The sequence below is a fragment of the Cornus florida genome, unplaced genomic scaffold, assembly GCF_030987335.1.
Source record: "Cornus florida cultivar Cherokee Brave unplaced genomic scaffold, ASM3098733v1 CherokeeBrave_3.0.0_Hap2_Chr09, whole genome shotgun sequence".
Lineage (NCBI taxonomy): Eukaryota > Viridiplantae > Streptophyta > Magnoliopsida > Cornales > Cornaceae > Cornus > Cornus florida.
This window is the reverse complement of record NW_026775579.1, coordinates 71,556,434-71,628,522: the sequence shown is the minus strand read 5'-3', so window position 1 is coordinate 71,628,522 and position 72,089 is coordinate 71,556,434. Positions and strand designations below refer to the sequence as shown.

The following is a 72,089-nucleotide window of genomic DNA, read 5'->3' as shown; positions in this document are numbered from 1 at the left end:
ATTTAGTTCAAAATTTGAAGGCACCAATTCTATGTTACTGAACATAACATACAATATTTTTACAAGTCTAAGTACTCTTAGCGTCACAAAGATTGATCTTGTTCTTGTTTTTGTGCTTATCGGAAGAGGAAGCAACATAATTCTTCACTTTCTCGGCAATCATGGCCTTCACTGTCTTCTTCTTTGGAGGCTTCAAGCTCCCACTCTTAGAATATTTGGACATCGATCCTTCACCCCCTCCCTCACCTCTGTCCATCTCTCTCTCTCTCTCTCTCTCTCTCAATGCCTCTAATATATTGTGTTTCACAAAAGAAATGATAAGAAATATTGGTCTTGTGTTTCACAAAAAAAATGATCAGACATATTAAGGGTATTTATAATAGAGGGTTGAGCTCATGCTCTCTCTCTTATGTTGGGGCATGTTGGTGTGGGTGTGGGTGTAAGAACTCAAACTAAAGGAGAATTTGTATCCAGAGTGCGGGATATAACTCTATGTGTGTGTGGGTGGGTGGGTGTGGGTTTCAGAACTCAAACTAAAGGATAATTTGTATCACAGTGTGGGATATGTGTGTGTGTGTGTGTGTGGGGTGGGGGGGTGTGTGAGTTTAAGAACTCAAACTAAAAGGGTTTGTGTCTGGGATACAGCTCTCTCTATGTGTATGTGCGTGAGAACTCAATTTAATATAATAATTTTATAAAAAAAACACTACATCTCTATTCTCGTGTTTGGTAATTTGGTCAAATTAATTCCGGACCCTTTTAATTTTGTGTGGCCTAATATGGATATTAATATGAAACCTTTTGGGCCTCAATCTCCTTGTTCCTCAGCTAATGGGCTGCTCTTATTGGGCCTTTTGGGCTCATTTTGCCGAGGTCGCCCTGTATTGGATCTGGTAACCCTTTTCCACTTTGGGCTAGCCTGTCTACCCTTTTTTTCAATGTTTGAGTTCCGAATAAGTGAGTGTATGAATGTATTTTTTGCCATATATATATATATATATATATTCTTTCCAAATTAAGGAAATATCTTTACATTTTTTTTTTTTTCAAAAATTTTGCTCAAACGCAAGTGTTCTATGTCCTTAAATGCTGGAAATTTTGTTTCTATAATTAAAGCACCATTGATTATGATTTGATTTCTAGTTTTAATTTCGAAAGGACCAAACTGAACAGTTAGTAACAAATAAATAAATAAATATTATATATATATATCAGAAAGTTTTAAATTGTATAATTGTGGTTGCCCCATTCCATAATGGGTGACTATGAAGTGGAGATTGTTTTTAGAATTTTAGTCTGGTGACACCGACATGTGAGAAAGGTGGATGTTTAATTTTATACTTTTTAATTCTTTGTCAATCTATACTTGATATACTTTTTAATTTTAATAACTCTTCTACCCATGCAAATCAATTATATATAAAAGAATTAGTGAGTACAAATGGGTGGCTTGTTAAATTTGTAGTTCCAACCGCATAGAAATAGTTTGTTTTCTTTGTTTATGCTGTATATAAATATAATCTATTTAAATTTAAAAATAGTGTTTATGCTGTATATAAATATAATCTATTTAAATTTTAAAAATAATAATAATTACCTTCAAAAAAAAAAAAAAAAATAGAGCTTATTTGTCTCTTAATAAAAAAATTAAAAAGTAGGACCTGGTAGTAATTTTTTGTTGCAAGATATTTAGTACTCCATAATCCATTTGGGAATAATTATTCTGGAACAGCTAATTATGAAAAAATACACTTCATTGGGAATCCAGAATACTTTATTCATCAGTCAAGGAAAACGTATACATATATAGAGAATGGTACAACACTCATGTACTAATGACAATATCAACAAAAGAAAACATATACATAGATAGAAAATAGGACAAGACTCAAGTACAAGACAAAACCTATAAATAGAAAATAGGATAACAGTCATGCACTGACATAAATATATACAAGACAATTTTGTATCCATGTTCAGTAGAATAAAATCTGTGCATCAGAATTGATATAGTAAAAAAATTCGTTCAAACGGTTAAACTAATTTTTGTCCAATATCAATTTAATATATTAATTCTATGTTACGTACCGAATATAGCATATAGTATAAGATACTTATATGAGATTAAATACTCTCCGTATCATCAAGGCTGATGTTGGGCTTGTTTATATACTCAGTTGCAAGAGGAAGCAACAGTTTTCTTCACTTTCTCAACGATCATCTCCTTCACTGTCTTTCTCCCTACAGGAATTAGGCTCTCCTTATTAGCATACATGGACATTGACCCTTGAATCCCTTCCTCACCTTTTTCACCCTCTTATCTGACATCTCTCCCTCACACACACACACACACACACACACACACACACACAATGCCTCACAAATGAAAAGAATTATTGCTCTGGTGTTTCACAAATGAAAGATTTGGAACATTATTTATAATAGAGTTTGTGTACGCGTGGACGTGGAGTGTGGGCTACAAATATTTGTGAATGAAACTACCTTTGTGTTGTTATTTGTAAGAATGTGTTACTGCGTGGGGTTGCGTGGGTGAACTCAACTAAAAAACTTAAGAGAAGCATGAAGGATGAAAATATTAATAATAATAATAACACGACATGATCGTGCCCCACATAAGTTTATGGAAAAATATATACCTAGTAATTAACGTAGACATGTAGAATGATTTTTGGTTTATTTTCCAACAAGTTAACTCAACTTGGAAAGGAATATTGTTTTGCATAAAGGGTGAAAAAAATAAAATAAAATAAAATAAAAATAAAAAAAAGTCTATAAAACTTTCATAGAATAAAGTGATGGGAAATTATTTTAGAAAAAATTAAATTCAGTAGTGGGAATGATTTATGAAAAAAAAAAAAAAAGATTAATTAGATAAAAACAAAAATGATGAAGAAGAGAAGAAGTTGTGAAGTTAAATTTCTTGTATATACCCCATGTATAAACTTTATTTTATGTTTTCATATTCATAAATTGGCAAATTTGTTTAAGATGAAACACATTTTTAAGAATGTGAGTTGCTCAAAAGGTATAAAAGCATTGATTTTTTTAGATAACATGTGTGGTTTTGTTGTTATGTTATAAAAAAATTTTCCTCTCTATAAATGAATGTCTTGCATGTAATTTTAGTACAAATTTTATCATATTTAATTTGCTCCATGGGTTATTAATGTTGGACTATCATTTATAAATGATTGATTGCAGGACTAAATAATGACTTCATTAACAAAGTTGTAGTTGACCCACAATAGAAATAAATAATGGCTCAAGGCCTGCCTTTTTGACATTAATAATAAGTCTTTAAATGGAAAATAAAGTACGTTAATGATTGATATGAAGCTGCAATTTTAGGCAGTTACATAAGCATCACCGTAACATTACCCATTAATTACTCTCCATTTATTTGATCAAGTCGTATAAGATCATCCCATGTTCAAACCTTCCACAGTATCCAAGCGGTTCTCAATAAAATTTAATTTGTTGATTGTCCTTCTTCTATGATGTTTTTATCATTCAGGTTATGAAAATTGAATTGGCCGGTCTTTCTGTATAAAAAGAAAATTTCACACACACACACACACACACATATATATATATATATATATGTTTACTTTTGAGAAATTTTTGTATGATTTCAAATTACATAAACTCGGTCAATCGTAATTGGACAAGCAAATATATATAATAATTTTATTCAAATTATTATTAATATGTTAATTTGTGATTGACCAGAACCATATAATTTCGGATCAAGTAATAATTTCTAATAAACCTTAAGTCATTTAAAATAAAAATATGTTTCGAGATTTTTTCAATTCTTAGTAATATATATTATCCAGGAGGTAAAACAATACCTTAAACACAGATTGACCTAGCATATAAGATAATATAACTAAATTAAAGGTAAAGTTCCTCAATTTAGTAAAAAGAACAAAAGTTTCCCACCTTTTCAATGCTAAATTTAGAAAAGGTATGACAAAATCATCTCCAGTTTTTGCAAATAGTTTCTTCTCTCTATCCAAGTTGTTTCCATTTTCATTTTTACCTACTAGTTTTCCTACTGTGTCATGGAAATCTCAATGTGCATGTCCCAACAGTTATATATATATATATATATATATATATATAAATTGCACTTCACGCGACTGTCTGTACCTATTTCGTTTAGATTGCTTTTCTTACACTTGATTAGGTTACTAGCTTGCTTGCTAAAATGGTTATGTTTGTTTGCCCAGAGTGCCCTGTTTGTGAAAGTACGTTTGTCTTGAGTTCCTGAAAGCTAGGAAGAATTTCAAACAAAATTAACCGAAATGTTCATGAACTAGTTGACTTTTCTTGTATGCTTCCTTCGTAATACAAACATATACACTTCCCTTTCTTTCCTTATCATTAAACTGGTTTAATTTATTTTTATTTTTATTTTTATTTTTATTTTTTCAGGTAAAATACTCACACCCCACACCTCGAACCCTAATAAATTATTATATGATCACCTGATCTTGGCCAATCACAAATTGGCATGCAAGCAAATTAAAAAAGAAATTTAACTGACACATTCTGCTCAATCTACCCTTTTGAGCAGGGTCAGCCCTAAGATTCTCAAAATTTTGAAAGTCTTTAGGCGAACATTCAATTGCGATGCCCTTCCAAATTAGAGACCTTAGGCAACCGGCTTGGCCGCCTATGCCAAGGGTCGACCCTGCTTTTGAGGGGAGAGATCATACCATTGGACTGAAAATCCTGCCGATTTCTGGAGGGTTTAATTCATTTAGACCCCCTGTAGTTTGTCAATACTTCAAGAAGACCCCACATTTGTAAATCTTCAATCAGACCACTGACAATGTTAAATGAGGGAATGAAATGACTATTTTACCCTTATTTATAAATTAATATTTTATTAAAAAAATACCCTCTTATATATATATTAATGGAATTATTACATATAAATGGTGTTAAGGTACCATATTTACTTAGAGGCTGAGTCAAAGTCCCATAATTTCTCTAAAATGTGTTTGACCCAAAAGCTGAGGTGGCACATGGAAAAATACTGTTTCATATTTCTGTTGCCTAAAATACACATCTTCCTATTTTATGTGTTGCCTAAAATGCCCTTTTCTACACTTATCTATTTTCAAGCCCTAACGCCTCTTTTTACATTCCATTCGTGCCAGCCTCGTGAAGCTCAAGTGTGCTCTCTCTCTGCCCTAACCCTCACTTCATGAAGCTCAAGTGCTCTCTCTCTCTCTCCCCCTCTCTGTAACAGGTCAAGGTAGGCCACACATCTCGGCACACAACATCAGCGAACATGGAGGTCTTCTCCACTTTGTTTCTCTCTGATGACCGATTCTATTTGGTGTAAAATGAAACCAAACCTAGGTTATATCTCTCTCTCCTTCACAATTTAATTCAAGGACGAATGTAGGGTTTGAGGTAATTTCTCTCTCTCTCTCTCTCTCTCACACACACACACACACACACACACCCGTTTTGGGTGGATCTCCCCTGATAATTTGTGCAATTGAATCTGGTCACTATTAATGTTTTATGTATGCTATTTAAGTTCGTATTTAACATTATTAAGTTATGTTTTGGTTCTTTTGTGGTTGTGTTTTTTATTTATTTTTATTGTTAATCTCAATTAAAATTTGAAATATTGATATAAGATTAAATTTATACAGTAATCTCAATTTTTTTTTTTTTTTTTCATGATATTTGGTTAGAAAAATAACTATTCTATGTTTTGTGCTATTTTGTAAGTTAATTATTTTATTTTTTTGGGATCAATTTTGTTACTAGTTTAACATATTTATTTTTGTAGACCAGATATATATAGTTGACATGAACACAAGGTGCTAAACACACAACACCATACACATAGAAGGTGAATCTTGTTATATCTGAATATCCTATCCTTGTTGTAAAGACTTAAGTAGTGAAGAAAGTATAAAATAATAATAATAATAAGTGTCACTCACTTCTTATTTTGCATTATATAGTATGGGTGAAATCCAGTATAGATTCAGCAAGTGTTTGACACAGTAATTCTTAGTTGGAGAGAGAGAGAGGAGGGAGAGAACCAGCTAAAAGTGGGAGGAGAAAAAAATTGATTTTAAATTGTGGGCTACTTTTGGTACTCTGTCTTGCATTTTGAAAATTTCCACTCAAAGGGTATTAACTGAATTTGGTGGCTCTCTGTTACAACCCTCCTGGCTTTTAGCTCATCAGCCAAACTGACATGTACTGTGTGCAATGTTTCATGCTCCCAGAGAAACCCTATTTAAAACAGACCTTTAGAGAGAGCGAAACAACAGCAGATTAGGAGCACGGTAGAGAGACTCATAGTCAAGTGGGAATAGCTCCGATCTCCCACGAAGTGAAAGCATTCTCCCTTGGGAGTGTAAATAGTCATCCTCCCATGGAAGCAATGGATCGTAGCACAGAAGAAGGACAACCAGTCCATCCCGAGAATGATGTCAAAGCCCGTCATGTCAAGAACGAACAAAATCAAATTCTAAAGTCCGCGTAGCTATCTCGATAGCACAACCCTAACAAATGCAGTCTAAAGACACTGGACCCCCAACTGGTGTGTCAATACAAAGGAAACTAGCCAGCCGTGTAACTCCCAGTAAAAGCTGAAAGTGTCTCACCACGAGACTGCTTACGCAAAGTCTGGATCCTGAGCTGATCCATGTCCTCTGCCTCAACCAACAGAGCCTTCTGTACTACCTCCCTGTAAGTCCTCAAGTCAAATACCGAAATCCGTGGCCTAATGTTAAGATTAAGCCTGTCTTGAAACTTACGAGCCCTAAGCTCATCAGTAGCCACTAACTCTGGTGTATAGAGGGATAGAGAGGTGAAATGGGTCTCGTACTCTAAGACGCTCATACTAGTGCCCTGGTATAAACCTGTGAACTGTACTTGCATATCTTGCCTCCTAGCTTGAAGAAAGAAGTGGTCAAAGAATAACTCCCTGAACTCCAGCCATGTCATCTACTTTATATCATGGATACCGGTCATGGAAGTCCACTAGATATCTGCATCCCCCATGAACATAGATGCAGTTAAAGATATCCTCAATTTGTCGGTAGGAACAACTAGAATGTCAAGCTTACGTACCATGAGATCCAGCCACGCCTCAGAAACTAGAGGGTCTGAGCTACCAATAAACTGGCCAATCTTCACACGCTCCAAGCACATGAAGTACTCCAATACCTCATTCATGATCGGAACCGGTGGAGGCGGTGGCGGTGCAGGAATCTGAACCTCCTGTCGAACTAAAGCCTGAAGCGTACGGGCAAGACGCTCCTCAAAAGAAAGTGGTTCCGGTGGAGGGTTAGTACCCGCTCTACGACCATAGTCCCTACCTCCTTTGGGAGGGCCTCTGACAATCCTTGTCTCATCAACCTGCTCATCATCAATATCTGCCCCCTGACGGGACAACTCGTCTAGAATCAGAACCATGACGTTAAAAACATGAAGGAAGGGAAGTCAGTAATAACACAAGTTATTATGACCAAGTGTAACTTACACTATGAATGCACAAAATAAGTAGCATGTCAATGTATGCATTATACAGTCATACTAAAACAGGTAAGTATATACAATATGCTAAAGTAACTAAGCATATATAACATGCTAATGTAGACAAGCATTTACTATATGCTAAGATAAGCAAGCATATATCATATGCTAAAGCAGTTAAAGTAAGCTTCTAAACAAGTTGCCACATAAGCAAATAGACATTTTATCAAATCAAAACATGTTATCAAGAAGCATTCGTCATAGCAAAGCAAGTAACAAAAGTATGATATGCACCCAAAACCCGTCATCCAAGGTATTCAAACTTAGGGCTCTGATACCACTTGTGACAGCCCTGGTTTTTCAAGCCAGTACGTCCTATGATGACCAATAAGATGTAATACCCCGATAATTTTAAAAGATTTATTAATTAGGATTAATTATTTTATTTTATTTTTCAATGATTTATTTTATTTTATTGAGTGCTAGATTAATTATCTTATTTTAATTAAGTTATATTTCGTGATTATGTATGATGATTGATTGTTTGTGTGGTTGATTATTGATTGAATTATTGGTGTGTTGATTTTATTGGTATTATATGACTTAGTTATAAATTCTTGTTTGTTTATGTGCTTCATGTAATTAGTTATTTTAATTTCTGTATTTAATTAATTATCTTATTTATTTAAATTAATTGGATTGGTCTTAAGGAAAGTTGGACCAAAAGAAGTGGTCTTGGGCTTGTATGAAACCTTATTGGGTTAATTAATGAAGGTCCGTGGTTATTTAATTATTTAAATGATCACTTTTGTATCAATTATATTTATATATATATATATATAATTATATATAAATATAATTAATTAATAATTGTTATGGAAAGATATATATATAGATATATATTTATTGATATTTATAAGTATATATGATTTAATTAACTAATGAGTTAATTATGGAAGGAATATATATTTATATATATATATATGTTTATAGATATAAATTATTTAAAGATTATTATTTTAATTCATAATACTAGTTGGAATAGGATTTGGAATTTAAGGTGTATAAAAATACATATAAGGCTTTAGGGTTAAAGGTTTTACACGTTAGAAAAATAAAACAGACAGAGAGAGAGGAAGAAGAAGGGCTGACAAGGAGGAGGTCGGATCTGAAAAGGAGGACGTCAGAATTGGAAGAGATAATTAAAGCTTAAAGCGTCGGTTTCGTTTCGAAACCTTCAGGCGAGTTTTCTCTAACTTTCCTCTTAGAACTCATAAGGATTTCACCTTGAGTATCAAGGCTTTAATTAAATTTATTTGTTTAAAAAAATTATGGTTAGATCGGAATAATTAAAAAGTATAAACTATTATATTTGATTTTTAGATTATTGGATTTTAATTGATATATATAGGTGTTATGTATATTTTAAAATCAATCTATAGGTGGATTTGTGACCCAAGCGAGTTAATTATGGTTTCTTTATTTTCTAGAATTGTTCTGTAATTTTCTGGAATTTTTCTGATATTTTTAGGAATTTATTAGGATTTATTTTCCTATTATTTGTTAGGAAAATAATTATATATATATATATATATATATATATATATATATATATACTAGGTAACTGGCGCATGTGGAGCGGCGGCACAATAAAGAATTGATCCAGTGCGGCGCGGTGTAGGATAATAGGGTGTATACGCCAATTAGGGCCATTAGATTAATTAAACTTATGTGAATTGATATGGTGCATCGCGGCGCATAAAACTTTGGTGCGCATGTGTATCTGGACCATAGAAGTGGTCTGGTCAACTATGGGATATTTGGTGTATTGCAGACCATGAGAAGATGGTGCACTCGCTGATCTGGACCTTAGATCTATTATAGTTAATAGAAAATAATCTAGTGTGAGCGTGTTCATTTGCGCACTCATTTGTGACCATTGGATGCGGCATAAAGAAAGTGATGGATTCAGTGTGGTGAGCTCACGGTAGCTGAAAGAGCTTAGCCAATACCAGCACACAAGGAGGCTTGAATCCAGCGCGTGCAAGTGCATAGTAAGCACGTGGGCGCGCGTGGGAAACTATGTTGGCCTAATTCGACACTAGAAATTAAAACGGTCATAACTTAGTCATTTTAAATCGAAACTGGGTCATTCTTGAGCTCAAATTCAAGGATTTTTCGTCCTCTTTCCAATGGTACCAATTTCATTATCAGATTCTTATCCTAATAAGAGATATTTACGTTTTAGTGAGACGGTGTCGGAAAACTATTTAAACCGGTATGGAGTATTTAAAGGAAACTATTTCTGACATATTTAGTTGTACTAATTTGTGTAAATATAATAAATTAATAATTTGTTATGGAAGGAAGTGTATATATATATATATATATATATATATATATATATATATATATATAATTATTTATATATGGGTATATATAATTTGTCTATGAGTTGTATGGAAGGATGAATATATATATATATATATATATATGTATGTATGTATGTATATTGATTTTAAATAATCAAGGATTATTAAAGAAGGTGTTAAACACATATATACATTAAATAACATATGTGTAGGTATATATATATATAAATCATTTAAGATGATTAATATTATCATTCTTATTTGGCATATCTTAATAGGCTGGTTGTTAAATTAATGATATGCGTATAATATGCATGTGATGGCTATGTATGATTTAGCGTATTGTTAATTTTAAATTTAATTCATGGTTAAAGTGTGGGCATGGATGAATTGTCAAATGATTAAATATATTACCTAAATATTTGTATGAATAGAATACATATATGGAAAGTATGGATGAATTGCTAATTAAATGTATGAATAAATATACCTGTGGAGGCATGGTTGAATTGCCAATGTATAAATATACATACACGGAGGCATGGTTGAATTGCCAATGTATAAATAAATATACTTATGGAGGCATGGTTGATTTGCCAAAGCATAATTACGTTGTTATGTGTTAGATGATTAAAATATCATCTATGGTTGTTGTATGTATGGATTGGATTAGGGTTAGATATTCTTAAATGAGAATAGTTTAGTACTTACTGGTTAGTGTATTATTTTACATTAATAAAATAATATTGGGGAAGACGTGGATGATTTGTCAAAACTTGGATTTTGGATATGTGATTTAAACAATTAAAATCATTATCGGGTTGGGATTAAATAGAGTATTTCTTTTATTATAATTTGTTGTTTAAATGATTAGACAACTGACTAGGATGGGATTAAGGTCAAAGGAGTTTTTATAAAATGAAATGGTAGATTGGTCTAGGTATGAATATTATTTTAATAATTATTTAATAGGTATGGAAATTTAATAAACCTATTAATGGATGTGATTAGTATAGTATATATAATTATATATAGACATGTATATCGTGCTTTATTAAAGTTAAAACTTTATTAGGTTTGGTTTTGATCAGAGATGATCTGCTTATTGGTTTTCAGAGGCCTGGTAGAGTGAATGTAATACCCCGTAATTTTAAAGAATGTATTTAAATTAATTTTGTGTTAGGTTAATTAATTTTATTTATTTGTGCATACTACATTATTTTATTAAATTCATTTAATTGTGCATGTAAATTAATTGTGTATGTTAAAATATTAAATTTATTCATTTAATTGTGCATGTATTATTTTAATTACTTTTATTTGTTGATTATGTTTAATTAAGCAATATTAGTTAATTAGAGTATTATATTTGTGTTATAAAGTATTATGATGATATAATATATTATTTTGTAATAACAATAATAATAATTATATTAGTTTAATAATAATAATAATAAGAATATAATAATAATAATAATAAAAGTTTATTAATAATAATATTAGTAATAATAATAATAATAGTATTAAACCAAAGTCATGATGAAATTAGAGATTAGGATAGGATTGCATCAATGGTTATGGTTGGAATTGAAGCCATATGGTTGGGAGGATGGTTAGTTGATGAAAAAATAAGATATTTGTAATATTTATATTATATATTTTGTATATAAATTAACTAGCTTGCCTTAGAAGAAAATAAAAGGGAGTTAGAAACAAAGTATAAATTCTAGAGAGCTATTTTATAAGAGTGAAAGGAAAAGAGAAAGAGAAAGAAGCTTGGACCGGTGTAGGCAATTTTACCCGACTACGCGCAGACCGGCGGATTTATTTTAAATCCAAAAAGGCAAGTTATTATCTACTTTTCCCCTTTGAATTAATAAATTAATTGTTTAGCTTATTTTTATGCATAGAGCCAAGGTTTAGAGGTTAATAAATTATTAATTTTATTTTATTAAATTAATGGAATTTTAATTATATAGGATGGTATATATTTATTTAATGTCCTATGAAATTTATAATGGCTAAAAATAATTAAATAAGACTTTAGGGATTTTTCTAGAATTTTCTAGATTTTTCCGGGCATATTCTGCAATTTCCGGCGACCTTCCGGCGAGTTTTCCGGTCGCCGGCAGTGGGGGAGACGACCGGAGTGATCTGGTGCGACGCGGCGCACCATAGGAGGGTGTACGCGCGCATCCTGGCCATTAGTGGAGTCTGATTTATCCGGTGCATCGCGGTCCATGATACCGCGGTACACCCGGATCTGTGGGCGTTGGATGGAGGGAAGATAGGGTGAGATGACCCGGTGTGACGCGCATGTAGGAAAGGTGATGCAGCCAACCAACCGGAGGACGCCACGTCAGCGGGAAGCCATCAACGCGCGCGTGGCAGCGCGTGCGCGCGCGTGGGACTCTCCAGACGCGCGTGGGAGCGCGTGGCTGATGCCAGACGCGCGTGGAGGCGCGTGGGAGAGTGGGGAAGGTTGGGCTGCGCGTGGGGAGGCTCTGGGAGGCGCGTGAGGGCGCGTGTGGGGTCCCTACAGCTGCTGGAAATTACCAGAATACCCCTAGGGCCTGTTTTGTAAATTCCAGAACCTTAAACTTGGATTTTTAGGTACTGTGTTGGTAATTACGGGTTTAACGGGCCACGAAATTATTATTTTAACACCCGTTACTTATTCTTATGACCGATTAATCTTTTCTAAGCATTTATTGGCTCGTTCTCAGTACGGATACTAATGTGGTTTATTTAAACGACATTGTTAAATATAAATAGTGTTATTATCGTATTAAATGGTATCAAAAAAATTACTGTTAAATTAAATAAGGCCATGGTTTTAGTCAGATAAATTATCCATGATATCTTATGGGATGTTTATACTGTTAATCGTATATAAACCATGATTATTTTGCTGTGTGCATTGCAGGGAATAAATGGACTGTTTATTATGTCGCATTTATATTATATGGATGTGTTGCCATATAGAACCATGTGAGCTGACTAATAAGTTAGACTCATTTATACCTTATGCATTCGTTGCGATAGACAGATGTGTGGCTGTCGGGGTATGTGGTTTAATATTATTGGCATGTGTTGCCTAATTGACATACTCGGATATTTATTAATATTATTGGCATGTGTTGCCTAAATTGACATTCTCGGTACATTTATTAATATTGTTGGCATGTGTTGCCTAATTTATATGCTCAGTATATTCATCAGTACTTTGCGAGGTGTTATCACTGTGTAGTTCGTTATAGTCTGTGTTGTCAGTACCGTGCACCATGTATAATAGCTGATTTCCCGGGTAGGGAAAGGCGACACTTAACCACCTAGTGTGAGTCTAAGTGATCACCGTCTATTCTGGTTGAGGTCATGTTATACATCGGATAGTTCCCATAGGATGTATACAGATATAGTACTCATCCGATTCATAATGATTAATTTATTTGATTCTCTGATTTGGGTCATAGTAGAGAGGACTTGCTCGTGGGGTTGACCCACCATTGTTGTTATTTCAGGATACGGTCAGTATCCGTTGCAAGGCTGAGGTTAGCAGTGTGGGACCATCATCCGAACTCATCTACTCTTACGATCCAGTGCAGGGTAGAAGTTTTATGTAATACTTCAGTTTCAGTTTTTAATTACTTTTGACGTTGAACTCTCAGGGTTATATTTAGGGATCCCTGACGTAGGATTTCCAAGTTGTAATGAAGTACTGTATGAAATAAAGGATGGATGGATGTTGTATTATTTAATGTTCCTTTCCTGTCTAAATTCTTTTATTTCCATCATTTTGTATTCCATGCTTGTATATTGCCAATTGTTTTTGATATCCCTCGTTTTTCGTGTATAAGCCTGATCAACTTATGCGGGGAAAATGTGGGGGTGTTACAGTTGGTATCAGAGCATTCCAGGTTCGAGTGTCTTAGGGATCTGTGATTACTATACTTCCGCGTTGTGTATTCTGATAATTAGAGCCTAAGTATTAGGGTTCTTTGTATTCTTTTAGTCGGTCCATTATAATGTACCGACGTTAGATTTTTTCTGAATTTAAAAGAAGGATGTCTCGGCGTGGGACAAGGAATGCGAACCGTCATCGCAGTATTTCCCCAACTCAAAATGAGAATCAGGAATTTTCTCCTCAAGTTGCTGATATCATTGCACGAGCTGTGGCAGCAGGAGTAGCATCTGCTCTACGAAACCAGCAACCTCCTCCGATAGTACCTGTTCCTGAACCAGTGGCACAACCAATGTCATGGGACAAGGTTCGTCACTCGTTCATCCGGGGAAATCCACCGACATTTGCAGGGTCCACAGATGTCTTGTTAGCATATCAGTGGAAACAGGAGAGCGAGCGTCATCTTCGGATGGTAATCTGTACCGAAGTGCAGAAACAGATGCTGGCTACATTTATGCTGATAGGCAATGCATTGCAGTGGTGGGAGTCTATTACTACTGTCGATGAGAGGACCAGATTGACGTATGCTGAATTTCAGACTCGCTTTGACGGCAAGTATTTTCCTATGTCAGTAAGATCAGCGATGAAGACCGAATTTCTGGATCTGCAACAGGAAGATATGACTGTGGCTGAGTATGAACAGAAGTTCATTAATTTGTCATTATTTGCACCAGAGGAGGTCAATACGGAAGAAAAGAAGCGAGACCGCTTTGTGAAGGGGTTGATATGGCCGATTAAAGTGGTGATCTTAGGTAGTCCGGCATATACTACTTATATCCAGGTGGTTAATGCCGCCTTACAGCACTGCCAGATGAGGAGTGATTACCGGAAGTCCAAGGGAGATAAGCGGACTAACCGAGACTACCAGACAGTGGAGAAAGGAAGCAGCAGTGGTGCCAAGTCCAATGATCGGGGCAGATTTCAAGGACATCCACCTTGGAAGAAAAACAAAGGAAACCCAGATGTGCAGAGGGATGGAGTCCCTAATCAGGGAAGACAAGGTGGGATACCTCAGACCGGACAGGAACAGTGGTCGGGAAATCAACAGAGAAGGCAGGCAGGTCCTTTTACGGGACGTTGTTATCACTGTAGAGAGATTGGGCATCCGGCCAAGATGTGTCCCAAAGCTAAGCAGGGACAGTATGGGCAGCCGAGACCTAATCAGCCGTTACCTCTACCGGCCCCACCGATGCCACGTGGGCAAGTTCAGAATTTTCCGGCACTTCCAGCACCACCATTTCCTCCGGGACAACCTCCACAGCAGTTGCATCATGGCAGAGTTTATAACTTCATGCCACATAATGCGCAGGCTCCTCAGGCTATTGAGGGTATGTTTTCTATACATGGTAGAACTGCTCGTATACTATTTGACACTGGTGCATCACATTCTTTTGTGTCTAGATCTTTTGTTATCTTATCTGGTATGACGACTCAGTTATGTGACCAACCTCTTAATATTTATACACCATTGGGAGTTGGCGCAATTTTACGAGAGTATAGCGGTGATATCCTTATAGATATGGGCCGGCTTCGATTTTTTGCAAATTTGTTAGTATTAGATATGCATTCGTATGATGTTATACTTGGGATGGACTGGTTATCTCAGTACCATGCTCAGGTTAACTGTTACGAAAAGTCTATTGTATTTTCTATACCAGGACAGGAGATGTATCTTCTTGTTGTACCACAACCTGATTGAGGGCCTAGCACTTATTTATTCATTCTTGAGGAGGACTCACAGGAAGCGACTGCGGTATCTCTCGACAGCATTCCGGTAGTACAGGAATTCCAGGATGTATTCCAGGAAATTCCAGGCTTGCCACCGAGTCGAGAGATAGACTTCGTTATTAATTTAGCTCCAGGCACTACGCCTATTGCTAAGGCGCCGTACAGAATGGCACCAGTGGAGATGCGAGAGTTGAAAGATCAAATTCAGCAGTTGCTCAGCCAGGGATTTATTCGTAGGAGTACTTCACCATGGGGAGCACCAGTACTGTTTGTAAAGAAGAAGGATGGATCTCTTCGTCTTTGTATTGATTACAGAGAACTGAACAAGGTCACTGTTCGCAACAAGTACCCGTTGCCCAGAATTGATGACCTGTTTGATCAGTTGAAGGGAGCTACTTACTTCTCAAAGATCGATTTGAGGTCTGGTTATCATCAGCTACGAGTCAGAGAACAAGATGTTCCAAAGACAGCATTCCTCACAAGGTACGGATCTTATGAGTTTCGTGTTATGCCTTTCGGTTTAACGAACGCTCCAGCTGTCTTTATGGACTTGATGAATAGAGTATTCAGAGAATACTTAGATCAGTTTGTCATTGTTTTCATCGATGATATTCTGGTTTACTCTAAGTCGGAGAAGGACCATGCTAGACATTTACGCACAGTATTGCAGACACTTCGAGAACATCAGTTGTTTGCGAAGTTTGAGAAGTGTGAATTTTGGCAGAAAGAGGTCAAATTTCTAGGTCATGTAGTGTCAGAAGAAGGGTTAGCAGTAGATCCAGCCAAGGTTGCGGCCGTTATGGAGTGGGGACAGCCTACCTCACCGACAGAGATTCGCAGTTTTCTGGGATTGGCGGGGTATTATCGCCGGTTCATCCAGGGATTTTCCAAAATTGCGGGTCCACTTACTCATCTGACTAAGAAGAATGTACCATTTGTATGGGATGATTCTTGTCAGGCTGCTTTTGCTGAATTAAAGAGCAAGTTAACTTCTGCACCTGTCTTAGCCACACCTCAGAGTGGAATCGAGTATTTAGTATTTACCGACGCTTCTCTGAAGGGTTTGGGTTGTGTGTTGATGCAAGAAGAGTGACTAGTTTCTTATGGGTCTAGGAAGCTTAAGCCTCATGAGCTTAATTACCCGACTCACGATCTAGAACTCGCAGCAGTGGTTTTTGCCTTGCGTATTTGGAGACATTATCTTTTGGGGGAGACTTTTCGATTGTTTAGCGATCATAAGAGTCTACAGTATTTGTTCACACAGAGGGAACTGAATATGAGACAGCGCAGATGGTTGGAGTTCGTGAAAGACTATCATTTCTCTATTCAGTATCATCCAGGGAAGGCGAATGTTGTAGCAGACGCACTTAGCCGCCGACCCTATGTCAGCCTTTCAGCTTTGTTTACAACAGAGTGGGATGCTTTGAAGACGGTTGATGAGTTAGCAGACGCTTTTATGGCATGTGTGGTAGTAACTCCTTCTATCATTCATCAGGTCATTCAAGCGCAACTCTCAGATCAACAGTGTATTGATCGGGTTTCGGAGTTAGCCTCCGGAGATGTTCCTTTTTATTCTATAGGGACTGATGGAGGATTGAGGTACAAGGGACGTTTAATTGTGCCTTCAGCTGATAATTTGAGAAATGTTGTGATGAGAGAGACACACACTTCTCAGTTCTCTGTACATCCAGGGGGAGACAAGATGTATCAGGACATGAAACGCCAGTTTTGGTGGGCCGGCATGAAAAGAGATATAGCTATCTTTGTCTCTAAATGTAGCACCTGTCAGATGATTAAGATTGATCATCAGAGACCGCCAGGATCGTTACAGCCACTTCCCATACCAGAGTGGAAATGGGAAAGTATTTCCATGGACTTTATAGAGGGATTACCTACTTCACAGCAAAATCACAACTCTATTTAGGTCATTGTTGATAGATTGACCAAGTCCGCTCACTTTCTGCCTGTTCGGTCAAACTTTACGTCAGAACAGTATGCTAAGCTGTATATTGCAGAAATGGTGAAACTTCATGGTGTACCATTGTCCATCGTATCAGATAGAGATCCGAAGTTTGTATCAGGATTTTGGAGGAGCTTTCAGCAGGCTTTGGGTACAGAACTATATCTTAGCACTGCTTATCATCCTCAAACAGATGGACAGACTGAGCGAGTTAATCAGATTTTAGAAGACATGTTGCGGGCATGTGTTCTTGATTTTAAGGGCAATTGGGAGGAATATTTGCCGCTTTCAGAGTTTGCTTATAACAATAGTTATCAGAAAACTATTGGTATGGCACCATTTGAGGCTTTGTACGACAGACCGTGTAGGTCTCCTGTCTGTTGGCTTGGAGTTGGTGAGAACAGCTTTCTGGGTCCTGAATTTATTAAGGACACGTCAGAAAAGATCGCTATCATTAGGGATCGGATGCGTACAGCTCAAAGCAGACAGAAAAGTTATGCTGACCGTCGAACTCGTGCTTTGGAGTTTAAGGTTGGTGATCAGGTTTTGCTTAAGGTTTCTCCCATGAAGGGAGTAATGCGGTTTGGGTCAAAGGGTAAGTTATCGCCTCGTTTTGTGGGTCCTTTTATGATTACAGATCGGATTGGGGCAGTAGCTTATCGTCTGGCTCTACCAGATAGTCTTCATAGGGTACATAATGTTTTTCATGTATCTATGCTGCGAAAATTTCTACGGGATGAAGATCGATACCAACACATTGATGTGGGTGAGATTGAGTTGCAACCCGATGCAACCTATTTGGAACAACCTTACTGTATTCTCGATCGTAGGAATCAGATACTACGCACGAAGACTATTCCATTAGTACGTGTACAGTGGAGTCATCATAGTGCTACAGAGTCTACTTGGGAACGGGAAGATATTATCCGTGCCAAGTATCCAGAACTTTTTTAAGACAGGTATGTAGTGAATTTCGGGGACGAAATTCCTTTATTAGGGGGGGAGAATGTAATACCCCGTAATTTTAAAGAATGTATTTAAATTAATTTTGTGTTAGGTTAATTAATTTTATTTATTTGTGCATACTACATTATTTTATTAAATTCATTTAATTGTGCATGTAAATTAATTGTGTATGTTAAAATATTAAATTTATTCATTTAATTGTGCATGTATTATTTTAATTACTTTTATTTGTTGATTATGTTTAATTAAGCAATATTAGTTAATTAGAGTATTATATTTGTGTTATAAAGTATTATGATGATATAATATATTATTTTGTAATAACAATAATAATAATTATATTAGTTTAATAATAATAATAATAAGAATATAATAATAATAATAATAAAAGTTTATTAATAATAATATTAGTAATAATAATAATAATAGTATTAAACCAAAGTCATGATGAAATTAGAGATTAGGATAGGATTGCATCAATGGTTATGGTTGGAATTGAAGCCATATGGTTGGGAGGATGGTTAGTTGATGAAAAAATAAGATATTTGTAATATTTATATTATATATTTTGTATATAAATTAACTAGCTTGCCTTAGAAGAAAATAAAAGGGAGTTAGAAGCAAAGTATAAATTCTAGAGAGCTATTTTATAAGAGTGAAAGGAAAAGAGAAAGAGAAAGAAGCTTGGACCGGTGTAGGCAATTTTACCCGACTACGCGCAGACCGGTGGATTTATTTTAAATCCAAAAAGGCAAGTTATTATCTACTTTTCCCCTTTGAATTAATAAATTAATTGTTTAGCTTATTTTTATGCATAGAGCCAAGGTTTAGAGGTTAATAAATTATTAATTTTATTTTATTAAATTAATGGAATTTTAATTATATAGGATGGTATATATTTATTTAATGTCCTATGAAATTTATAATGGCTAAAAATAATTAAATAAGACTTTAGGGATTTTTCTAGAATTTTCTAGATTTTTCCGGGCATATTCTGCAATTTCCGGCGACCTTCCGGTGAGTTTTCCGGTCGCCGGCAGTGGGGGAGACGACCGGAGTGATCTGGTGCGACGCGGCGCACCATAGGAGGGTGTACGCGCGCATCCTGGCCATTAGTGGAGTCTGATTTATCCGGTGCATCGCGGTCCATGATACCGCGGTACACCCGAATCTGTGGGCGTTGGATGGAGGGAAGATAGGGTGAGATGACCCGGTGTGACGCGCATGTAGGAAAGGTGATGCAGCCAACCAACCGGAGGACGCCACGTCAGCGGGAAGCCATCAACGCGCGCGTGGCAGCGCGTGCGCGCGCGTGGGACTCTCCAGACGCGCGTGGGAGGGCGTGGCTGATGCCAGACGCGCGTGGAGGCGCGTGGGAGAGTGGGGAAGGTTGGGCTGCGCGTGGGGAGGCTCTGGGAGGCGCGTGAGGGCGCGTGTGGGGTCCCTACAGCTGCTGGAAATTACCAGAATACCCCTAGGGCCTGTTTTGTAAATTCCAGAACCTTAAACTTGGATTTTTAGGTACTGTGTTGGTAATTACGGGTTTAACGGGCCACGAAATTATTATTTTAACACCCGTTACTTATTCTTATGAGCGATTAATCTTTTCTAAGCATTTATTGGCTCGTTCTCAGTACGGATACTAATGTGGTTTATTTAAACGACATTGTTAAATATAAATAGTGTTATTATCGTATTAAATGGTATCAAAAAAATTACTGTTAAATTAAATAAGGCCATGGTTTTAGTCAGATAAATTATCCATGATATCTTATGGGATGTTTATACTGTTAATCGTATATAAACCATGATTATTTTGCTGTGTGCATTGCAGGGAATAAATGGACTGTTTATTATGTCGCATTTATATTATATGGATGTGTTGCCATATAGAACCATGTGAGCTGACTAATAAGTTTAGACTCATTTATACCTTATGCATTCGTTGCGATAGACAGATGTGTGGCTGTCGGGGTATGTGGTTTAATATTATTGGCATGTGTTGCCTAATTGACATACTCGGATATTTATTAATATTATTGGCATGTGTTGCCTAAATTGACATTCTCGGTACATTTATTAATATTGTTGGCATGTGTTGCCTAATTTATATGCTCAGTATATTCATCAGTACTTTGCGAGGTGTTATCACTGTGTAGTTCGTTATAGTCTGTGTTGTCAGTACCGTGCACCATGTATAATAGCTGATTTCCCGGGTAGGGAAAGGCGACACTTAACCACCTAGTGTGAGTCTAAGTGATCACCGTCTATTCTGGTTGAGGTCATGTTATACATCGGATAGTTCCCATAGGATGTATACAGATATAGTACTCATCCGATTCATAATGATTAATTTATTTGATTCTCTGATTTGGGTCATAGTAGAGAGGACTTGCTCGTGGGGTTGACCCACCATTGTTGTTATTTCAGGATACGGTCAGTATCCGTTGCAAGGCTGAGGTTAGCAGTGTGGGACCATCATCCGAACTCATCTACTCTTACGATCCAGTGCAGGGTAGAAGTTTTATGTAATACTTCAGTTTCAGTTTTTAATTACTTTTGACGTTGAACTCTCAGGGTTATATTTAGGGATCCCTGACGTAGGATTTCCAAGTTGTAATGAAGTACTGTATGAAATAAAGGATGGATGGATGTTGTATTATTTAATGTTCCTTTCCTGTCTAAATTCTTTTATTTCCATCATTTTGTATTCCATGCTTGTATATTGCCAATTGTTTTTGATATCCCTCGTTTTTCGTGTATAAGCCTGATCAACTTATGCGGGGAAAATGTGGGGGTGTTACAGTGAACTTGCTTGTAGGGTTTAACCCACGATTTATTTTTCAGGTTATTAGAGGTTCCAGTCTCGAGGTTGAGGATCCGCAGCTGGGAGACTGTCATTCGTCTATTCATCTTGTGTACTTTTAAATAGTATTGGATTATTGGATAATGTTTTAAGGGGTCCTTGAGTTATGGGATTTCCGAATTGTAATTGTTGGAGAATCATTAAGTAATATTTATTTATTAGTTTTCTTCAGCGGTTTATTTATTCTTTATTATTCATCTTTGTATTCTGTGCTTGTTAAATACTTAAATTGTTTTGATATCCCTTGATTTTGTGCGCGGACTTGATCAATTCGTGTTCCAAAATTAGGGGGTATCACATAAGATAACCCAAAATGGATCCGAAATGCGGAAGTAAAAACAGAAACAAGGTCTCTAGGGATACACAACATTCCTAAGACGCCAATGTGACTTTCCATGAAGTCACGGAACTCAAAAGAATCAAATGCAGAAGCTAAGATTACAAAATGGGAAGGGTACTTGACCAGGGGTAAAATGATCTTTTCATACAAAACTGGATACAACTGAGCATACCAATAGATAGAAAAGGAAAAATTAATAAATCTAAACTCAATAATCACTTGATTTGTAGTCCGAATGAAGAAGATATAAAACTCCAAAGTTTCATAAAATCAAATTTTTGGGTTTCAAATCAGTGCGGCAAGGGTACTTGACAAGGGGTAAAATGGTATTTAAAAAAATGAATGCAACTGAGCATATCATTAGATAGACAAGGAAAAATTAATAAATCTAGACTCAAGAATCACTTGATTCGGAGTCCGGATGAAAAAGATATGAAACTCCAAAGTTTCATAAAATTAAACTTTTGGGTTTCAAATCAGTGCGGCAAGGGAACTTGACAAGGGATAAAATGGTCTTTTCAAATATAATTGGATGCAACCGTGCATACCATTGGATATACAAGAAAAATTAATAAACTTAGACTCAAAAAGCACTTGATTAGGAGTGGGGACGATAAAGATATGAAACATCAAAGTTTTATAAAATCAAACTTTCCGGGTCTCAAATTTGTGCAGGGCCTGCACAAATTTTTGGATTTCAAATAGGGTTTTGAGGGCTTAAACGACATTTTTTGGAAAAAAGTTGTGAGTAAATTCCCCCCAAAATCATGTTTTCTAAATGACTATGTTAAAATAAGTTTTTACTTTTCAAGTGTGTTACCCAAGTATTGACTCTAGAGGGGGGTGAATAGAGTCAATGACAAACAATGGATAATTTTCGCAATATAGAAAAACAATTTTAGGCAAAGTACTTAACACAATTGTGCAATTATAAAGATATGAAATAAGCAATTAAATAACACAATTATAAGAGAGATAAGGGAAGAGAAATTGCAAATATTAACTCGGCGATTTTAGCGAGGTTTGGAAATTCCTACTCCTCGGCTCAAGACTCCTCTTGAGACTTCCCCAATCCACTATGGCTTCTCCTTACGGGTGGAGAGCAAACCTTTATATGAAGCAAGACCTTGCTTCTTTTCCTTGTTAAGAGAACAACATTCTCTTAGTCTTCCTTTGGGTCACATCAACCTGGTGGGTTAATCTAACCCTTATAATAGATAGTAACAAGAATAATGAAGTACAAGAAATATCTCTCAAAGATTGATGTACGAACTTTAGCTCTCAACTAGAGTACATATGAATATAAGTGAAGCTCAAACTCTAAAAATAATATGAATGAGAGAAGATGATATAAGTGAAGAACAAAAGCTCTAATGAACTTAATAAGATCTCTCAAGTGTAGAATAGAGCAAAAGCTCTATGAAGATTCGAATTAGAGCAAAAGCCCTTTGAATCCTTAGTTAAATCTCTCAAGATTTGTATATGAGTGAATGAGAGAGATGAAAAGAAGATTTGAGAACAAAAGCTATCTTTAATGCAATATGAAGTCTTTCAAATCATATCTCTTGATTATTAAGACCTTCCCCACTCTATTTATAGAGTTTGCAAGCTCAATATAGCTGTTAGGAGTTGAATGCACAAAGGTCGAGGAGAATAGAGCCGTTGCAGTTTGAAATCTGCAGATCCGACAAGAACCAGTCGACGTATGGCATAAACCGGTCGACGTCTGGCATAAACCGGTCGACATCTACTACAAACCAGTTGACGTAAAAGTGTCTTTTCTTGAGTTTTGCTACTGCCTAGATACCGGTCGACGTGTGTATCAAACCGGTCGACGTATGCATCAAACCAGTCGACGTATGCATCAAACCAGTCGACGTAAATGTTATGTTCTTGAAATTTCAGTACTGCCTAGATACCGGTCGACGTGAAATTAGAACCGGTTGACGTAAAACCTGGTGCATTGACAGTTTTGACAGATGACAGAATACTAGAAAATTGAAATCCAACTAAATGAAAATGTAAAAATTCAGTTTTAGTACAAATTTGGATTTCCGACAGTTTTAGTAAAAATGAATCCTCGTGTAGACCAATGTAGAATTGATCAAAAATTCTAATAAAATCAGTTTAAGCTATTTGAAGTATAAAGAGTTATTACCGAGAAAAATTATTTTGAAATAATTATTATTTCAAAAATTCATTTTTCACAATTAGCCAAAAACTCAGTTTTTCATAATGCGCATTCTGAGGTCCTAATGTTCGTTACCAACTCATAATAATTAAGGTTTCTCATGCCTTAATTGTTGACCAATATGAATTATATGATTGTTGTGCATGGTCTTAGTATTTCTAGCACAAGTGATAAGTTCTTTCAAAGCTTATGCAAGCTTGAACTAACTCACTCTTTAACAATGACTTCATGTGCAATTATATATGAATGAAGTACATAGTCTATTGCTAATATATGTAGGAACATATGATGATATGATATGCATAGTCCTATAGAAATGAGCTTCAAATGTATTCATAAAGATTTTGACATTGAATCCTAAACACTCACTATCCTATCTACCCCTTTCTTTACGTTTTGTCTATGATCATGTAGGCTTTCAGGTAAACTTGTTTTCTTCCTTCTTTGAGTTGCATTCTTGATCATTGATGTCCAAGCTATCTTTCTTTGCAACTTCAACTCTTCTTTGTATCCATTTCTTTCCTTGATGTGATCTTGAATAATGGAATACTTGGAATGATCTTTGGTGTTTCATTGAGGTCATTTTTTGAATGTGAATAATCTATATAACACTCAATGTAAACATTAGTCCTTAAACACCATTAATGGTTTGTTATCATCAAAACAACTAGATTGTCCTTGGATGAAATCCTTAAGGTCAACAAAGTAAAATACCCAAAATGCCCCTTAGATCAGAACTTTTTTCAAAAAAACCTGAAAAAAGGCGCGCAACAAATTTTCCAAATCTGCGAGCCGTTTTTGGCATCAAAACGATTTTTTTTTTTTTTTTAGTAAAAACACAAAGAAGAAATCCTCCTTAAAATCACATTTTCTATGTGACCATGTTAAAGCTGAAATTTATTTTTGCAAAAGAAATGGAAAATAAGTCCAAAGGATGCTCATTTCATGAAATGAGGTGTTTTATGCCAAAATAATAATGCAAGCAAACGTAATTAGTGTTTTTAAGAGCACGGGAATGGTTCGCGGCTCCCAAAAATGCCCGACGCAAAATTTGACCTATCAAAGCTCAATTTCCTCTAAAATGGACTTTAAAAGGAAAACTTAAAACTTAAAAATATAAAATCAATATAAAAAACCGTTTGGCCCTTAGCCACACTTCATGCATGATTAAATGTAACATACAAAAATGCCTTAGCTCATTTCCCACCACCCATGCAAATGTAGTAAGGCTAAAGCATACAATTTTTCCATTTTTCCTTAATATCACATAAATGTAAAAGTACATATAATGCAAATAAAAGTCACTTGGCCCATGGCCTCATTACATATATGTCAAATATATATCAAAAGGTACACTTATGTGTACATTACATATTTAGAACAAACAAATCATGTTTTGACATATAGAGTTAAAAACAAGGCATTCATGCTAACAAGTGCATGAAAATGCTACAACTATACTTCCAAGTATCCAAAAGTGTTGAAGGATGTGGTGCATCCTAAAACTAGATTTCTTTACCTGAAAAATAACCCTACAACTAGGGTGAGTAAACAAGTTACTCGTAGGAAATGGATATGCGTATAAGCTAAAGTTTTATAAGTTTTGCAATTTAGTATAAACCAATCCACGTGATATATGCTACCTAACGTCTATGTTGCAAATGTATCTATCTTCCTAGGCTACATTAGAACATTTAAATCACAAGTAACAACATTAATGCAATTTAACTCAAATTAGAACTTCCAATACAATGCAATAAAGTATAAATTCTCAGAGTAAACAACTTGGAATTTAAATGTGAAATCAACAAGTGGTGGAAAGACAAAGAACATATGGTCTCAATGACCAAACAAGTGATCTTGGGTTACTAGCCCGCAAGGAACTACCTAGTGCGCACTCTATGTTGTAGAGGGAACTTTTATCCCCCATACTAGAGACATACCCCAGTATTAACATATTACGATGTCCATACAAGCTTTCCAAAAATTATCAAGTTGTGCAATAAGTATATCACATATACACAATGCACATTGTCAATTACCATGCACAGCCAAGTCATGGAATACACACAAGATATGCTCTAGGCCTTCAACCTACAATAGCATAATAAACGTCTTATAAGTATAATGTGTATACAACAAGTTAAATCATAACTTCTACTCATGGAATACCATCATGTAATCATACACCAAATTCCAAATTATAAATTAAGTAAGAATATAACGTCAATACTTAATTACTCAATGGAAGCATACAAATGGAACTCCAAAAATTCTACATATAATATATGTCAAATGTCATAGCAAGGCCTAATTTAACTTCAAGTTACAAGCCAATTCTACCTTAATTACAGTAAGAAAAATTAAGATCAATGCCAAGAAAATAATTAAATGAATTTATCAAAACTCATTCAAATATTTTCTATTTAATATATATGAAAGAACTTGCCAAGATAATCAACAATATCTAGTTAGAAACTTAAACAAGTCATTTGAGCAATTAAATAAAAATAATTAAATTAAAATGATCAAATCTCTAGATTTTAAAACTATTCCAATTAACTTCATATTAAGGCAAGTTATAGATCAAGTAATGGCCTTCAAGAATGTCATGTCCTAGCTTAATTTCATGCAAAGTACAACAACCTATTTATTTAAAAATTAAGTAAAAGACATGTAAACAATTTATAGTAGGCCACAAAAACAATTAAAACACCTAAATTATAAACATAAATCACCCCCTACCTCACAAGAGTATTATCCCCTTGAATCCAAAGCAAACAAAGGAATTTTACAATTTCCTTCAAGGGTTATATAGAGGAAGGTGAGGCAAGTATTTTATGTTCTAAGCTTTTGAGTCTAAGGTGAGTGGAAGGAGGTCAAAACCAAGGTTTTAAGCCTAGTTTAAAGGTTTCCTCCAATGGTGGCTAAAGTTTTATGTGAGGAAGGTGATGAAATAAAAATCAGGTAAAATGAAATATTAACCCCCTTTGGTGTAATCCTCCACTCACTTGGTGAAAGCAAGTCAATTATACATAGTCTTGCACCATGCCTACACACACACAAAAGTTAGACTTTAATTTGGAGCCTACACTTGTCATTAATCCATTGGTTCATTCTAAGCTTAATCTAAAACCTGCACTTGTCAACAATTCAAGCCAACAAGTGCACCAATGCTAGGCCAACAGGTAGGTGAATCTCCACCCTCCACATGTCATCATCCAAGGCTTCCAAGTGTTAACCAATGAGATGCTTACAAGTGGCCCAATGAGAGCACGATACTTGTCACATTTTTTCGGTAATTACAAAAAGGTCATTTTTTGAAAATATCTACCAAAATAAATTACAAAAAGGTCCCTAAAAAAATATTAATTATTTTTCATAATTACGAAAAAACTCCAAAAACAAATAATGTTTCCGAAGAAACTATTCATCAAAGTCCTTTACGTAAAAGTAAATATTTAAACATGCTATTCTATGAAAGTAAAAATATACAAAGCATATAATTTAAATATCATGGATGCATACAAAGCTAGAAAAAAATATTCGAGCTCAAAAAGTGAAGTTACGCCTAGAAAACCGAACTCAGGAAAAAGACGAAAGACGAAAAAAAAAAAAATATATTGCCGAAAATGAAAAATAGAGAAAATGACCGGGTCATTACAGGTTTGATATATTGACAGCCATATACAACCCCCTGTGATAATTTGGATCCAAACAAACCCTTAAGACCTTGGGAAAAAACGAGATTGCCCTTTAATATTTAATTCATTTTTATTGTAAAATTTCAGAACTCATGAAAACTCAAATTTGCCCTTATATATATATATATATATAGAAGAGCAGGTCAAAATGGCCATGGAAGGTGGACTGTAGCTCCGGGAGAGTATGCCACGGACCCATATTCCTTTTCCGGCAGAACCAACAGTAGCGGCGATGGAAATGGTGGGTTCAATTGGGGTTTTATGTGGGTTTTTCATGGGTTCAATTGGCTGGAATTTTTTGTGGGTTTTTCATGGGTTCAATTAATGGGTTTTAGTTGTGGTAGCAGAGGTTGCAGTGGTGGGTGGAGAGAGAGAAAGAAAGGGGTGGGCGGTATTGGTGTGCGGTGGTGGCGAGTGGTGGGTGGTAGTTGCAATGGTGGCTATAGTAGCACCCACCATCGCTGCCACCACCACACAAAAAGACTCATGGCTAGACTACACTCAAAACTCACAATATATAGCAAATTTCTAATCAATTAGGCAATAAATTGAAAATTTATAGCATAATTTAGGGAAAGATACTTTTACCAAACATATATAAGCGCGCGTGCACACGCACGCACACACACACACACACACACACACATATATATAAATCAATTTCACACCTCCTTATATATAAGCATGTGTAAATATATATATGTAAATAACCAGATTCTTCGTATGGGTTTTCTAGATTCTTCCTCCCCAAATCAACTCCGTCTTCACACCACCAGCGGAGTTGGTGGCTCTGTCCCGTCATGATCTCCACCATCCAACGGCCTCAACAATTTGGTGATGGAGCTTTATGCCGACGGTGAGGTTTTCAATTGGATCATCGCCAAGGCACACTATTCCGAGTGTGCGCTGATATGTATTACCAGATAGCAACTGTTGTGCACAACTACCTGGTATTCTGGTTGGGATGTGTTGGTTCGTCGATGGGTGAAAGGAAAAGGGTAAGGCTCGTCTGCAAGAAGAGAAATAAAGACCCTCAATCTGCTCATGAGGATGACTGATAGATTAGAGAAAGAAAGTAATAAATAAATTAAATAATAAAAGGTAATTATGATGGGTGTTTTTGGTCATTTTCCACTTTTGATATTTTGTCATAATTAATTGTTTAAATAATGAAGGGTAATATAGATATTTCACTAATTTTTTAAAATGAAAAAACTGACGGGGGTGTCACTGTTAACTTTATTAAACTTAAAGGGGTGTCATCGTTCAAAAATAGCCCAACTTATATATAGTTGTCATTATGTCAAACTAAGGGGGGTGTCGTTGTAATTAATCCTTGATTTATTGTGGTTTGGTGCGGCGTTGGCCTATATAGAAAGAGAGATTTATGTTTGTTTTTGTGAAAACTTGACTAAATTAGTAGTGTCATCTTATGTGTTTTTGTGCATGAATTATTTAGAGTTTAGATTATTGGATAAACATAGGTCATTTTATCAGTCAATCCGGAGGCCCAGTTCTTCCACTTCATACCTAATATAAATATCCCGATCAAAAAGCTGTCCTCAGACTCCCATATCTTACAACTAAGGATGGCAATGGGGTGGGGTGGGGTGGGGTGGGGTGGGGTGGGGCGGGGATCTCATTCCTAATCTGTAATACCCCTAATTTAAAAGGATAGTCCTGGAATTTATTTAATTGTTTAAATTGCGTTTTTATTTATTTAATTGTGACTTATTTAACTTACTTATGTTATGTGGTTGTTTAATTTAAATTACCGTATTTAATTGTTTATTTAACTTATATGGATTTTTGTTTTATTGTTAATTGCTTAATTATTTTAATTGCATGGTTGTATTAACTGAATTAAATTAAATGTGTTTTTATTAAATTAGGATTTTCTGTTTTAGACGTCACATTTTTAGCCGACAAGGTTTATAACCTAGGTTGTGTTTATGGGGCGGGTGTTCAGTTAGGGTTTGAATTGAACTAGGATTTTGGAGTAAACCTATAAATCTATGTATTATGTTCGGTTTAGGGTTTAGAACCCTATTCACGGCATACCGAGAATTGAGAGAAGTCTGGAGGAGTCTGGGAGAGAACAGAGAGGGAAAACCAAAAGATTGCTGGAAAAGCTTAGGAAAGACGTTGAGATTTTTGAACCGAATCTCACAGGTAAGTTTTATATCTTACTCTATCTCTTTGGCCTGTGTTCTTTGCATCCCTAATTCAATTCCAGGATGAAATAAATTTAAATTAATCTGGTTTAACTTAGTTTCCACTATCATTGGTTTTAAAACTATATGTGTTTCTGTATATGTAATCCTATTCATTTTAAACTGTTTTTGCTTGATTCTTGTTCCAATTGAATTTGATTAACAAGTAATGAATTTAATTAACTCTGGAACACACTAGGGTTTAGTTTTAATCAGTAAGGAACTTGGTTTGGAGGACCAACACAGCCGGTCACTGCCGGAGTTGGAAAAGATGACGCACAGGGGAGGAGCCTGCTCTGTTTCAAGAAGAGCAGGGTCACCAAAGAGTAGAGCAGGCTCTACCTTTGGTAGAGCCGGCTCTTTAGGGCCTATAGGCGGCTCCACCATGTGTGGAGCCGACTCTATTAAGTGGTGGAGGCGGCTCCACCTTGTGTGGAGTCGGTTCCTTCAACGGTTTCCAGTTTTTCGACTTTTCTGGGAACCTAGGCTGCTGTGGTTGAATTTTTAAGGTCTAAGGCAGATTCAAGAGCTATTCTAGGGTTATTCAGTAAGGTAAGAACCCTTGTTAAATGGGCAGAAGGTATGGTAATTCATAAGACACCATAGGAAGTTGAAATAGGGTCACAGTCTAACCTTTAGAAAAGTTTTCAGTTTAAACTTTGTTGTGGACGATTCAAGTTGTTTAATTTTTTAAATTAGCAATTGAATTAGGAGTTTGATATGTAAATCATATAACGGTGGTATGAGATTAAGCCTGTTAACTAATATAAATTCAGTTAATGCTTAATAAGAATATAGTTGATGTTTACCAAGAATTGTTTATATCAACTTATAGGATGTTGTGGAGTAATTACAAGTAAGCATGTAAATACTGTTAATGTTATTATTATGCTTATTGTGAGTTATAGGATGGTTATGTTTATTCTCTGCATTTTAAATTTGTTAGAGAATCAAGTATTGGATGTATTGAACAAGCATGCTGGTTAAACATTCTTGTTATGCTTATGATTGGATATGTGGATCATATGTTATGCTGTTATATATATAGTATCAATACTGGATGGATGGTTTGTATGCACTGGTATGGGACGGTGTCATATTAGGGGGATTAGCTCAAAAACGTTAAGTCCTACCTACTCTAGAATTAAGGAAATGGATTAACTAAAAGTTTAATCCTATTTTATTTGTAGTGTCAAGGCAACATATAGTTGAGCGGCACTACTATAGATTTTGGAATGGAATTTAAATATATTTATATGGTGCCACGATATGAGCTTGAGTCTCAGAGTCGTTGGCTGGGGAGCGTATATACATTGGGATGCATAGCTGGCTATGATGGTTGGATGTGTACCCTGCTAGGCCTAGGTAGTCATGCTCACCCCCGGGTGCGTTTTGCATGGTGCCTACTAGTCAGGTTGAGACGGGCTTGTAGTCTAGTGAGAGTCCTGTAGTGTGATTATATATATATATATATATATATATATATAGACTATTTAGTTATTGTTGGATTGGTTAGGATGTACATGCGTATCGGGTCTCTACTTGGGTAGTAGTAGTATAGAACTTGCTAGTGGGCCTGACCCACTTATCATTTTTTAGGTATCGGACGTTTCCAGTCTTAGGGCTTGTTCGAGCTGAGCAGAGACGATCTTCCATTCTATTGACGATGTAGAACTTCTTTCCAGATGTTCGATTTGGATTTTATCTTCAGTTTTACTTTTATTCAGTTTGGGATTTTATATTAGGGGTCCACTAGAGATGGATTCCCGAGTTGTTAAACTTATGGAGGTTTTGGATTGTCAGATTTCAATATTTATATTTTGAGGTTTTAAAATTAGTATTCCTTCAGTGTATTATTTTTATTTCTTATTTCTCTTTGTACTCTGTGTTCGTTATAACATATTAATTATTTGATATTCTCTCGGGTTTGGGCCTGGGCTTGATCAACCCGTGTCTCGGATCCGAGGGGTATCACACAATCCCCATCCCCGGTCAATTTTTTTACCCCCATCCCCGCCCCCATACCCGTTTAATTTTCAACCCCCTCCCCCATCCCACCCCGTTCCGCCACATTAGCTCCCATCCCCGCCCCGCATAACATTTTTTAAATTCCAATTCATCTTCAACAAAATCAACACAGCCATAATATTTTTTAACCTAATAATTAAATAAAGCTTCAACACAATTATAACAATCTAAAACATGATCAGATGTTTGATGTACAACGACTATGTTTTTCCTCTATGCTGCAAGAGAATAGATCTAGGGTTTCACTTTCAGAAGTGAATATATTATGTATATAGTTATGTAATTTAGTAATATTTTATAACATGTAAGGACAATTTTGAAAAAATACACTATAAACGGGGCGGGGCGGGGCGGGGTTAACCCTCCCCTCGCCCCCGCCCTGGCCCCATCTCCCGCCGGGATTTCAAATACAATTTCCATCCCTTCCTTATTTACATAAATGGGTCCCTAAACCCGTCATAAACAGGGCGGGGTTGGGCGGGGACCTGCCGGTATGGGAATTTTGTCATCCCTACTTACAACAACAGGTAGTTAAGATTCTTAGTCACATTAGAAAAGGTTCCCCGCAGATTCTCCACTTTTTGTTATAGGATTTAGAAACAGAGCAGACAGTGGGTAAAAACGTCGTCCACAACCGTGAGTGCCCACCACCGATGCTTGATTCAGACGATCTCTATCCCCCCCTCTCTCTCACCATATATATACTTCAGTCATTTACCATAAAAATTAAGGGTGTTTCAGTAAATTAACCAGGTCCGTTAATTTATTTGACAGTCCATCACACATAAGGAAGGTCTATGTAGGATAGTTTCATTGTTAAGGGATGTCCGAGTAAATTCTCAAACCAGAGGGGAGGTCCATCTAATTATGGCAAACCATAGGGGATGTTTGTGTAAATTACCTATACATATTTATTCCATATTTTATTGAGAAAAACATTCACCTAATTTCCTTAAATTATATATTAAGTATTTTCATTTAATGTGCTATATGAAATCACATCCATACTTCAAAATTAATATTTATTAATCATTTTAAAATATTAAAAGTATAGGAAGAATTCATTTGATTTGTATAATTTATTTTTAATGTACATTTTTTTACCTTCTATCATGTTATATATTGTCTAAATATTATTCATTTATTTTTAAATCATTAATATTCATTAATTTAATAAAAATATATAAATTAGTAATATATATTTTAATAAAGACAATGACTTATATTATATAAATAAATCATTACTCATGTTAAATGGTTTTTAAAAAATTAATAAAAATCACTAAAAAAAACTTCTTTATCCAATTATGTTGAAAAAGTTTATGTATCGGTGCAATCTGCTTGGGCAATATGCACATGCTTAAAAAAAATTCACAACTACGATAATTGATACAGTTACGTAACACCGATAACGGAGTCCAGGATTGCAAACCATGGTCGGACTTTAAATAACATATATGTTGTCTAAATTTAAATAACTAATTTAATATATTTCTTAAATTAAAATAGCTGATTTAGTGCCGTTTGGATTGCTTCTCTACTATTTAAAAGTCTTTTTTTTTTTAAAAAAAAGGGGTAAATTAAACTCAGGCTCCTCGAGGTTAGGTCATTTTTCACTTATATGAAAATTTTAGTTTCAACTTTTACTTACACCCTAGTTTGCTTTTTGGACTCTGACACATGTGAATTGACCTTTTTACCTTTTTTTTTTTTTTTAATGCAATTTAATACAAAAAAATCTATAATTATAAAAGACAAAATTACCCCTCTCTGCATCTAACACAGACCAAATGACATCATACACCCAACACCTTCTCTGCATCTAACACATACCACTATCTCTGAACCAAACACAAACCTAGCCGCCTTCCTTCTTTGCCACATCAGTTACCACCAACCATCACTTAAAGACACACGAAGACGCACAATAAATCAAGCTCTTTAGAGGCTAAGCCAAGGTATTAGAAGGATGACGCTAAGGTATTCACACTTTCAAAATCACTAAAGTCCAACCTACAGTCGCAATCAAATCAGCGATCGAATCAACCACAATTCCTTTTGATTGATCTACCAACCTTCTTTCAGCATCTCTCACCCCGAGTTTACTCTGTTGCATCTATCAATTATCTCTCCTGAGTCATGATCTTCTTTTGGATTTTGACATATAAATTAGTTTTGACAACTCATGCGAATGTTAGAACTGTTTTTGATGAGGCTTTTGTGATCATGGGGCTTAATAGTGATTATGTGCTTATTGCTATTGTGGCAAATTGGAAGTTACCTGAAAATATATTTAATTAATTTATTTACTACATATATATTTTGACTGACGCTTTTGTTTGGGTTCCAGATGCTGTCATTTATTGGTATGCCTATGATGATGCATTTATCTGTACGTATTATCACTATCAGACATACTAATAATGATATGTGATTGTCACTACCTCTGAGGCAAAACCAAACCTTCACTAATTGAGAATTTGAGATCTTTACTGGTCTGTATATTGGTTCCTCAGTTAGAGTTACAATAATTAGGTTTAGGATATTGTCAAAAGCGTACTGAATTGTCAATAGATTAGAATAATTTCTATTTTGGTTTGATTTATTGTTATATTTTACTTTTTAAAAAAAGTAACAAATAAATAAGTGCCACTTGTAACGTCACTTGGGGCATTTTTATCATGAAAAAATTGAAATACATTTTTTTTAAGTCAATAGATGGTTAAAAGTGTAGAATAGTCATTTTGTATCTAAAAAGTATTCTTATGTCACTACAAATTGACATTAAAGGGGTAAGTGAAATACAAAATTATTCTTTCAAACAAGAGTAAAAATTAAAACTAAAATTTTCAGATAAATGAGAAATAATCTAATCTCAGGAGGCCTGAGTGTAATTCTTTTTTAATGGTTATCAAATTTGGCTTATTTAAGTGTTTGACTGAACTTGGGATTTAGAACTTTCAAAACTGGACAACTGTATTTTTTTATTTTTTTTATAAATACAATTACACTTCATTAATAAAGTTGCTGTTATCAAAAGTAGCATATGTTAAAAAATATTATTCTAAAATTAGCAATAAAATGTTTACCAAAATATTGTTACCAAATATATTAAAAATAAATACGTTTATTTATTCCAACAAAAAAACATCTCCCAAACCCTAATATGCAACCTTCCTTAATAGCTTCTCCCCTCTCCCAACCCTCTCTCTGACGGCGAAGATCGATTAAGGCCAATGATATACTGTTAATAGTTATTACCATTGAAGGAGTCGGAGTCGGAGTCGACGGCGTCATTGGTTATCGTCATCGATGATGATCTGGTACTTCCTCCACCTTTCCCTTTGTAATATGTATGTGTGAATATATATTTTTCCCCTAATTGATAGTAAGTGTGTGTGTATATATATATATATACACACACGCGATCTTCTGCATTGATAGATAGCTTCCTATCTAAGAAATCGAACCCAATTTTTTTTTTTTTAATTTGGGGCTTTGGTTCGAAGAAAAAAATTATGCATCAGAGCCAGAGAGATATATTAAGAAATTTACTCCTACTCCTACTCCTACTCGGATCCGAGTGCTATGAGGTCGGTCCTGTTGATCTTTTCTGAAGCAGTACGGTGAAGATTGAAGTAATTGGAATACTATTATTTACGATGAGGATAAAGAGAAGAAGTTGCTTGCCAAATAGTAGATCAAGAAGAAACCGAGTCAGAGCCATGGTGGCGTTGAAGAATAAGAAGAAGAAGAAGAAGGCAGAGAGCAATGCAAATCATAAAGAAGAAGCCATGCCTTTGCCTTTCCTTCCCGAACATCCTGTTGTCCAGATACTCTCGAAACTGCCTGTCAAGTCTCTGTTGCAATTCAAGTGTGTGTCGAAACCATGGCGCTCTTTGATCTCCGACCCAAGCTTCATCAAAACCCACCTCAGTCAGTCAGTCACAAAGTCCGTACTCATCGCCACTTCCCGCCCTCCATACCGTCTCTACACCATAAGCTTCGGATCAGCCGGTAATGACATTGTGGAATCAAAGATTGAATTTTTATTTCAGAACATTAAGCCTCATCCTAGGTGTCGAATTGTTGGTTCCTGCAATGGGTTGATAGCCATGGATGTAAAATTTGGTATTTACCATAAGCAAAATTACGGGGTTGATTTTCGTTCCATATATGTATTTAACCCTTCAACGAGGGAGTCCTTGCAAATCCCTTGGAAATCCCTTCATTACCTAAATGGATTTGGGTATGACCAGTGTTCTGATGATTACAAACTGGTGAGCACAAGCCATGATAGCATGTATGTATATTCACTGAGAATTGGTTCTTGGAGAAAAGTTTACCACCCTAGGGACTTGGATTTTTGTGTTATAACTAATGGGATACAGCTGAATGGAGCCCTTCATTGGCTTAGCATCACAGACAACAAACCAGACATGCCATTAGAGATTGCTGCTTTGAGTTTGGTGGATGAGAAACTGTCAAAGATTCCCTTGCCTACTTCCCTCACCAATTTTGAACGACGGACATGCCAAATTGGGCTGTTCGAAGGATGCCTGTGTTTAATACCACGTCGTCATGATGCATTTTGGGTTATGAAGGAATATGGGGTGAAGCAGTCTTGGACTAAACTTGATGTCAAAGTCCCTTTTGTCCCTTTTGCATATATGTTGGAGTCATTGGGTATGTTGAGGAATGATGAAGGTCTGCTGTTGATAAACAGAAGTAAGTTGGTATTATACAACACAAGAGAGGGAACAAATAGGGATCTTGTCATACATGATTTCAAGGAAGGAGTGAATTTTAATGCAATGATATACAACACAGGAGAGGGAACAAACAGGGATCTTGTCATACCTGATTTCAAGGAAGAAGTTAATTTTAATGCAATGATCTATGTTGATAGTTTGCTTTCACCCTTCATGAAAATGTGATAAGAGGGTAGAAAAAAATAAAGGCAAACAACTCTGTTACTTTGATATATATGACAGACGAAGCATATATATATATATATATATATTTTCCCTCCCATTATGGCATTCTAATGATTCATATGTCATTTTCTCTAATTAACTATTGAACTGCCTTCTTTTGACTCGTTGCTTTTTCTTTCTTCTTTGTAAGTACCCATGTTTGGCACTTGACACCACCAGCAAGTCATCTGCAAAAAGCAGATTCGACTCTTTGCAATGTTTAGGAAGGAATCAGAGATTCCGCTGCCACTTTCCTATCTAATAAAGTAGATTAATATTCTCTAACCCGCTTTAGGTTGAAAATATCCATGAGGAGTGCCATTCACTAGAACAGAAAAAGCCGGGAAGAAACCGATTTTGAATCACTGATTGATCTGTAGAATCATGTCCCTAGAATTCTGCAAAACCGTAATAGCAGACTCTTTGCACTGTATAGGAAGGAATCAGAGATCCAGTAGCCACTTTCTTATCTAATAAAGTAGATAAATATACTCTAACAATGATGAAAAGCGGAGGAGAGATTTGGCAACCCATCTCAACCCTCTTTTAGGTTTAAAATACCCATGAGGAGTGCCATTCACTAGAACAGAAACCAAAAAGACAAACAAGCTCTTATCCATCCCATCAACTTCTGCCCAAACCGAGTCATATGCCTTTGTTAAGTCAATTTTGAGAGCCATAACAGGTTGCCTAGAATTATTGAAATTCCTCACAAGCTCATGAACTACAATAATCTTTGGAACTACTCCAGCAAGTCCATTAGCCAAAGTCTTTGTTATAATCGTTTAAGTAATAATACACAACGATCTTCTTTGGAATATGTTCATGCCTTGATGGATTGTTGAATGGAGAAAGAAATAGGCCTAGGAGCTTTATCTGGACGAAAAGCCATGAGAACCTCCTTAATTTCCTCACTAGACACATCAACTTCTAAACACTAAGCTTCTACATCTGTCAAAGTTTTCCTAGGCAGGATCAAATTTATCTGATGACCATCATCTCTACTATAAAAAAAAGAAGTCGGTGTAATGTTGAAAGAAGCTCTTCGTTAGATTAGTTTGCTCCGCTATTATTCTACAATCAGCTCTGCATTGGAAGGTGGTTGCTTTAAAGCAATCTTGGCAACCTCCAACTCCTTTCTTGCCATTGCTAGATTATCTGAGATGTAGCCAAAATGATCTCTATTCCAACACTTCACATTCCTCAGTCGCATTGGGATATTTAGCTAACCAGAGAGTGTTGATAAAAACTCTATTAAGTCTAACGTAAATTCTTTTCTGAACTCCTTTCGTATCTCACCAATTCCCCGAACCATTGGTGGCTTGCGTTTTTATTAAGCCAGCATCCAAAATGCACTGATCAAATTCATCTAGAAGAACACCCCGAGGAATCAAATCTTATTTCCACCCATCCTGTCCCCATGAAATCGAACCACACTCCAATCTCCCAGAGCAATCCAGGGCTGATCAACCAGATAAGCATCCACCTTCAACTCCTTCCAAAGATCTTTCCTTTCAGTCACAGTTTTTGCTGCAAATACAGGAAAAATTCACCAGAATTAACATTAAACACTCTAATCTGCATACTTTCCAACTCTAACTCTAGTCCAATTAAAATTCAAAGAAAACTCAGCTACAGCTCTTTTAAGTTCCCTCTCCATTCTCGGCCTATTCGAGCCCCCTCACATTCCAGCTTCAAGTCATCAGGATCACCACCGGCTTTGGGAGGAACCCCCCGTTATACTCCTAGTCACTGTAGAGCTTTTCCTCAACGACAACCATCTTTCCACTCCCTTTCATCACCCATTTCTCTGCAACTTTCTTTTTAGAAGCCTCGATGTGTTTTTTGGGGTATTTTCCTTGGCACATGGTAGGTAACCAGGTGGTAATTAATGTACATGGATAGTGAAGAACACCACCTGTTACAATTTTGATGCAATATAGTATGAATTTGGCAATGGGTACATTTAGTGATGAGAGAATGTGCAAGGGAAAGCTAAAGGAAGAAGGCAAGTAATAAAAGAAAATGTGCTATCTCAATGTTCCCCCATTTTTTTTTTTTTTTTTTTTGGACAAGTTTCAATGTTCCCTTAGTCTCGACCCGAATCTTCAATTTTAAAGTGGTGAATTGAAAGAATAATTTTTGGTTTTTCTTTTTCTTTAGAGTACGTATATCGGTCTCATAATATACACATTATTTAAGTTAGAAGTATGATTCGAAAGCGAAACCTCAATAATTTACTTTTCGAATGGCCGTTAACGCAACTATGCCCGGAGCAATTGAATGGATAATTTTGGCATATAATCTCAAATTTGACATACAACTTTTTGATGTGCCAAATGAATTATTTCTATTATTTTAATATATGGGTCTCACATATCATTAAAACTTAATGAATTTATTAAAAGACAAAATATTAATAAATTAATAAGTTTGACATATTAAGTGGAGTTCTTTTATATATGTCAAAATTTTATATGTCAAAATTTTATATGTCAATTTGTCACACCTTACCTCATTTAACATATGAAATTTGAAGATGGCAGTACGAAGAGATGGCATAGTTTTTGGACTGTCTTTTCAAGTATTTAACATTGTAGCGACTAAGCATTTGATCTTAATTAAAGCATGTTACAAGGAGGGGAAAATATATGCTTAATAAAAGTTGGACAATACTTTTCTACTCCTGATGAGAAAGTGATACAAATGTATATTGTTTTTAATTACAAAATTAAGAAAATAGTAAATAAGAGAAATCACTTTTTTTTTAAAAATAAATTTAATCAGCCTATTTTTTTTTTTTTTTAACTTTTTTTATTTTGTAATTAAAAACAATGTGTACATTTGTGATGGAACCACATCATTGTTCATAAAAAGAGTTAAGTGTAAAAAATCCCTATCTGCAATGCAATGGATGTAGTGCAAAAAAACCACATCATTGTTCATAAAAAGGGTTAAGTGTAAAAAATTTCTCTCTGCTATCGATATAGTGCAAAAAGGTCATTGTATAGTATAAAACCCCTCCTATACTATCAATTTAGTGCAAATAGGTCCCTGTGTGGTATTAAATGAAGATAATACCCTCACTTCAGTTGAATAAATTAATAAATAAAAACATAGGCAATGTAAAATGACGATTTTATCCGGTCCCCTCTCTACAACCCATTTTCTCTCTGTAACCCATTTTCTCTCACCAGGTAGATCAAACTAGGCAAAAAGTTACAGGTTTGGACATCAAGAAACAGAGCACTTAAAGAATTGGTTCTACCCACCCACAGTTCAACACTGCCCAATATATAACAATATCCCTTACAACTGTAGTGAAAAAAGCTTCAACAAGAATTGATTCCACCATTACTCTTGAAAAGTCGCAAAAACTGTTCTCATTCGTATCGACACCCAAAGGGGAGAATCTTCAAAGTAAGTAATTTAACTTGCAAAGAATTTGGGTTCCATGATGTCGAAATATATTACGTGTTAAAGTATATTGTCAAAGGTACATTTAAGGGGCACGCTGTCCCATTTTGAGACTAGACAAATTATACAAACTATGCGTGTTCCCAATATTTATTTAAGAGGCCTGTGTAATTGGCTTACATGTGGTGGGCGTGGAAGCGCCGCCATCGCCGACGATTCCGACCCCGCCCCGCGCGTCTGCCGCCTCATCCTCGCCGTCTAAAAGGAAAACGGCCTCCACCACCCTTACTCAAGCGTAAACCCCAACTGGGTCATCAAGCGCGTGAGCTACGAGCAAACCCAAGGCCACGCGCCTCCACGAAAATATAAGCTTTCTTTATAGGGCCATGAAAGAGATTTCATTTCTGGTATCAAAACAGTGAACATGTTGAATGTTGGTAGTAAGTGATTGTTAATTATTTGAATCAACCTCATTAATGTTTCATATTAGTATGTGGATAATCAATATGGCCATTAGAAACAGAACAATCTAGGCAAATTTGCAGGCTTCAATTCATTAATGGGACCATACACATCATGTGAGAGGGGGCAAAATGGGAAGAAAAATGGTAAAATTAGATTTTCATATTTACTTTTTGCCAAATAGTGGTCAGAGGAGTTTATTTGCACCTTTTTAAAATTTTATGGACTAACCTGTACATTTTTAAAAAATAGGGATTAGTTCAAGTTATATATATATATATATATATGTAACATATTATTTATATTATTATATTCAAGTTACCATATCGAATTTAGATTAAAATATGATCCATTAACAAATCTAATTAAATATGAGCTTAGGGCACCTCCAAGACTATGAAATGAACCAGCTGAATCTTCATAGGAAGATTATCATTCAAATCCTTTGCAGTGTCTATTTATTCGAATTGGGAAATTCTGTTGCCTGCCCTGGGGCTCATAGGCTTTTAGTGGTACCTTACAATGTTGTATAGTTATTGTTTGTTTTATATTAATTCCCTGTTGTTCGCATATGTTCAATATTTCATTCATGTATGGTTTTAATAACAATAAAATGTTTACATAGTTTCCACCACCTTCATAAATTAACTAGTGTGGACTTCTTTCACTCTCGATCTCCTTAAGCATAAAGTATCGAAACGTCAATCAAGTACATAGAAAAGTTACACAGTGATCAAAAAGCAATCTAAAGAAAGAAAAAAATAAGCTTTTTAATAAAGTAAGAGTTTTTACACGTGTTATAATGATCACAAATAAAATAACCGTTAAGAGAAGAATTAATAAACCCAATACCTATTGTGGGGCGAGAGGCACGAGCCCAATATCTTCTTTAACAACAATCATACAATTTCCTATTTTTTGTTTATTCAATTTGCTTTTTTTATTATTATTATTATTATTATTTTTGTCATTATTATTAGCCTAGTGATTAACCTTTACTATTACTTTTTAAAATCTTAATAAGTGATACGTAAAGTGGAGAAAAAAAAAAAAATCACTTATTTCATTTGATGATAGAGCGATTTGTTTCGATTTCATTATCATTTTTTCAAAAATTAATTAATTATTTTTTAATATTTCTTGTCAAATAATAATTATTGTTGGTATAAAAATAATTGGACCAATTGAAAGTAAGAAGAAAAATTAAATAAATTTTAATTTTAATTTAAAAATACTTTTAGAAGCTGGACACCAAAAACAAATTTTGAAAAATATATTCAAAACCTTTGTCAAACATTGGAAAATAAAATATATATATATTCTACATAGAAAACATTTTACAAAAAAATATTTTACGCTAAAATAAACGGAGCCTCATAGTTTCTGCATCCAAAATTGATTTTAGTTTTACAAAATCAGAGCTACTCTTAAGGCATGACCTTTTGGCCTTTTGCCTATCTTCCCTTCGTATAGCATTAGAATCAGAATTGAAATTCTACCGTTTCTGAGATGATACATGCATGTCAGTATTTTATTAGACGGTGCTTCAACCTTCACATGACAAGAGTACACACTATCAAAGGTACTAATTTGCTAGACATAAATTTTCATGTAAAATCAAATAGGTTACCATTTTATTTTATTTTATTTTATTTTATTATTATTTTTTTTTATGTGAGTGAGGAATGACAATATTATCACGATGGTTGGTGTCATGATAACATTATCTCTACTCATATAAATACAGTCACATAAATTTTTGGACGCTTAATCATGGCAAATTTTATTTCATTTTTTCTCGCTACTCATTGCTAATATGGCTAATAGAGGAACTTCCATCATCACTTCTTATAAATTTTAATCCCTTTATCCACATTATGGATTAAAGTCTGAACCACTTATCTCTTTATCCACATTATGGATTAAAGTCTGAAATCTCTATGTAATGGATTACCTGTCACTTCCATATGCCAGGCATTCGCCACTATCTTTAGATTCTGGGAAGCAGATGTCATAATAATCCCGTGATCTGATAATATGGGAAGCAGACGTTATAATAATCCCATGATCTGATAATCTCTCAGTATGCGCAGAAGCCTGAGCATTGGGGATATTTAGCTAACCAGAGAATGTTGATAAAAACTCTATCGAGTCTAACATAAATTCTTTTCTGAACGCCTTTCCTATTGCACCAAGTCCGGGAAATATTGATTCCTTAATGGAAACGCAAACAACCTATATTTTCTATTTTCCAAGCAAAAACAAATTAAATTCCTAACCTATCACTGCCTGTAGTGAGGATACTGGGATCTCCATTTTTTTATATAATCATGAAGGGAATATTTTCCTGCCATTTTTTTTTTTTTTTTTTTTTTTAAAATGATTGTGGATTTGTATAGAAATTCCTAACCATCAGATGCTATCATAATTCCCTTCACATTGCGTCTTTGACACCATTATTCAAATTTCTTGTATCGGTCGATATGGCGAATCATAATTTCTCATTATCAAAACTATATCCAAAATTATTTCAAAATTAGAAAATTTTTAGTAATAAATTAATCATTTAAAAAAATAATAGTTATAATTTTTTTTTTTTTTTTTTTCATAAATTGATACTAATAAAAAAAATCAAGTTAAATGATATAATTAAAATTTAGATAAAAGAAAAGATAATAAAAATAAGAGTTAAAATCATAGAACCTTTATTAATTTTAAATTTAAATTATAAAATTCCAACTTGTTTAAAAAAACCATTTCACTTTAAAAATTGATCACATTATCTTAATATCCGTATCTAACCATTAATCAGACTATGAAATGTCAAATTTAACCTTACAATTTAATGTTAAATTAAAAATTAAAAATTATTTTTAAAAATTATAAAAATACCCATTAAATTACAAAAATTATGTTTCAGAGGGAGTGAATAAGAAATTTAAAGGGTATTTTTGTAATTTAAAAATAATAATTTTTAGTTTTTAATTTAGTATATAAATATATACTAAAAAAAACATCTCCCAAACCCTAATATGCAACCTTCCCTAGTACCTTCTCCCCTCTCTCACAATACCTTCTCTCTGACGGCGAAGATCGAGGATGGCCAATGATGTTAAAGTCGGAGTCGGAGTCGACGGCGTTATTGGTTCTCGTCATCGATGATGATCTGGTACTTCCTCCACCTTTCCCTTTGTAATATGTATGTGTGAATTTATTTTTTCCCCCTAATTGACAGTAAGTGTGTACGCGCGATCTTCTGCATTGATAGATAGCTTCCTATCTAAGAATTTCTATTTCAATCGAACCCAAATTTTTTTTTTTAATTTGGGGCTTTGGTTCGGAGAAAAAATTTATGCATTAGAGCCAGAGAGATGATCATATTAAGAAATTTCTACTCCTATTCCTACTCGGATCCGAATAGTATAAGGTCGGTCCTGTATATTTAATCTTTTCTGAAGCAGTACGGTGAAGATTGAAGTAATTGGCATACTATTATTTACGATGAGGATAAAGAGAAGAAGTTGCTTGCCAAATAGTAGATCGAGAAGAAACCGAGCCAGAGCCATGGTGGGGTTGAAGAATAAGAAGAAGAAGAAGGCAGAGATCATTGCAAATCATAAAGAAGAAGAAGCCATGCCTTTGCCTTTCCTTCCCGAGCATCCTGTTGTCCAAATACTCTCGAAACTGCCTGTCAAGTTTCTGTTGCAATTCAAGTGCGTGTCGAAACCATGGCGCTCTTTGATCTCCGATCCATGCTTCATCAAAACCCACCTCAGTCAGTCAGTCACAAAGTCCGTACTCATAGCCACGTCCCACCCTCCATACCGTCTCTACACCATAAGCTTCGGATCAGCCAGTAATGACATTGTGGAAGCAAAGGTTGAATTTTTATTTCAGAACATTAAGCCTCATCCCAGGTGTGAAATTATTGGCTCCTGCAATGGGTTGATAGCCATGGGCGTAGAATCCGATGATATTTACCATAAAGGAAATTATGGGGTTTCCATATATGTATTCAATCTTTCAACGAGGGAGTCCAAGGAAATACCCGATTGCGATTCCCCTGGTGGCCTAATTGGATTTGGGTATGACCAGTGCTCTGATGATTACAAACTGGTGAGCGCACGCAGCGATAGCATCTATGTATATTCACTGAGAATTGGTTCTTGGAGAAAAGTTCACGACTTTCCGGACCACTTTCATGTTGTACCTTATGGGACACAGCTGAATGGAGCCCTTCATTGGCTTCGTTTCAGAATGAACAACAATTTAGACATGACATTAGAGATTGCTGCTTTGAGTTTGGCGGATGAGAAGCTGTGGAAGATTCCTTTGCCTACTTCCTTCACCAAGTTCCAACTAAGGACATGCCACATGGGGGTGTTTGAAGGATGCCTTTGTGTACTATCTGGTTGTGGTGATGCAATTTGGGTTATGAAGGAATATGGGGTGAAGCAATCTTGGACTAAACTTGATATCAAAGTCCCCTTTTCACATAAATTGGAGCCATTGGGTTTGTTGAGGAATGATGAAGCTCTGCTGTTGATAGACTACACTAAATTAGTTTTATACAACAAAAGAGAGGGAACATGCAAGGATCTTGTCATACACGGCATTGAAAAAGAAGAGGAAATTCATGCAACCATCCATGTAGATAGTTTGCTTTCACCCTTCATGAAAATGTGATAGAGGGTAGAAAAAAGTAAAGCCAAACAAAAGTGTTACTTTGATATATATGCCAGATGAACTTTTTTTTTTTCACCCATTATGGCATTATAATGATTCATGTTGCATTGTCTCTAAACTTTTGAACTGCCTTGTTTTGATACATTGATTTTTCTTTCGTCCTTCTTTTAACATAGCAGTACATATAGAAAGGAATCAGAGATCCAGCGGCCACTTTCCTGTAGATAAATATTCTCTAACAAGGGTAAAAAACAAAGGAGAGATTTGGCAACCCTATCTCAACCCTCTTTTAGGTTGAAAATAACCATGAAGAGTACCATTCACTAGAACAGAAAAGGACGGTGTAATGATCAGCTGAACAATTTTGAATCACTGATTGATATGTATAATCATGTCCCTAGAATTCTGCAAAATAGTAATAGCATTAATGTTCCTATGCTGTGTTTCTTTTTTGTGAAAGAACCTGGTGCACCTGTCGGCCTCTCTCACCCATAAATTATAGATTTCTGGGCTTAGAGAAGCTCTTCATTAGATATAGCCTGTTCCACTGTTCTTCTACAATCAGCTTTATTTTTATAATATTCTAAATTAATTTAAAATCACACAATTGTAGTCCAAAAACATTCACACCTTCTATAATTATCATTAAAAAACTTCCACTTTATGGGTGACATATTGTTTATTAAATTAAAATGACACAATTGTCATTCAAAAGCACTCACACCTTCTATAATTATCCTTAAAAACTCCACTTTGACAGGGAAATTATGTCATTTCATTTATTACTTGTCAAAAAACAAAAAAGTGTTATTCATTTGAAATGTAGGAGGAAAAACACTATGAAGTTGGAGTAAAAATATCCCATCCCATTTCTTTCTCATTTTCGGGCAATTAATCTTGCTAGGACACATACATAGCTTAACATTAATCTGCTTGATGTGCAGACAGAAACACTGTATAGTTACCATTACTTCAAATTCTGTAGCACTGCTAAATGGAAATTTGAAATTATTTCGGAATTCATGATTAGACCCAAAAATTCCTACTTATGAGCGTCTCAATGAGTAAGACCTGGGGGTGAATGATTTCTTTTGCGTATTTTTTATTTCAACTAAATTATGAACAAATAAGCAACCAAAATAAATATATAAGGTTTAAAAGTAAAAGAGATGACAGCAGAAATTTTTACTTAAAAAACCTCAACGAAGAACACCACGGAGATTGTCGTCTCAGGTGAACTGATCCCTATAAATCAGAAGTTTCAGTAACTTCAAAACAGTTCTTCACAATCCCTGATGCTCTATGTTCTCCGATTTACGCCAACAAACACCTCATGATGAGTTGCTTCTAGAGTGATCAATCGCCTTTCTCCTTCCCTAAGAAGCACGGACACGGCTAGACACGACACGGACACGGCGACATGGCAAATCCTAAAAAATTAGGACACGGACTCGGCAAATAATAATAAAAAAAAGTGCTTTGCCGGGTAAAAGAGAGAATGATAGAAAGAGGGTTAAGAAAGAGGAGAAACAAAGAAACATAAATATGCAAGAGTTTGAACCTTGGAACTAAATATAAGCATAAATATATGATTGTTTAATATAAAATTGTAAAACAATAACTTTTAAGTAATTAAATAATGACCATATTGTTAAAAACTATTAAACCACTCCTCATAGTTACACTTCAACCTAGCTTTCTTTCTAAAACTTTCTTAAAATCCCCAAGTGCCTTACTTATTAGGGTCGGGGCTGGGCGGGGAACAAATTGCCATCCCTAACTGTTTTGGATTGCATCGAACCAGTAGCCTCATGGACTGGTGCAAGAGTGCACTGCTTAATTTCGTACTTGGTCAATTTTCCAACTTTTGACACTTCAAGGAAGGATGTTGTTTCGATACGAGGAATAAATTGAGAGTTGTCTTGACATGATAAATGGTGCAGGGACTCTATTGAAGAGTGTTCATGGAGAAATGTTTAACATGACTTTAATAAGGATGCAGCACTTAGTCAGCTGGACTGGTTGTGGCAAGCCACATTGCAATTGACATTTGTAAAAGCTTTAGCTAACTGGGAATTATATGTATGGATTGGATTCTTTGACTAAGTTTACCCGGCATCAAATGAATTTGTGTGAAGAGGATGCTAGGAGTTGTGGATGCATTTAGTTTGCTGTTTAGGAGAAAGTCTTCATTCTGAATTTTGAGGGAATTCTGGAAGAAGAGTTCGAATATCTCCTTGGAAGCTTAAATTTTACGGCGACATGGCAAATCCTAAAAAATTAGGACACGGACTCGGCAAATAATAATAAAAAAAAGTGCTTTGCCGGGTAAAAGAGAGAATGATAGAAAGAGGGTTAAGAAAGAGGAGAAACAAAGAAACATAAATATGCAAGAGTTTGAACCTTGGAACTAAATATAAGCATAAATATATGATTGTTTAATATAAAATTGTAAAACAATAACTTTTAAGTAATTAAATAATGACCATATTGTTAAAAACTATTAAACCACTCCTCATAGTTACACTTCAACCTAGCTTTCTTTCTAAAACTTTCTTAAAATCCCCAAGTGCCTTACTTATTAGGGTCGGGGCTGGGCGGGGAACAAATTGCCATCCCTAACTGTTTTGGATTGCATCGAACCAGTAGCCTCATGGACTGGTGCAAGAGTGCACTGCTTAATTTCGTACTTGGTCAATTTTCCAACTTTTGACACTTCAAGGAAGGATGTTGTTTCGATACGAGGAATAAATTGAGAGTTGTCTTGACATGATAAATGGTGCAGGGACTCTATTGAAGAGTGTTCATGGAGAAATGTTTAACATGACTTTAATAAGGATGCAGCACTTAGTCAGCTGGACTGGTTGTGGCAAGCCACATTGCAATTGACATTTGTAAAAGCTTTAGCTAACTGGGAATTATATGTATGGATTGGATTCTTTGACTAAGTTTACCCGGCATCAAATGAATTTGTGTGAAGAGGATGCTAGGAGTTGTGGATGCATTTAGTTTGCTGTTTAGGAGAAAGTCTTCATTCTGAATTTTGAGGGAATTCTGGAAGAAGAGTTCGAATATCTCCTTGGAAGCTTAAATTTTACTGTGAAGTGATCATTAAATGTAACATGGGTTTTTGAGTGGTTGACTATCTAGTTAAAAATCGTTGGTTGCATATACTAGTATATAGAAAGATATTGCACCATACATCATTTTCAAATCCAGGATGTGCTGCACTTGAAGTCTGGTGTCCCATTTTCTCTTTGTTTAGAGTTGCTTCGGTAAAGCTGGAATAGTCTCTTATAAGGGTCAAGGGTGGTTGGTAAAGGTGTCTAGGCCTCATAACTGAAAGTTTGGAGAGCACTGCTCTACGCTAGATCCTCTGATGTATGTGGAAGGATCCTAATAAGATGATATTTCTAGATTCTTTACCACTGCCTTACACCTGAAAAATCTTTTTGTCCAAATTTGCACTTTTGGCTATTCACTGGAGTAAAGTGGAGATTACTGGTACTCTTTTGAACTAATCTCACACCTTTCTTTGCAATAACCAAATCACAGCTTGAAAATTAAGTCCAGGATCCGAAGTCAGCTGTCCTGTTTTTGGAGGGACCTTATTATCCTTTAATAGTTACTTATATAAGCTGAAGTTGCTTAGGGACCTATCTCTGAACTGTCTGATTTAATCGAAAGGGCCTATTTCTATGGTTTCTTGCAATTCTAAATTCTGAAAGGAGAAATGCTCTTTTTTCAAGGGGTCTTTGTTGCTTTAATGTTAGTTGGCATTGTTAAAGTGTCTTCTTTCAGATGGGTCTCAATTCTCACTGAAGTTAGAAGGCAAGATTCTCTTATTTCAAAATTTCAAAATTATTAGCAGCGAGTGTGGATTGCTCTGAAGCTGTCTCCTTACTTTTTACCTGGTACAAGTATTTCCTTCTTTTTTGGAGCATTGTGCTGCACAATATTACTAAATTGGCTTTTCAAGCATACTTTCATGTTCCCTCTTCATCAATGTGGTGGCTAATTATTTTAGACAACTCTTTTTTGGTATGCCACAAATATACTACTAATTTAACCTTTTTTATGAGGTTGATGAACTTCAAGTCTTATCACTTGTTTGTTTTAATTCATCAGTTTGAGTTTCCTATACAAATTCTTTTTTTGTTTCTTTCCATCGCCATTGGAACCTCGTAGATGCACCAAATTTGCTATGTTTGAGTATTATGACTGCTGATTTTTTTTCCCCACTACTTATGCAACCTCTTGTATTTGCCATTTTTAGGTATTGTTGGATTACCAATATCAACGTCCTTTAATGATGGTTCATTTGTATGTTTGGGCAATAGGTTGAAGCAAACATTTTCTTCCTTTGATGATTTATTGACAAATTCTGGCAAACCCGCACTGGTTGACTTCTACGCAACTTGGAAAGTCCCCCCCCACCCCCCTCTTCTTCTCTTTCCCTCCCTCCCTCTCTATCTTCTAGTCTTATTTAATTGTCACCCTCTCTTAGCTAAATAAATCACAAATGGGGCCATTTGATAACAACCCTGTGCAGGCAGAGATCCTAGGTGAGTGTTTCCTGGAGACATTATGGTCTGGTGATTATTACCTGAGCTCTTATTTGCAGGTGTAGTTCATTTCAATTCATGGCTCCTATTCTTAATGAAGTCTGTGCTTCAATGAAAGATATGATCCAGGTGGTGAAATTTGATACTGAGAAGTACCCAAGCATCGCTGATAAGTACAAAATAGAAACATTGACAACATTCATCATATTTAAGGATAGAGAATCCTATGATAACTTTGTTAGTACAATAATCTTATTTTTTGCCTCTGGAAATTCCAGCTTATCTGGACTTTCATTTTATATTGAAAGATGCATACTTTTAATTTAGCTTGCATTTTTTTTCGTTCTAGTAAAATCTATCGTGAAAATGTCTGCGATGGTCTATCAAGGTGTATTCCTTACTCTAGGAGTCTTTTTGAATTTAAGTTGTTGAAATGTCTCTTCTCGTTTTCTGCAAAGTTTACTGAACGGTAGACTGCTTCAGCAACATTATCCGACAGGGAAATTGACTTTCCAAGTTATTTTATTTTTCTCAAATTTATGATTTTTTGGTTTTTATTAATTTTAGTTTTGAGTTATAATTCTTAGTAATTTCTGCCTAAAAATTTTCAGGAGGGCACTTTGACTTCAGGCCATCTCATCGAACGGATTGAAACCTCACTAAAAGTTAAGCAGTAGCTAGAAAGCCTAGAAGTTTTCATGTTGAGTCTTTTTTTCTCTTATCAGCTAAGTTTTTTGCATTCACTTTTGAGAAGGTATATTTTGTTAAAGACCCTTGCAGCAGTTCTTTTTTATATTTACGTTTTTTGGTTTGTGCTCAGGATAGACTGGGAAATTGATAATCAAACAATTACAGTTGGAATACTGGAGCTCATAGAAGAGGATATGCAAGGTGATCATTTCATCATCTTTTGAGTCACTGATATTGTATTTATGGAATCATTGTCAAAATTCATTTATGCAATTATGGATTGATCAAATTAAATAAAATGATTACAGTTACCATTCTCCTCCATCTGACTTGTTTTAGAGTTGACCATGGTTGACTTTTCTCTCTTCTCTCTTTACCCTTTTTGACGTCGGAGTCTTTCACTCCGGCGTCTGTCGTTTTTTCTGGTTGTGCTTTCTGTCGTTGGATCTCTGGGTTGTTTGGCGGGGAATTGTGATATGCAAAGATCATATCTCAATGTGGCGACTCTACCACGCCTCAACTTCCATGGAGAAATGAAAAGCTGCTCCATCGGCAATGATATGGTTTTTAGGGTTGATCATCAAAGTATAACGGAACAAGAATCTGCCCTGCGATCATGTTTGGTTGGCCGTTTCGATCGTGACGTGGGGTGTATTGAAGGGATTGAGGCATGGGCGACGAAATCTTGGAAAGTATCGAGTGGGGTGAAAGTTTCTTCCCTACCCGACGACCTACTCCTGTTCAGGTTACCATCGGAGGCCGAGGCACTAAGGGTATTGGATGAAGGGAGGAAGAGATGGGGCGATGCTATTTTATCCATGGATGTTTGGTATTTCGCGGTGGGTTGTTCTGCAGTGAAAGATCGAGAAATACGAAGGGTGATGTTGTTTGGTTTGCCCCTCCATCTTTAGTGTCACAAGTTGTTTGAAGCAATTGGAGACTGATTGATCTGTAGAATAATGTCCTTCGAATTCTGCAAAACATTAATAGCACTAGCGTTCCTATGCTGTGTTTCTTTTTTATGTACGATCCTGGTGCACTTGTCATGCTCTCTCAGCCACAAAATTCTAGATTTCTGGGCTTAGAGAAGCTCTTCTTTAGATATAGCCTGCTTAATCTGAGCAACCTCCAACTCCTTTCTTGCCTTTGCTAGATTAATTTGAGATGTTGCCAAAATGATCTCTATTCCAACACTTGACAGCATCTTGCACATTACTCAGTGGCTTATGAAATCTCTATGTAATGGATTACCTGTCACCAACATATGCCAGGCATTGGCCACTATCTTTAGGTTCTGGGAAGCAGACGTCATAGTAATCCCATGATCTGATAATATGGGAAGCAGACGTTATAATAATCCCGTGATCTGATAATCTCTCAGTATGCGCAGAAGCCTGAGCATTGGGGATATTTAGCTAACCAGAGAATGTTGATAAAAACTCTATCGAGTCTAACATAAATTATTTTCTGAACGCCTTTCCTATTGCACCAAGTCCAGGGAATATTGATTTCTTAATGGAAACGCAAACAACCTATATTTTATATTTTCCAAGCAAAAACAAATTAAATTCCTAACCTATCACTGCCTGTAGTGAGAGGATATTGGGATCTCCATTTTTGTATATAATCATGAAGGGAATATTTTCCTGCCATTTTTTTTTAAAAAAAAAATGATTGTGGATTTGTATAGAAATTCCTAACCATTAGATGCTATCGTAATTCCCTTCACATTGAAAAAAAATGATTGTGGATTTGTATAGAAATTCCTAACCATTAGATGCTATCGTAATTCCCTTCACATTGCGTCTTTGACACCATTATCCACATTTCTTCTTTATTAGAAGTATGATATTGTGGTCGTTGTGAACCCTTCATTAGTACTCTCTTGTAGCCCAATATATAAGGGCGTTTAGGGCTTGGAGTGGGATATTGAGAGACACTAGAAATTGCAGAAAAGAGAGTGAGCTAGAGTTTTGGGACTGAAACTTGTAATCTCCAGATTTTCGCATAGTGAATTCATTCGCCAGATCTTCACCGTGGATGTAAGCTTTTGCCAAACCACGCTAAATCTGTGTGTTCTTTGTGTGGGGTGTGTTTTCTTTCCATTGTGTTACTTGTTTGTTGGTTGGGTTCGTTGCGGTGGTTGTAACAAGAAGCATGCTCCCTCCCTTTTTCTATTGCATTTTCAAAGTTCCGAACAATGTTTTCCTCCTAGAGGATTGTTGTTGCAAGGGGTTCTTGTCCCAAATCGGATCCGGATGGGGAAGTGATTGGGTATATATGGGCTGGGTGTGAGCACCACTTAATAGCTTAAGCTTTTGGGTCAGAAAGAAGCACCCAGCGAGTTTCAATTGTCCTCATGATTGGTTGTTTCCTCAATGTTCAGCTGTGGTGGTTCTATTTTACTCTACCTTCAAATTGGTGAACCTTTATTTATTTATTTTTATTCAAAATGGGTCCCGGCCGAGCACTACCAGTAAACTCTTGAAAATAGGTAATTGTGGATGCTGAGATGTGTATATAAATTTCTGGTGTGCAAAGTTATATAATTATCTTTTAATGAAATTGCAGTTATCTCTTCTAAATATAGTGTGAAATTATGGGAAATGCCGAAATGATGTATTAATGCATACATTTGTTAGCATTGTAAAATTACTGACCTGTTTATCTATCATTAACCAGAAGGTATATTTATCAAATATTCAGGTGCACCATGGATGTGCTGGAACCACAGCCACAGGACTAAGGGCTGGGATAATATTCTTGTTAATAAATTTTCATTTTATTGCTTGTGAAAATATAACATCCAGATATTACAATATGTTTAACATATGTCTTTTTAAAGTTTTCATAACTAATTATTTAAATTCTAAGAATGTAATTATTTGACAATGAGAGATGACAATCAACTTAATTGGCACTTTCTGAAACTGAGATTTGATCCTTTATGAGAACTGAAATTTTCTTTTTATATGAAATGTTTAATGGTGGAGTTCACCTTATATGATGTGCACATCATGAAATGCAGTGTCCAACAACCATAGTGCCACTCTCTGGAGATCAGTTCTTCTGGGGTGAGAGAATTTTTCAGAAAGGACTGGGACACTCTCCAATCCCTATATCTCAGCGCAGCATTGAAAGCCTATCGGATGCCATAAGATTTATGCTCGAGCCAGAGGTAAATAAAACTCGTATTTGTTCACTTTTCGTTTTAAAGCAGATCAGATGTTTAATAGATTAGACCTGTCATTGTTTTCCTCTTCAAATATAAAGTGCAAGTTTAAGGCATTACAAAAATATCATTTAAAGGAATAATTACTTAACTTTACATCAGTTATTTATAAATTTATCATTCTGATAGTGTTTATGGCTGTAGTTGCACCTTTGATGTCTCACCAACAAAAAGTAATGTTTTTAGACAATTTCAGAATCAGCAGAGGCTAGGCAGCAAGTGGGAACCTCACCTAATATCAGTGCCAGTGATGCTCAGGAGGATTAAGAAGAGATGAACATAATTATTTTCTAATTACTTTTATTACATGATCTGTGCTTGACTGCTATACTTGAAAGTAATGATTTTGTTTATTTGATTTGATGAACACGATTGTTATTAAAGTTAATTTTACCCTTTTCTATTGTTAGGGGTTTGATAAATTGAGTTTGTGTGATGAGTGAATGTAGATCTAGAAGTTAGAACAAACAAATACTCCACAGAGTAGCAATATTTTCTTCTCATGGAGTGGTTTCTCATTATCATGGCTAAATACATAATTTGAACAAACTTGGGGGCAATTAGTGAAGATAAACCTGAGTTTGGAATGTTGGATCTATCAAATGCTAATTGTTTCTGCAAGGAAAATGTTGACTTGCGAAGGAAAAACAAAGAAAATTTATAGATTGGCTGGTTTCGCTTATTCTATCTGCTATAGTTTTTTGTTTTCATTTGTTTTATGTTCTAAACCTTCATGTGATGGCTGCTGTGTCCACTATGTCCATCCTGCTTACCATAGCTCTCTCTTGCTTGAAATGAGATATCACAAGTTTTCTGTACTTATTTTTCACAAAATAGTGCTTGATGGAACTTTGACTATCAGGTGAAACCTGTGTAATGGAAGTAGCGAAGTTGATAGAGAATGAAGATGGTTTTGCGGCTGCAGCTGATGCATTTCGCCGGCATTTGCCTCCAGAGCTATGATTACAAACTGAATCTTAAGAGGAAGATGATCATCCGTATCCTTTGCAGTGGCTATTTATTCAAATTGGGAAATTGTGTTCTCGTGGTTAGTAGGCTTTTAGTGGTAACCTGCTGTGTTGTATAGTTTTTTCTTTTCTTTTCTTTTCTTTTCTTTTTTTTTTCTTTTTTTTTTCAATTGTTTGCATATGTTCAATATTTCATTCATTTTATTCATGGCTTTTCTGTATGGTTTTAATAACAATAAAATACTTTACATAGTTTCCACGATCATAAAGCAGCTAGTGTAGGCTTCTTTTGTCTTCATTTCTCGGTCAAATGGGATCAATATTTGAGTGTATTAGACTTTTAAATTGTTATTGGTTATTATAATTCAATTCATGTTATTATAATTATATATTCTTGAATGTCTCAGAAGGATAGTGGTTGAATTTGATAAAAGGGTAATAGACGCCCACATTTCAATTGTTATGTTATGATTTTAAGGGTAATTTGGATATATTGTCTTTTGCTCTTTTTTCTTTACCATTATGATTTGTCCTTCCTTGCACAAATTGAAAACAAAGGGTTTTTGGAACAATAAGGAAGTAATTACACATTTTGCATATTACAAGAGAGATTTTTTACACTTAATCCTTATTTATATTGTAAGAATATAATTACATGAAAAATAAGAGTGAATTGGTGCTTTTGAAATCAAGATTTGATCCTTATGGAAACTGAATCTCTGTTTTTATATTGTACCCTTAATGGTGGAGTTCACCTTATATGATATGGGCATCATAAAATGCGGTGTCCAACAACCATAGTGCATCATGAGACTTGCAAATTTTTTTTTTCATCAAGTTGTTACTCACATAGTTTGCAATCGCGGTATTCGTTGTAATAATGATAGTGGTATTGATGTAACAGACTCGGAGAAATATCAGTTCAAATTTGTCGAACTGAACAGTTCATAAATGTGTATAATGATATCGGACCTTTGAAAAAGAGTAACGAACTGAACAATATGTCTGTGTATCGGTCGATGATCATAATTTCTCATTATCAAAGCTATATCCAAAATTATTTCAAAATTAGTAAATTTTTAGTAATAAATTAATCATTTTAAAAAATAATAGTTATAATTTTTTTTTTCATTTTTATCATAAATTGATACTAATAAAAAAAATTAAGTTAAATGATATAATTAAAATTTAGATAAAAGAAAAGATAATAAAAATAAGAGTTAAAAACATAAAACCTTTATTAATTTTAAATTTAAATTATAAAATTCCAACCTGTTTAAGAAAACCATTTCACTTTTAAAAATTGATCGCATTATCTTAATATCTGTATCTGACCGTTAATTAGACTATGAAATGTCAAATTTAACCTTACAATTTAATGTTAAATTAAAAATTAAAAATTATTTTTAAAAATTATAAAAATACCCATTAAATTACAAAAATTATGTTTCAGAGGGAGTGAATAAGAAATTTAAAGGGTATTTTTGTAATTTAAAAATAATAATTTTTAGTTTTTAATTTAGTATATAAATATATACTAAAAAAAACATCTCCCAAACCCTAATATGCAACCTTCCCTAGTACCTTCTCCCCTCTCCAATAATACCTTCTCTCTGACGGCGAAGATCGAGGATGGCCAGTGATGTTAAAGTCGGAGTCGGAGTCGGATTCGACGGCGTCATTGGTTCTCGTCATCGATGATGATCTGGTACTTCCTCCACCTTTCCCTTTGTAATATGTATGTGTGAATATATTTTTTCCCCGTAATTGACAGTAAGTGTGTACGCGCGATCTTCTGCATTGATAGATAGCTTCCTATCTAAGAATTTCTATTTCAATCGAACCCAAATTTTTTTTATATTTTAATTTGGGGCTTTGGTTCGGAGAAAAAATTTATGCATTAGAGCCAGAGAGATGATCATATTAAGAAATTTCTACTCCTATTCCTACTCGGATCCGAATACTATGAGGTCGGTCCTGTATATTTAATCTTTTCTGAAGCAGTACGGTGAAGATTGAAGTAATTGGCATACTATTATTTACGATGAGGATAAAGAGAAGAAGTTGCTTGCCAAATAGTAGATCAAGAAGAAACCGAGCCAGAGCCATGGTGGGGTTGAAGAATAAGAAGAAGAAGAAGGCAGAGATCATTGCAAATCATAAAGAAGAAGAAGCCATGCCTTTGCCTTTCCTTCCCGAACATCCTGTTGTCCATATACTCTCGAAACTGCCTGTCAAGTCTCTGTTGCAATTCAAGTGCGTGTCGAAACCATGGCGCTCTTTGATCTCCGATCCCTGCTTCATCAAAACCCACCTCAGTCAGTCAGTCACAAAGTCCGTACTCATAGCCACGTCCCACCCTCCATACCGTCTCTACACCATAAGCTTCGGATCAGCCGGTAATGACATTGTGGAAGCAAAGGTTGAATTTTTATTTCAGAACATTAAGCCTCATCCTAGGTGTGAAATTATTGGTTCCTGCAATGGGTTGATAGCCATGGGCGTAGAATCTGATGATATTTACCATAAAGGAAATTATGGGGTTTCCATATATGTATTCAATCTTTCAACGAGGGAGTCCAAGGAAATACCCGATTGCGATTCCCCTGGTGGCCTAATTGGATTTGGGTATGACCAGTGCTCTGATGATTACAAACTGGTGAGCGCACGCAGCGATAGCATCTATGTATATTCACTGAGAATTGGTTCTTGGGGAAAAGTTCACGACTTTCCGGACCACTTTCATGTTGTACCTTATGGGACACAGCTGAATGGAGCCCTTCATTGGCTTCGTTTCAGAATGAACAACAATTTAGACATGACATTAGAGATTGCTGCTTTGAGTTTGGCGGATGAGAAGCTGTGGAAGATTCCTTTGCCTACTTCCTTCACCAAGTTCCAACTAAGGACATGCCACATGGGGGTGTTTGAAGGATGCCTTTGTGTACTATCTGGTTGTGGTGATGCAATTTGGGTTATGAAGGAATATGGGGTGAAGCAATCTTGGACTAAACTTGATATCAAAGTCCCCTTTTCACATAAATTGGAGCCATTGGGTTTGTTGAGGAATGATGAAGCTCTGCTGTTGATAGACTACACTAAGTTAGTTTTATACAACAAAAGAGAGGGAACATGCAAGGATCTTGTCATACACGGCATTGAAAAAGAAGAGGAAATTCATGCAACCATCCATGTAGATAGTTTGCTTTCACCCTTCATGAAAATGTGATAGAGGGTAGAAAAAAGTAAAGCCAAACAAAAGTGTTACTTTGATATATATGCCAGATGAACTTTTTATTTTTCACCCATTATGGCATTATAATGATTCATGTTGCATTGTCTCTATACTTTTGAACTGCCTTGTTTTCATTCATTGATTTTTCTTTCGTCCTTCTTTGAACATAGCAGTAAGCGGCCACTTTCCTGTAGATAAATATTCTCTAACAAGGGTAAAAAGCAAAAGGAGAGATTTAGCAACCCTATCTCAACCCTCTTTTAGGTTGAAAATACCCAAGAAGAGTGCCATTCACTAGAACAGAAAACCAAGAAGGCGGCAAACAAGCTCTTACGTATCTCATCAAGTTCTGCCCAAAACCCAAATTTATGAAACAATGGAAGAAACCGAGTCATATGCCTTTGTCAAGTCAATTTTGAGAGCCATAGCAGGATGCCTAGAATTATTGAAATTCCTCACAAGCTCATGAGGCATAATAATGTTATCTTGAATTTTTACTTATCAAAATAATAATAATAATAATGTTATCTTGAATTTTCCTGCCCCTCGAAAGCTAATTTCTCCATCCCAACATCTTTGGAAGTACTCCAGCAAGTCTATTAGCCAAAATCTTTGTTATAATCTTGTTAGTGATATTTCACAATCTTCTTTGAAATACAACAAATAAGGAACTGTTAATGCTCTGCATAAATCCCATCAGGCCTAGGAGCCTTATCTGGATGAAAAAATCTTCACTAGACGCATCAACTTCTAAACACTGATGACCTTCATCGCTACTATGAAAAAATACAGTGTAATAATCAACCAACCTATTTTAAATCACTGATTGATCTCTAGAAACCTGTCCTCTAGAATTCTGCAGAACAGTAATAGCATTAGCGTTCCTATGCTGAGATACTTTTTGATGAAAGAACCTGGTGCACCCTGCAATGCTCTCTCAGCTGTAAAATTTTAGATTTCTGGGCAAAGAGAAGCTCTTCATTAGATTAGTCTGCTCCGCTATTCTTCTAATCAGCTCTGCGTTGGAAGGAAGGTTGTTGCTTTGAAGCAAAATCTGAGCATCCTCCAACTCCTTTCTTGCCTTTGCTTAGATTATCTGAGATGTTGCCAAATGATCTCTATTCCAACACTTGATAGCCCCTTTCACATTCCTCAGTGGCTTTTGAAATCTATGTAATGGATTACCTGTCACCTCCACACGCCAGGCATTGGCCACTATCTTTCGGTTCTGGGAAGCGGACACTATAATAATCCCATGATCTGATAATCTCTCAGTATGCACGGAAGCCTGAGCATTGGGATATTTAGCTAACCAGACAGAGAGTTAATAAAAACTCTTATCAAGTCTCTAGCATAAATTCTTTTCTAAACCCCTTGCCGCCGTTTGTGTTTCTTCCATTAAGCCAGCATCCAAAATGCACCGATCAAATTCATCTAGAACAACACCCCGAGGAATCAATCTTGTTTCAACCCATCCTGTGCCCATGAAATCGAACCACATTCCAATTCATGGCTGATCAACCAGACAAGCATATATCTTCAACTCCTTTCAAATATCTTTCCTTTCAGTCACTGTTTTTGCTGCAAATACAGGGCTTACCAGGAAAGATTCACCAGAATTAACATGTAGCACTTTAAGCAGCATACTCTCACTACCCTCAGAGATGGACCGAAACTCAGAGAACGTTAAAGGAGGATCCCAACCACACCAATTTCTTCCACAACCAATTAGGAGCTAATTTATTAGAATTAACAGAAAACTTTCCAACTCGTAACTCTAATCCAAATAAAATTCGAATAAAACTCAGCTACAACTCTGCTAACTTCCCCCTGCATTCTCGGCCTATTCAAGCCCCTAACATTCCACCTCTCAAGTGACCACCACCACCGACTTTGGGAGGAAACCCCCGTTTTACTCCTAGTCACTCTAGAGCTTTTCTTCAACGGCAACCATCTTTCCCTTCCTTTTCATCACCCATTTCTCTGCAACTTCCTTTTTAAAACCCTCAAATGTGTTTTCTGGGCTATTTATCTTCTGGTGATCTTTCCAACTACAATATGTTCATATCAAATATCGCACCCCTATATATCTATCTAATTTGGTAAGAAGAGTTTTTAATTTGCCAACGTAATCTATTTTACGGTGACTTGAACACGTATTGGTTTATTTTAATTCAGAATTTACGTATTGGTTTATTTTAATTCAGAATTTACCTCAAGGTCCACCATGTAGATGAAGGTTTCTTATATAACGTAGTAGGTAATTATTTTGGGGCAATATAGTATGAAATTGCCAATGGGCAATGAGAATGTGAAAGGAAAAGCTACAGGAAGGAGGCAATAATTGTGACAGAGGAGAGAGATGACGATAGAGTGGATTTGCTTGCTACTTACAAGTTTTATCGCAAATCATATGTATTGCGATTGTTTGGTCCCTTCCCCTTGTAATTTTGGTAACCAAATAGTAGAAGTAAATATGCTATCTTAGGGTTCGTAAGGCAACTATTTTTGTTTTGCGATTTTAATTTCATACAAAGCAGAAGCAATATTTTTGTTGTGCTATAATTTATTATAAAACAAAAACATGTTCGGTAACTAAATTTGTTGCACAATGTTTTTCAAAAATTTTATAAAAAGAAAAAAAGAAAGAAAAAGAAAGATGTTTGGATGTTTGTAAAAAAATATGGTATTTACACATTATATTGGATCTTTTAAAAGAATCTCTTCACAGTTGTTGTTCAACTATAAGCAAAAACAAGTTAAAACTTATTTTTCTAGCTTCCAAATTTGGGCCTTTTTTTCTGAAGCAGATTCAATACCGTGCAAAAGGCAAGAAATGTTGTCAAACATGTTTTTGCAATTTCCTTGTGTTAACCGATTTGGCAACAAAATCACAAAGCAAAAGAGGTTGCCAAACAGGCCCCTAATGTTTCCTTGCTAAAGCAACAATCATTTAAGGTTTTGACATGTACCGGAGGAAGGAGATGGGAGGAAAGTCCACAGAAAGATTTATACTTCATAGTAGTATCTAATTACTACTATTGTAAATTGACTACTAGCCAATGGGACTTACAAACTTTGGATACTCCCCTTAAAAAATGGGGTTTGAATTTCATTAATGAAAAAAGAAAAGAAAAAAAAGAAGAGTACGACAGCTACATAAAATTGAAATCTTGAAATTAGAATTTAGTCGAACATGACTATATTAACTTTGAATTAAACTTTTCTTCAATTCCATGCAATCGAACTTGATTCAAGAGAAATTAAAAAAAAAAAAAAACTCATTTCCACCTGAGGCCATAGAAAAATGACTAATTAAAGAAAACAAACATAGATAAAACTAAAAAAATACATGAAAAATCAGATACTAAAATATTCAAAAATGTCACAGCCTCCAAAAAAAAAAAAAAAAAAAAGACATATAACAGCAATGGCAAATACTGAATTTCTACAGTCAATGGCATTCTGCATTTGAAAGAACAAATTTAAGAGAAAATTAGCAAAACAACCATATGCAAAAAAATATAATAATAATAATGAAAGGGAATACAAATGCAAAAACAAGAACTTGCAGAACATCAAGATAGACTTAGTAAAGCAAGACACACGACAGAAACGAAGAAGGGTAGTACAAAGGCAATAAGCAAGTATCTAACATACTTATTCATGGCAATAAAATCATTCCAAACACTTTGTTGGTCTCCTTGGAAAACCGGGAATAAATCCATGAAAATACTATTGTAAATCCCCATCACACGTGTTCAAAGAATGACAATCAATGACTACTACCACATTAGGTAACAAAGGAAGGTTTTAAGAAGCTGCAAAAGTAGCAACAGCTATATGGCTTTGTTGGGGGACCAAAAATATACAGCACTAGAACAACTACCAAAGCAATTATAAGACGTCTAGCCGTCAGATTGTGTGTGATTTAGCCAAATCAAAATTTCCTCAAATCCATGAACTGAGCAACAAAAAGGTTAAAACCAGCCACATGAAGCCAAAGATAAGCGCTTCAGTTCAGATCGCCCTCACTCTGCAAGAGAAATAACAAAAAAAAATGTGTTAGAAGGAACACACACTATCTACTCTTTATAAAGAAAACAGACTGTCAAAACCAAAATGCAATCTAAGAAAACCATGCATAACCAGAATGGCAATTGAGAATTCAGAAGGGCAGCAACAGGCAGTAAATTACACTTCCAGAAGAAAAAAATTATAGACTGACCCCTTTAATGGAGGTAAAATGAACAAGTTAACACCCCATAATAATAACCCGAGTCTCTTCTATCTCTTCCTCATCTCTTTATATTCTCTCCTCTTCCTCTCCTTCCTCCATAACCACCCGCTCCATGCCTCCACCACCACCCGCTCCATGCCTCCACCACCACCTTTCTCTCTCCTCTCACTTTTCTACTCTATAGGCTACTGCCGCCACTCCTTCACCATCACCACTTTTCCCTCTCTTCTCTCCTACCACTTCCTTTACTTGATCAATTTCCACACTGTTGCTTTGCTCGAACTCCAACAAGCTGGCTCTTACCACCCTTACTTTCACCTTTAGCATATCTATATATACACACACACACACATGCACGCACGTGTGTGCACACACACGCAAACAGAAACAGAAAGATCTGTATGCGCGCGTGCACACATAAATATATGTATATATACAAAAAACAGAAACACAACATATAGACATATATGTGTATATAAAAATAGATTCTAGTTTAAAATTATTTTCTTTTCCCTTCACTTTGGGTAGGTTATGTCCGTGGCAGCCATGGAGATTCTCCCACTAAATTACAGTGACCACACTTCCTCTATAATTTCTCTCTAAAAGGAGTTTAAAGTGATCTAATTAGTATCACCATCCCCTCTCTCCAAGTGGGTTTTTTTTTTTTTATCTCTAACTGAGTCTCTCCCTCTCTTCTTGAATTAGAAATCAACTAAATCTATATATTCAAAACTCATAGGGGTCTTAATAGAATATGAATAGTGGATGGTGGCATATGAATGGGAACCTACCTCAATGACAAAACAAACTGAATACCAATAAGGTGAGGGGTAGCACCGTTGAGTTTAAATTTATTGTGAAGCTTTGAAGTTCAAGAGCGTGAATGCACACAAAACAAACATAAACTCTGTCCTCCCTTGATAAGAGTCCCACTCTGGGACCCCAACTTTTGAAGGGGACATGCACCTAATGCATTGTCCTCCCAGAATATTACAAAACCCAACAAATTTTAAACATTCACGTTATTGATTTGAAAGGGTTTTCAAAAACTAAGGACAATTTGGAAATTTTAAAATTTGAAACAGGAAAGTGAATACTTATTTGGGACATCCCAAAAAGAAAGCAGGACATTTAAATGGAGTGTATTTTTTGAATGATTTGACAAACTTTTTTCATACAATGCAATGAAGCACGAAAACTAAATACAAAGATTCACACATAAAAAACAGAAAACAAAGTGATATGTTTTAACAAACCCGATTAACCAAGTTAAATACACGCACCAGACACAGTATTGATGCCACTGTGGTTGGTGCCGTACGACTATCACAAAAACTAAATACTGGACACCAACAATATAAAGAACAAAATTGAACATATGATAGAGACACTTTCTCATTTTTGACAGGGCATTGTAACTAAAAACCCTTGAGCATTTTCTTAAGAAAAATACTTCGTACTCAAATAAATTCAAACAACAAACAGAAAAATGTATTGATTCTAGCAATGAACATCTAATTTGTCATTGTTACATCAAAATTTAAAGATAAATTGAGCAAAACCTATACACTTGTGTATGTATGTAGATATATATATATATATAATATAGCTAAAGAAGTTTGATTGAGGTGTGGGCAGGGATGACAAGAAGAAGCGTAACACAAGCTCCAGGTTGAACAATATGAGTTCAAGCCCAAACCAAACCGGTTCTTGAGATCTCCTTAGTTACTTTAACAGAAACAATAACAACATCTTCAACCCCATCCTAGCCCCTCTTTACCACTCTTCTGTCGCAGGTTCATCCCACCTCCAACAAACTCAAACCCTTATCGAATCGCACAACTCGTCAAACCCATCACAGAAACATCAAAAAAAAAAAAAAAATTCAATAAAAACCCAAAAGAAGCAAAATTAAATCAGTTGTTCCAAAATGCTTATCATGTGAATTACTAATTTCACACAGAAATCAATCCTCAAGAAAATTGAGTACAGATTAAAGTAGCCATGTGAAACGTGTTCGCAAAGAGAGAGGGAGAAGCGATCGGGATGAGTAAAAGGGTAAACCCGAAACAAACAGATATCGAATGGCCTGCAGGAGTGTACACGTTATTTCATGGAGCGTGGGGTTTCAGTGTTAGAAGACGGGCAATCTTCTGGTATAACGTGAGGTTTCTGTCACGCTAGGATTTGGGAAGAAGAACACGGTCTCTTTTATCGGGACCAGGTTGGCATTTCATTTTTTTGCTGGGTAATAAAAAGGGTGTAGTTGTTATTTTGAAAGTTTCATTAAAACATCAGCTTCCCGTGTCTTCAAAAGAGTGTTTTGGAGAAGCCAAGTACCCCCTAGCTTCTCCAAAATGCTCTTCTAAGACACAAAAGCTCTTTTTAAAAATTAGCCGAACACTATTCAAAATAGCTTTTGAGTTTAAAAGGCCAAAAGCAGCATGTAAAAAGCCAATTCAAACAGGGCCTCAATAAGCTAAAGTTGATTACGCAATGGTGGAGAAAGAGAAGAACCTTGGGGATCAATCAACTTAAACAGAGAAATGACCTAAAAATACAAGCTACAAACTCCTACTTTTGCAGCATCAGAGCTTAAACCAGCCCAGACACATCAGACCTAAAATACAATGAATAAGCAACCCCTCCACTACTTGCATATTTTTCACAAACTGTACCAGGTTAGACTGACTTGTAGTTGATGGCTATATAGCTGACATGCATATTCCAACCGAACCAGACCATATTGCCTAAGAAATGTTCAGGATGAATGGTAGAATGACAAAGTAAATAATATTTCACAAACTGGACTATGTTAGCTTCCATCTCCTCCATTTAACGGTCACATCTTTTAAATTCCTATTGTAGTTCATTTTTCATGCTTCTTGTTCATTTGCATTGAATAATCACTTTATCAACCCCCATCAAGTTTCAGCTCTGCGTATAACTCAAGTATCATCAGTAGCATTCTGCATAGTTGCTTTTCAATTTTCTTGCACAACCAACATATATTTCGTTTTCTAAATTCTTTGAATGAAAATACTAAAATTATCTCTTGCTAACATCGACTCTAAGGAGAAAGTAAATCCCCATCTCCAGCAAGACTCCGGCTTTCTTAATCCAGAGGAGAGTGAAATGGACAGGGAAATTGGGAGATATTGAGTAGCTTCGTAAGTCCTAAATCAGCTTTTACTACTTACAGCAATCTTGCTATACAAGTCCCATCTTCCTTCATTAAAGAAACACACGCACAAATAGACAAGTTAATGAGACTCTCCATTCTAATGCCCTTCGTACAAAAGAAACTAAGTAAAGAGGGATTGACCTGGACTCATTAAGTCAGCATAAGTGACAACCACATCCCATTTCTCTCTCACACAGGCTGTCCTTCCCTTGCTAATTAGGCATAAGCGTAAAATTTTGTTTGCTAAACTATATAAATTCAGTTTTGAACATTAAAATAAAATTTTTGCTTAGTGAACTACGCGAATTCTAATTTCTAAATGTTTACTAAACTATTAGTTTTAGTCAAAGAAGTTTGGGTCCTATCCTTGATTCAGCAGTAGCAGTGGCATACCTGGCAACACAACATCTCTACTAATACAGATTACCACTATTATGCATGCCAAATAAAAACCACAAGTTATCGGTCACGAAAAGAAGCGAGTAGATATGTTCACCCCCCTACTATAAGGAATCACTAAATCAAACTATATCAACTGTTCACTTCCTCATAGCGCAATTCTCAAGATCTTCTCAGAAGATTTCTCCATGAATTTCTCCCCTACCTTTTCTCTATTTTCCCATTTAAAAGAACCCTAGTATATAGATTGAAATTTAAATGACTTTGAGATAAATTAGGAAGTTTTTGGAGTTGTAATTAAATAAAAAGACATCAAATAGAGGTAGTGGTGATGGATCAACTTTGGTGGTCGGCAGTGATGGAGGTTTTTGCTCTGTTACTCCACTGCCACAAGCAAAGATTCGAGATAAATCAGTTGCAGTTGAGAAAATTGACGTTCAATCTGGTTCGATTGTGGTTGAAACTACTCCAACGACTATGAATTGGTCTCAGATGGCTGAGGAAGGTGAGTTTGTTCCTGAAGAGGCTCTGGATCTTGAAAGACAATATGGTTCGTTCTCAGCGGACACTTCTTTCTTTTTTTTTTGCAAAGTCTATTTCCAAGAAAGCCATTCGAAATGTCATAAATCACAGAACTGGAGTTGGAAATGGTGTTGCTGGTGGTCGGAAGACTCGGAACCATGGGAGCATGGCACTGAGGGTTGATTCCACGGTGGCACGTCAAGCTCACGTGCATGAGGAGCATGAAGAGGTAATTCCTGTAACAGACTCTGTTATCTTTCCACCTCTTAGTCACATGAGGCCATTAAGCCCAAATGCCCAAATTTCTACTCCTGACCGTCCACGCCAAAATTCTAATCCTGTCCATTCTTCTGTAATGACCAATGTGGAAATATTTAAACAACCCAACAAAGGTTTGTCTGACGCGGGGAAAAACAAATCCTAGAGCTCTGTTGTTGCTTCAGACTCCCAGCCTCGTATGGTATTGGAGTATATTGACCCTGTTACATCAAAGATAAGAGATTCAAAATCTTTCCTCCAGAAGATGCTGTTTCTGATAAACGGAAAACTACCCTAGTGGGATATTTCATTGGCAGAAACTTGCTTCTCTCTTTGGTCAAAACCCTTGCCATGAAATTGTAGGGAAAAGCTGAGTTGTGTGATGTTTTTCCTCGTAGCAGTGAATTTTATTTGTTTCAATTCTCTTCTTCTCCCAATGCTCGATCCATTCTAGAGAGTGGTCCGTGGGTCCTTGCCAGTTGTTACTTGGTGCTAAAGCAATGGATGCCAAAGATGAGTTTAGTGAAAGAATCAATGGAGAAGATTCCTATTTGGGTTAAAGTTTTAAACCTTCCTCTAGAATATTGCACTGCTAAAGGCTTTAGTTGTGTGACAAGTGCCATTGGAAGGCCGGTATATGCTGATTCTGTCACTGAAGCCATGTCTAGGATCAGTTTCGCCAGAATTTGTGCCGAAATTGATGTGAACTGTCAATTTCCAGAATCTGTTGATCTTATGGTGGGAGAAAAGAAGTGTGTGGAAGTTAAGTTTGAATATCGGTGGGCTCCTAAACCCTGTGATCATTGCCAGATACTCGGTCATTCCTCAAAGCAGTGCTCGAAAGCTCCTGTTAGGTGTGGCGGCCAAAGAAAGCTGAAACTTCTGAGAATGGAAATGTAATTGGAAAGGGTAAGGGTGTGGCAAGTGATATTAATTCGGAGCACCAGAATGGTGAATGTTAAAAGACCCAACAAGTCCCCATCGCTATTTCAATTCAGTCGCAATCTGATACAAGTGATGAGTCAGTGGATGTGCAGTATAATCAACCTACTATTACTACTGGCAAGAGCTCTATTTCTGTCAATAGTAATTCGAACAGATTTCAAATTTTGGATAATCTTGCTAATGATGAACAGAATAAGGTTATAGTGGACCACACGAAGGTATTCTTGAAGGGTATGTGAGGGATAAAGTTCAGAAGCTATACTCTCTGCCTTTGCAATCTTCAGATGGTAACGCCAACACAAAGGATTAAATGAAAGGGCTGAGTACCTCTCCAAATGCAAAGAAGAAAACTTCAGTTCAGGTTATGGAAGAAGGTAAAGCTGAAAATGATGGTCCTCCTCTTGCTAAATATCAGAACAAACATACAAGAGCAAGGAGGAAAATTATGAGCTCTTCTAGAATTACTAGGGCTATGATAAATGGGGGTGCCCCAACTCCTTCTTCCTCTTCTATATGTTAGGCAGTTGGAATGTTAGGGGGTTAAATAGACCCTCTATGCAAAAAGAAGTTAGAAATTGGATTGGTATGTGCTCTTTAAATTTGTTTTGTCTTTTAGAAACCAGACTTAGAAGTCATAAAATTGAAGGTGTTGAAGAGAAGTAACTCATATTGGTGCTGGATTAACAACAGTAGTTCTCACCCTCTTGGCAGAATTGTGGTGGGATGGAATCTGAATTATTTCAGGTTTTGCAAGAAGGGGACCAGTGGATGCTTCTCAAAGTGTCTCAATACTCTGATAATAAATGTTTCTTCCTGACTCCCATTTATGCAGCCAAATGTGTTTCACAGAGGAAAAACTTATGGAGGAGCCTAACTCAATGTAAATCACTTGTTGATGGACCATGGGTTATCATTGGTGATTGGAATCTTATCAGCTATCGAACAGAAAAGAAAGGGGGTGTTTGTGTCCCTCATAATGTGTTGATGGAGTTAATGAGGTTCTTGGGAGGTTCCACACTAGTGTTACTGCTGAATTGGGTGGTTTGGTATTCACACACTGTTTTTATGCTGATGATCTTTTTCTGATTGCTAAAGCAAGTGTGAGGTCAGTGAAATGTATTTTGAATAACTTTGACAAGGTCAAAACCCACTCTGGTCTGGATGTGAAGTTTGAAAAAGTAAGGTCTTCTTCTCTAAAGCAGTTAGAAGGAAAAGAACTCTATGCAGAATCTTGAAGATGAATTGTGGTTCTTTACCTCTTCAATACTTGGGGCTTCTTATGATTGATAAAGCTTTGAAAAAGAATGATTGTAAAGCTCTGATTGACTAGATTTCTACAAAACTCAATGGGTGGAGTTCTCTTAGTTTATCACTTGCTGGAGGATTGAGCTGATAAGGTCTGTGATCTATTCTATTGTTCATTATTGGTGTGCTGCCTTCAAATTGCCAGCTGCAGTTGTTGCTATAATTGAGAAAATGATTAAAAACTTCATTTGGGGTGGTAAAATTAATTCTAAGAGACTTCCTCTTCTTAAATGGAGTAAGCTTGCTTGTCCAAAATCTGAAGGAGGATTTGGTTTAAGAAGGGTTGCAGAAATAGATAAGGTCATCAAGTGCAATTTATTCTGGGATTTCATTCAAGGAAAGGATAAAATCTGGATACCATGGTTGAAGAATCTTTATCTTAAGCATGATTCTATTTGGTCCTGTTCATTGATGAATAATAACTCCAACTTCTGGAAGAACCTGTTAGAGGTACAAGAATTTATGTTTGAAAATGTCAATTTTTTTATTGGGGATGGGCAGTCTCTGAAATTTTTTTAAGACCCCTGGATTGGTACTTCCCTAGTTCAGACTTATGGACACAGGATTGTCCGATTGTTTGATATTCCTAAAACAGCTAAGATCAGTTCACCAATTCAAAACGTAGAGCATAAATTATGGCAAATGAGGTTACTGAAATATGGAATCAGATTACTCATGTTCCAATCAGTCAAGGCTCTGATTTCATTAAATGGAAATGTGGTCAAGCTTCTTTTAAGTCTTTCTGGAAATACTATAGAAATTTTTCATCTAAATGTAAAGAGGGTACAATTGTTGACTAAGAAAAATGTCAATCACTTTGCTGATTTTACATCGCAATTTAAGGTTAATGACATCTTCTCAGTCCGTCAATGATTAAATAGTAATCGGTCCTTCCTAGTTTTCTGGTCCTCAAGTGTCAATCTCAATGTGGTTTTGACAACAACAAAACCAAGCTAGTTAAGTTACTAACAACCTACCCAGACTTCATTTCAACAAACAAGCAACCTAGCTACCTCTTATATTAACAATGCCACATAGCTAAGAACCATGAAACACAAATAGCAACCACCAACAAAAGATTTCACATACCACATGTATATACACGAATCAGAATTCACATATATGGCTACAAAAAGAAATACATGAAAGAATGGGAAATACTAACCTGCAAAGAACTTTTTCCAGTACTTTACGTCTGCGTCACAGCTATCAGTACCAAGGGGGTTGTCCTTCCAATGTGCAACATCAGCTCGAAAAACACCGATGGTGCTGGACACCTTTTTAAGGTGTGCATCAAAAGAGTTACTCATTCTGCGACTTGGGTAGAGTCTGTCATTCATTGTTGCCAAAACCCCTTTTAGCTCTTCTACTCTGCGAGAGAGTTCTGCCTTCTCTTCCTCAGTCAACGGGTCCTTCAACCGGACAATCATCTCATTTAAGTCTTTAGCATGCATTTCCATATCACACAGCTCACTAAGTAACCCAGAGCAGTTCACCTTATCCGCCCTCTTCCCAACAATGTCAATTTTGTCACGTAGCAAAATCAAAGGGGAAAACCAAGTGTATCTATAGACAGAATTCCGGCGAAATACTGCACCACTAGCCTCTCTATCTCTGCAAGGAATCGCTGCCGCCAACGCCCACGTAGCAAAAAAAATTACATAACCCATCGAAAAAAGTGCATGGGCAAGACCTCCAGTTTTAGCAATCTGAACTTGTGTGGGGGTTACAAAATGCTTGCCAAAAAGAAATAATTCTCGTGCCACGGAGAACTCTTCTTCAGTGTGCCAAGTGAATAATCTGTATGGATGCAACCCCAGTCTACCTTCAATCCTAAACCTTTGAATAGCTTTATTGCTCTCTTTCTCGTGATTCATAATCTCCATAAACTCATCCAAGGAGGCTCTTGCACTCAGAATGGTATCAAATTTTTTAACATCTAAAACAGAGCAAAATACTTCCAAACTAGCTTTGCTATGTCTTATGAATATTAGTCCGTCCAAAGTAGCTTTGATCACCATCAAAGCTTTGTCGCACCTTAGTTTATGAAGCCAAATCAATTGCTTCATTTCTATTTCTTTCAAATATGACCTGTTATCAGAAATTAGAGAGTTGAATTTTCCCATGATCAAGACCAATGAATCTAACAATTTTTGAACCCAGGATATACAAAGAAGATCAGGGCGGTCCAGCAATTCACGAAAGCATGCAGTGACGTATTTTTGGAAGGCCTCAAGCCCTTCTTTTAGGGCTGCCATATTCTGGGGATGAGAGAAAGATTGAATGAACAAGTAATAAAATTAAATAACTAATTAGGGGGCAAAATATCCGATTGATTGTGAAAAATCAAAAAAAAAAAATGAAATCTAAAAACAAAAAAAAAAATATCAAAAGTATAGTAAATGTATGGTTGAAAACATAACAAATTGCTTACCGTAAAGAACCCAGAATTCTGAAAGACGACCACGATGAACTCAGAATTCACGATGAATCCAGAACTCTGAAAGACGATCACGATGAACCCCCAATTGTGAAAGACGATCACGATGAACCCAGAATTCACGATGAACCCATAATTCTGAGAGACGATTACGGTGAACCCAGAATTCTGAAAGACGATCACGATGAACCCAGAATTCTGAAAGACGATCACGGTGAACCCAGAATTCTGAAAGACGATCACGGTGAACCAAGAATTCTGAAAGACGATCACGATGGGGAGAGAGAGAGAGAGAGAGAGAGAGAGAGTGAGGGCAGAAGAGGGCAACGGTGGGAATTTTCAATTTTTGAAATGTAATAGGAGCGAGAAGGGGTTTTTAGGAATCACACGAGGACGTCACCTCTCTCTCTCTCTCTATATATATATACCCAAAATGTTTGTTTGTAAATGATTACTTTGGTGAAAAAAAATAAAAATGTAAAACTTTGAATTTTAATTTTACTAAGCATATTAGTTTTAAAATAAAAATGTAACTTAAAACACGTATCAAGAGTGTTTTTGACACATATTACAGGCATATACACGCATATTATATAACTTTGAGGCTTAGTTTGGATAAACATGAGAAATATATATATATATATATATATATGTGTGTGTGTATATTATATAATAAGGGTTACAGATTACTATAAGA

At 35.7% G+C, this 72,089-nt stretch overlaps 4 protein-coding genes across 14 annotated transcripts; 3 read left to right on the top strand and 1 right to left on the bottom strand.

Moving 5' to 3' along the window:
• The first annotated feature begins 35,017 nt into the window (after positions 1-35,017).
• LOC132274347 (F-box/kelch-repeat protein At3g06240-like) lies at positions 35,018-36,916 on the top strand. Its single transcript, XM_059775606.1, has 2 exons — positions 35,018-35,191; positions 35,378-36,916. Exon 2 carries the CDS (start codon positions 35,531-35,533, stop codon positions 36,803-36,805), a length of 1,275 nt encoding a protein of 424 aa, XP_059631589.1. The 5' UTR covers positions 35,018-35,191; positions 35,378-35,530; the 3' UTR covers positions 36,806-36,916.
• A 6,832-nt stretch (positions 36,917-43,748) lies between these two features.
• LOC132274346 (F-box/kelch-repeat protein At3g06240-like) lies at positions 43,749-55,263 on the top strand. Of its 10 annotated transcripts, XR_009470408.1 has the most exons (6): positions 43,749-43,892; positions 49,686-49,974; positions 50,586-50,639; positions 50,795-50,865; positions 53,693-53,842; positions 54,759-55,263. XR_009470408.1 is itself a non-coding variant. In XM_059775604.1 (2 exons), the coding sequence occupies exons 1-2, from the start codon at positions 43,882-43,884 to the stop codon at positions 45,407-45,409; spliced, it is 1,236 nt and encodes a 411-aa protein (XP_059631587.1). In that variant the 5' UTR covers positions 43,749-43,881; the 3' UTR covers positions 45,410-45,527. The 10 variants fall into 10 exon arrangements, 1 of the variants encoding a protein (XP_059631587.1); XR_009470406.1 differs by lacking the exon at positions 49,686-49,974; XR_009470404.1 differs by lacking the exon at positions 49,686-49,974 and having other exon boundaries at positions 50,586-50,674.
• A 1,149-nt stretch (positions 55,264-56,412) lies between these two features.
• On the top strand, positions 56,413-58,168 carry LOC132274344 (F-box/kelch-repeat protein At3g06240-like). Its single transcript, XM_059775601.1, has 2 exons — positions 56,413-56,572; positions 56,869-58,168. Exons 1-2 carry the CDS (start codon positions 56,562-56,564, stop codon positions 58,091-58,093), a joined length of 1,236 nt encoding a protein of 411 aa, XP_059631584.1. The 5' UTR covers positions 56,413-56,561; the 3' UTR covers positions 58,094-58,168.
• Positions 58,169-61,711: 3,543 nt separating this feature from the next.
• On the bottom strand, positions 61,712-71,771 carry LOC132274345 (protein BYPASS1-LIKE-like). 2 transcript variants are annotated; one of them, XM_059775602.1, is made up of 3 exons: positions 71,387-71,771; positions 70,118-71,213; positions 61,712-62,135 (listed from the first exon to the last, which is right to left on the bottom strand). In XM_059775602.1, the coding sequence occupies exons 2-3, from the start codon at positions 71,208-71,210 to the stop codon at positions 62,131-62,133; spliced, it is 1,098 nt and encodes a 365-aa protein (XP_059631585.1). In that variant the 5' UTR covers positions 71,211-71,213; positions 71,387-71,771; the 3' UTR covers positions 61,712-62,130. The 2 variants fall into 2 exon arrangements, with proteins under 2 accessions (XP_059631585.1, XP_059631586.1); XM_059775603.1 differs by having other exon boundaries at positions 70,118-71,043.
• Between the last annotated feature and the right edge of the window lie 318 nt (positions 71,772-72,089).

Coding starts and splice junctions, on each gene's coding strand:
- LOC132274347 (XM_059775606.1), top strand. CDS start 35,531: ATGAGGATAAAGAGAAGAAGTTGCTTGCCAAATAGTAGATCAAGAAGA.
- LOC132274345 (XM_059775602.1), bottom strand. CDS start 71,210: ATGGCAGCCCTAAAAGAAGGGCTTGAGGCCTTCCAAAAATACGTCACT.